Raw genomic sequence first — 72,089 nt, 5'->3', positions numbered from 1 at the left:
AGGCTGCAAGGTTAGACCTAGGTGCTTAATCCTAAAGACAATTGGCCTTGGAATGCAATCTTGAAAACAGTGGGGAACTATTCATGAACTAGACAGTAACAGAATCAACATCTTTAAAGAACCACTTCAGATCAGATTCAGGGAGAGCATGGAGCATGTTGGCAAATAATTTAGGTGGCAAGAGACACCCAGGTATGGAGAGCTGAGAGGGACTGGGAAATATGGAGGGGGTGGAATGATCCCGATCTGATTATTATCCAGACCATTCTGGAAATAAAGGAAAAGGCAAAATGATATATTATTAGCTTTGTTTATCAAATGCTTACAAAGTGCTACTCAATAAGTATCATAATTCTTACAAAGAGCTAATAGGTGAGTTTTTGTATTGTGAATGAATACTATACAGTCCATATGGGTAACAACTTGCAAAGAGAAATACACTAAGTAAGTGGCTAGCTGGGATTTAGAATCAGGTCAGTTCAGTCCTCTTTTAAATCAACCAGATTAGTTTATAAAAGGGAATAAGTTCTAATGAAACTCAAGTCAAATCCCTTGACACACTACAATCTCCCTCCCCCCCAACTTTTCTGATCTTAATTTCTGATATATTTTGCAAACTCATTGCTATTTATTTTAAAGGCGTGAGTTTTCTCCTACAGCCTGATTTAATATCAGGAAATGCCATTAAAAAAGAAAAAAACCATGAAGGGTGTTATTAAGTAATTGTGGTTAGATAACTGATAAAGAAATCTGGAGGGCTTTTGATTTCTTTGTGAATGTTTTCTCAATGCCCTATTATTTCTGTTATCTTTAGGCTTTCACAACCCACACAGCTAGAACTTTGGCTGAATTTCACTTCCTCTTTGTACCTTATGATTAGATGCTTTTCTTCTCACTTGGTAAATTTACAAATGTCCCTTCCGAATTTACATAACAACTGTACAATTCAACAATTGAGAAACTATAATGAAATTGTTAAGTAATTTTTCTACTGTGGTGAAATTCAGCTTTGTTTGCAAAGAAATGGAAAGGTTCCCACTTTTATTTCCTGTTTTCAGAATTTCATTTCTGTATTAAGTATATCGTTGGGTCTAAGATACCATATACTCTTTTCATTTGTATTTATGTAACTTTGCTTTCACTAAGTTCTTTCATTGAACTAGAATCAGTAATTTCAACTTGTAAATGAGTTCTAACATCACAAAAATATTGGAGAAGAGGGAAGAAATTGTCCTAAAGGGCTGGGAAGGTGGCTCAGTGGTAGAGTGCTTCCCTTGCATGCATGAGGCCCTGGGTTCGATTCCTCAGCACCACATAAGCAGAAAAAGCCAGAAGTGGTGCTTTGGCTCAAGTGGTAGAGCGCTAGCCTTGAGCTAAAGAGCTGAGGGATAGCATCCAGGCTCAGAGTTTAGGCACCATGACTGACCCAAAAAGAAAACAAACAAACAAAAAAAACTTCCAGTGCTATTGATTAAGATGCCTTGTACTCATAAACTGACATGTTGAATTATAACCCCTTTGAACAACTACTTAAAGAAAATAAAATATATAAAAAAAAAGAAATTGTCCTAAGTAGAACAATGGGGTTATAGTTTTCAGCACCTTTTGGCAAACATTTTGTTTCAATTCTTAGCAAGCAACATGGCATGCTTTGTTTTGTTGCTGCTACTATGTTTTATGGTACTAAGGATAGAACCCAGGGCCTTGGCATGCTAGACAAGCATGCTAACAACTTAAAGATTTAAGTTATTTTGTATAACTACATACTATCTTATTCTTCCTCCCTTTCTCTTCCCCAAATCTGGTTAATAGCAGACCTCTGTGAAGTATCTCACAAAGTTACTAACTTTGACTTTTCTAAGTTAGTAAAAGCAAAACAATCCATATGCCAACCAACATTTCTACAAAGGGAGTCATTATATTTTTAATCTGTTTTCATTCAATTTCCTGTTCTGAACTTCATAAAAGTGAGATCTTGAAGATCTTGAATATGTTTTCTTCATAATTAGCTCATCTTACTCAATATCATGTCTTTGGCATTCATCTATATTTTGCCCTCTGTAGCAACAGTCTACGTGTAACATTACTTTTTAGGCTGGATTACAATTTATCATTTGCTTTTGTTGGATTTTCTTTTAACAAGTATATATAATGTTGCTACGAATGTTTTTGATAGACATATCCCTTCTTGTAGGAAGAAGAGTTGGTCACAAAATAGGTTTCATTCAGCACCAGTGAAATCTTCCAAAGTAGTTTTGCGTGTGTTGGGACTTCACCAGCAATGACACCAGTTTCTGTGCCTCACACCCTTGGCATTGCCAGTAATTTTATCCCATTTGTAGGAAGTAGTATCTATTTGGTTTTTTAAGGAAAATATGATCGAGGTACAAATCAAATGCCATATAGTAAAAGCATGGTAAGTTTTGACATGTGTATTTTATATACCCATGAAATATTCACCAGTGTGACAAGCAACATGTCATCAGCTCTAAGCCATCTGTGCCCTGTAGTGCCTCCCATTTTCAATAAACTTATCTGACATCACTATAAGCCTATAAGTCAATATGCATTTTGGTAAAAAAATATATATATATACATTTTGGTCACATACCATATACTTTGTTGTCTAGCAGCCTCCTCCCCCTCCCCCCACCACCTCCCTCCTCCTTCTTCCTCCTCTCCCCTCCTCCCCCCACCTCCTCTTCCTCCTTTTTTCTTCTCTCATGGGACTTGAAATCAGGGCTTGTGCACTGTCCCTCAGCTTTTGTGCTCAAAGCTAGCACTCTATCACTTTGAGCCACAGTTTTGGGGTGGGTAATTGGAGATAACAGTCTCACAGACTTTTCTGCCTGGGCTGGCTTTGAACAGTGATCCTCTATCTCAGTTTCCTGAGTACCTAGGATTACGGGAGTAAGCTACCAGCACCTAGCTTGTCTAGCTTTACCAAAGCATAATTACTTTGAAATTCATCCATTCACAGCATACAATAGCTCACTAGTTTTATTGCCATATAGCTGGGAAGATAGGTACATGTTGCTGCTCCCAGAAATTTTTATTGGTTGAGATGGAGTCTTGCCACCTTTTATACTCAGGTTGGCCTTGAACCTTAATCCTCCTGATCTTCACCTATGGAAGAGCTAGGCTTACAGGGATAGCCACCACATTCAGCTCTTTCCAGAAGTTGTTTAGGTTTAGGTTCCATGTTTAAGTCTGGAACCCATATTGAGTTTACTTTATATACACACACACACACACACACACACACACACACACACACACACACACACACACACACACACACACACACACACACACACACACATATGGTAATCTAGTACCATTCAGATTCAAGTTCATTTTTTGCAAATGGATAAATGGATAAACATATATACATTTATATGCATACACAATTTAAGCTCAAGCTCACTAAATAACTAGACAGAAAATGTCAGTCTAAATCATTAATAGTGCCAGTCACGGTGGCTCAAACCTGTAAGCTTAGCTACTCAGGAGGCAAAGATCAGGAGGATCTCAATTCAAGGATCTTCTGTGTAAAAGCTGGTGATGCCCTATTTGAACCAACAATTTGGATGTGGTGGTGTATTCCTGTAAACCCAGCTACTGGGAGGTATTGGTAGGAGGATCATAGTCAAAGTCTGGCCACAGGTAGAAGGCATCAGACTCTATCTAAAAAAATTACTAAATAACAAAAAGGGCTGGGACCTGGCTCAAAGGGCTGGCAGCACCCGTCGCAAGAGTGCACTCAGTAATCTGTATCTATATCTATGCATATATCAATGCATCATACATGCACGCACACACACAACTGAAGCTTACTAAAAATAGCAAAAAAATTAAACTATAATCTCAAAGCAAATAATAAATTTAATTTTTGGTAGTGACTGACACTTAGGACCAATTCCAGCTATATCTCTTCTTCTCTGTCAGATTACTGACATGGAACTAATTTAGTTTGATGTGATATGAACACCACCTGCCTGTGCTGTGGTTTTAGCTACATTTGACTCACCACTGGCTTCAGTGTTAGGAGTGGGAAGAGGGCTTTCCTTTAGCAGATCATGAGATCTGAGAATGAACAAGATTCTAGAGACTGATCTCTACTTCAAGGCCCTGCCTCCTGTTTTCAGAAGTAGAGGAGAATCTATTCCTACTTTAGGAACAAGCTGCCAGGCCAGTGGATTATTCTTTAGTTTTGCTTTCTGCTTGCCAGTGGAGGTCCCTTGCTGCCTGGCTGCCCATCTGCTGGCCTTTGGCGGGCAGCTCTTCAACTCTCCACAAAGTTACAGAATGTCTTCAGAGATGTCTCAGCTCTCCTACTGAGTTTAAACTGTAGGTGCTGTGAAGCGTGTTAGTTCATCTGTAACAGTAAAGCAAAAAGGGCTGGGGGCTGTTTTTGGACACTGGAGTGCTTCTCATGAAAATCTTTGTCCTCCCAGCTGGGTTTCCCACTTTAGTAAATGCTTCGAATTCACCACAAGCTCCATATACCTAATAAGGATATCTCTCTCAGCTTTTCTTTTCTCCTCCCAAGTTTTTTTCTTTTGGTCTATTACCCCCAAGTAAACATCCTGCAGTCATGTGAAGATGTCTGCCCTCCTCCATTATTTGCGACTTTCCAGTGTCCAGAAATTGAAATATATATTACTTATATTTTAAATGAGATATGCACGAATCCCCATTATCCTGACCAGGTGTTTATATTCCATGAAGCGCAGTTTCCTCCTATATGAGGGTTCTGAGGTCCCATCTGTGGACAAGGACTATAGCACATTAATATTTTTGAGCAAGAGTGAATGAGTAGATGAAACATTCTCTGCTATTAAATAATCACTAGATATCAGTGAAAAATGGCCTCTTTCTGCCCCTCTCTCTCTAGGATGGATCTATCTTCTGTTGTTGCTACTGCAACCACAGAGATGGCTGGGGCCCTTTTCTGCAAAGGGCTTCTTAATTTCTAATCTGGGGTGCTTTTCTTTCTAGGTTACCTGTGTCGTCAGCTCTCTTTATGATGGTGGTAACTTCCACCATCCCATCCTTGTCAACCTCATCTCAGTTCTTGGAAGTTTTCTCTCCATACTTCTGAGTAATTCCTGACAGTACTCTTGAGCCACAGCTCTGCTTCTGACTTTCTGCTGGTTAACTGGAGAAAAGTCTCAGGAAAGTTGTCTGGGCTGGCCCCAAAGCATAATCCTCAGATCTCAACCTCCTAAGTATCTAGAATTTCAGGCATGAGCTACCAGTGCTTATCATTGTTGCACAACAATGTGTGTGTGTGTGTGTGTGTGTGTGTGTGTGTGTGTGAGAGAGAGAGAGAGAGAGAGAGAGAGAGAGAGAGAGAGAGAGAGAGAGAGAGAGAGAGAGAGAGAGAGAGAGAGAGAGAGAGGAGAGAGCATACAAGAGAGCGAGCGAGTGCACGTGCACACTGGTCCTGGGGTTGAAGTCAGGTCTGAGTGTTGTCTTTGAGCATTTTTTGCTTAAGGCCAGTGCTCTACCACTTGAGCCATAGCTCCACTTCTGTTTTTTTTGGTAATTAACTGGAGATAAGAATCTCATGGACTTTCCTGCCTAGGCAGGCTTCAAATCATGATCCTCAGATCTTAGCCTCCTGAGTATCTAGGTTTATGTGTGAGCCACCATTGCCCAGCCATATGGTCCTTTGTTAACAGTCCATAAACCACAGATGCTTTTCCTCTTTCCACCTCCAGTTCATGTTTCTCTCTAAACAATAAAAACAAGGTATTACAAAGTAAGTAGAATTATTGCAATTCAATCCCTTACTTGGTGCTGAAAACTATTTAAGTATTTACATATAGGCTGTCCTTATTCTATGAATTTAACAGACATTTGAGAAAAAATTTTAATATATAACATGCCATAGTATTTACATGTATTATCTGAATAAACAAATGGTGTGTTTATTCAAGATGAATGAGATTTTAAAAAATTTAAACATTAAAAAAAATCTCATTTGACTTAATCTGGTCCAAGAACACAAAAATAAGAAAAAAAAAACCCGGAAGATTTGATATCATAATTTACTATTTGTCATTTATTTTTGAAAGTTTTGAAGCAAAAAAAAAACCCACCAAAACAAAACAATATTGGAGCAGGGTACCCACCAGGGACTCATACTAGTAAACCAGGCTACTTGGGAGGCTAATAATGTGAGGACTGAGGTTCAAGACCAGCTAAGGAAGAAATTCACAAGATCTCTGCTAAGCACAGAACTGGGCACAGTGATGTACCTGTCAAACTAAGCAGCATGGGAGACTGAGATTGGGAGGATCACTGTCTCAGGCCAGTCACTGGAGTAGAAATCTACAGGGCTTAGTCTCCATGAAAGGAAGCTGGATATTGTGGTAGAGGCCTATAATCCCAGCAATAATGGGAAGGCTAAAGTAGGCAAGTCCTGGTTTGGGTGTGTGATATGAATGAAACCCTATCCTAATCAATGAAAAATGAGTGCACCCCTCAGTACTGCCAAACAAAGGGGGGGGGGAATGCTATCATCTGTTGAGAGTGAAACTCAGTGGTATAATTCATACTTGTGTAAGACACTGAGTCCAATACGTCACCCCCACCCCCAATCAGCAGAGTCTTAAAGAAGGGAGACACAATGAAAAAATTAGAAAATTGAAAAACTGATCCACAAAATATGCGGGTTTTTTTTTGTGTGTGTGTGTTTTGCTCATGGGGCTTGAACTTTGGACCTGGGCACTGACCCTCAGCTCTTCAGCTCAAGGCTAGCGTTCTACCACTAATCTACAGCGCCACTCTGGTTTTCTGGTGGTTTATTGAAGATAAATGTCTCACAGACTTTCCTGCCCGGGCTGGCTTTGAACCTCCACCCTCAGATCTGAGCCTCCTTAGTAGCTAGGATTACAGGTGTGAGCCACCGGTGCCCGGCTGCCCAGTTAAATTTTGATAAAGAAAAATAATTGAGAAGCATATTCTTTCAAATATATGAGATTGGAGCAATTGGTTCTTCATGGGGGAACAAATCTCAACACACACACCTCATGTAACAATTATTCCTAAATGCATTTATATTTAAAGATAACACTATCTTTAAATCTAGAGTGAAAAGCTATAAACTTCTGCAAAAGTAACCCAGAGTTCGTGTGTGTGTGTGTGTGTGTGTTGGTCCTGGGACTTAGAACTCGGCCTAGGCACTATCTCTGAGCCTCTTTGTGCTCAAGGCTAGCTCTCTATAACTTAAGCCACAGAACCACTTCTGGCCTTTTCTGCGTAGTTTATTGAAGATAAGAGTCTCATGGACTTCGTTGCTCAGGCAGGCTTTGGACCTTGATCCTCAGATCTTAGCCTCCTGAGGAACTAGGATTACAGGCATTCACCACTAGCACCTGGCTTTCAAGTTCTTATATTCAACATCAATGCTCTATTTTATAAGAAACTAGACCTCATCAAAGTAAGTTATGCTCTGCTCCAACCCTCCAAAAAAACACAGGATGAAAGGCAAACTACAGACTAAAAGAAATTATTTGCAAATCATTTCAGATATCTAAACATATCTAAAATATGCTACCTTTGCCCTGAATCAAACTTGATTCTCCCATCTTTGCTTACTGAATAGTTGGACTTACAAGTATGAACTACCATGCTTGGTTCACATTTGTTTTTTTTTGTTTTTGTTTTTTTAAACTTTCCCTAACACCAGCCATTTCTTTAAAGAGCTCTAATTCCTTTTAGGGACTAAGACATCAAAATGCCATGATCTGGATACTAGGTATCATTCCATCCAGTGGATAGAACTAGGAAATCAATCAATCCATCAATCAATGTCTATCTGCCAAAACCAGTCCATTCTAACCTTCTGCACCTTTAACTCTGTGAGAAACCTATCTTCTACTTTCCCTTTTCCTATTCAGTCTTTCCTCATATGTAAACCTGCCTCCCATCTGTACTGATAATCACACAGGCACCTTCTCTTCCTGCTGAAGCTATGGCAGCCTACACCACAACAGTTTGCTGCACACTCTATCCTTTAGCTCTGAAAGCTGGATTCCTCCCATGCATATTGGTGGTCTTCCTTCCCCAGGTGGCTTTGGCCATTCTCCCCTTCTTCTGACTTCACCACTAAGACGAATCCAACCACCTTCTTCATTCCACCTAGGCTGTAATTAACTCACAAGGCTATTCCCTTCAGAAATGACTGAGTGGATTCTGACCTTAACCCAACACCAATTTACCCCTTCCACATGTACCGGTGAAGCTGTTTGGGTAACTTATGTATGACTGCCCCCCTGTGGACAGCCCCAGCTCTCAGCTGTCTCCAGCACCACACTCCAGCCCATTTTCTGGACGGACCCTGACTCACTGTTCACCTTTTCTCAGGAATTGAACCCAGGCATGCATGCAAGGAAAGCACTTTACCACTGAGCCATCTTCCCAGCCCAAGATCGCTATATTTTCCAGAAATATTTGAAATAATTCATTGAACATTTTCCTTGTGGGAATTATGTGATTCCTTCAACAAACAAAGGTCAACTCTTTTTTTCTTTCAAGTTTTGGGTATTTGAGGTCCTTTAAAATCCTTATGGAGCTGGGCGCCAGTGGCTCATTGCCTGTAATACTAGCTACTCAGGAGGCTCAGATCTGAGGACTGAGGTTCAAAGCCAGCACAGGCAGAAGTCTGTGAGACTCTTATCTCCAATGAACCAGAAAGCCAGAAAGTCCCAGAGTTGAAGCCCCACAACTGACAAAAGATAAAAATAATAAATAAATCCATGGTTTTTTTTTTTCTTCCCATTTCATGCAAAAAAGCATGATTTTTGATGAGTGCCTTACATCTGTAGATCACATTGAAATCTTCTGAGCCATGAGCATCACTGTTTTTTCCTTATATCTGGTGTCCTACTACTGGAGCCACACCTCTTCTGGCTTTCTGTCTGTCCTGATTTTGAATTGTGATCCTCAGATCTCAGCCTCCCAAGTAGCAAGGACTATAGGGCATGAGCCACTGGAACCTGGTTAGCCAACGCTAAGATTCATTTATGTGGATGCATTTTCCACTCACATGTTATTAGAACTAATGCTGCTACATGGGTGATAAACCAAAATACTGTTTCATAAATGTTCTTAGAACTCTGTTTAGCAGTGCTCTCCATTGCACCCTATCCTGGTCATTATTTAGAATTAGTTAAAGATTTGGCCCTCCATCTTGTAAATATAAAAATAGTATATAATTTTTCTCCCTCTCTCGTTACTGGGAATTGAACCCAAGGCCTCATACTTGGTAGGCAAGGGATCTTTTTGTAAAATCTACTTAAATTATGCCCTCAGCCCTTATTACATTACCAATCTTCTACCAAGTTCCTACAGATCTAGTTATTTAATCTTGTTATTAATACCTGTTGGATATGTGTTTCAAGTACCTTCACCCAGTTTGGGATTCTTTTATGAAAATTAGTTCTAATGTATCCAAACTTATCTTTACCTTTATAATTTTACTCCTATCTTTTAAGAAATATTTTTCCAATCTAGCCAGAAAGTTATCACTTACCTTTGCCTCACATCAAATTCCTATTTAACCCAAATTGAACTGGTATTTATGCTGTAATACATTCTATAGAATGAAGTACTTTTCTATCTCAATCCATAGCAATTCCCAATCACAAATGTGATTCTTATAGTAGTTTCTAGTGTTTCTGGCTGTCTATTCTTGCACCAAATCTCAACTATGACTTATAGGTTATGGAATCTGGTGGGATGCCTTACATTTAGCTACACTGATTTTGTACTCAATATTGGGAAACTTTCAATTCTAATCTGTAGATTCTTTCACATCTCATCTGCACATAATGGCTAAGAATCAGTCTATCATCATATTGTCTAAATTGGGTCTTCTGACTCCAAGATATAGCAGATCATTGCTTTGTTACTAGAAATTTCTAAATGTTTCCTCACCTGTAAAGGGAGGAACACATTATTGATTATCCTGACTTGATTGTACTGTTCTCTCTTGGTTCTTCTAGTTCTTGCTTTTTTATTGGTTAACTTGGGTCCTGAATAATTGTACTGAATGTTCATAATCATAAACCAACTTACCTTTTGTTCTTTGCAAAGCCAACACTAGATGGCAGCACATCACTTTTTTAAAAAGGTGGGCTGGGAGAATAGCCCAGTGGTTACAGAATTTATAATGCCCTAACATTTGCAAAAAGAACAAAAAACGAAACCACTATTTAAAAAAGATCAAAGTACGGCTAGCACTCTACCTCTTGAGCCATAGCTCCATTTCCAACTTTTTGGTGGTTAAAGTATTACGGTCTTTCTGCCCGGGCTGGCTTTGAACACAAATCCTCAGATCTTAGCTTCCTGAGTAGTTAGGAATATAGGCATGAACCATTGGCACCTGACTTTTCTGTAACAAGTTTTAAGACTATTGTAATAAATGCTGATTTTCTAAAAGCCAAATATCCCAGAAAACCTACCTATCTATACTAGTATTTTTTTTTTGGGGGGGGGGGAGGGTCCGGTCGTGGGGTCTAAACTCTGGGCCTGGGCGCTGTCCCTCAGCTCTTCAGCTCAAGGCTAGCGCTCTACCACTTGAGCCATAGCACCACCTCCAGCTTTTTTCTGCTTATGTGGTGCTGAGGAATTGAACCCAGGGCCTCAGGCATGCAAGGCAAGCGCCCTACCACTGAGCCACCTTCTCAGCCCCCTACCTATCTATAACAGGTAACTTTTTACTCTCCTCCAGGGCCACAAACAAGCTACCCAGTGCCCTACCACTTAGGTCATACCCCTAATCCTTGATAAACTGTTAATTGTGGAAAGCCAGTTACCACTTAATTTATATACTTACAGTTCAGATGAATAAAGTTAAAAACGCTATGGCAGTAACTAAAAAACTGGAATATGTTCTACTTACTATTCTGAGAAGACTGTGAAAATAAAGTACTACCTAATGTGCATTGCTTATGGTGATCAAGAAACTATCGAGGCATAAAAAATTCTTAAAGATTGTAACAGCAATCTCTAAGTTTTCCTCATTCTACAGCTCAATCCATCTATCCTCTCTTGGGAGATAGGTGTTCACTCACACACACAAAATGAAATCTAACCTAAAGTTACCAAGCCTTGACCATCCTATACACCAGTTTTACTACTACTTCCAAACAGAAGCCACATCCATGCCATGTTCTGAATGTGAATTTAGTCACTTCAAAGAATATCTTGAAATTTCTCTAAGCCTACAATATTCCATATTTTTATTTATCAGGAGGAAGGGGCCTTTTTCTTTCCACTCAAAACTCAGTATCCAGGGCTGGGAAGGTGGCTCAGTGGTAGAGCGCTTGCCTTGCATGCCTGAGGCCCTGGGTTTGATTCCTCAGCACCACATAAGCAAAAAATAAAAAGCCGGAAGTGGTGCTGTGGTTCAAGTGGTAAGAGTGCTAGCCTTGAGCTGAAGAGCTGAGGGACAGCGCCCAGGCCCAGAGTTTAGGACCCACGACCGGACCCCCCCCCCAAAAAAAAAAGCAAACAAACAAAAAAACAAACTCAGTATCCATCTCAGTTACCACTTTTTGCTTCCCAAACCAGGCCATAGAAGTCTCAATCCAACAAATGGGGGAGGGGGGGGGAAACTAATGAATGCAATCTTCTTTTAACAGGGAATTGGGAAGTGGCACTGTGGCTCAAGCGGTAGAGCGCTCACCTTGAGCTGAAGAGCTGAGGGATAGTGCCCAGGCCCAGAGTTCAAGCCCCAGGACAGACCAAAAAAAAAAAAAAAAAAAAAAAAAGTTCCTTAACAAGGAATTGAATTAAACCCAAACTACAATAGTAACGGAAGCACTAAAAGGGACTCCAGTGATGGTAACTTATTCTCATATGGTCATTTGTAATAATTTAAAATTGTTACCATACACATACTCCAAAACTTACAGATGAGAAATCAAGGTCCTGAAATATCTAACACACAGTATTTATCAAGAACAAATCTACTCTAAAAACAACAGGTACATTAACTCCTACTCTCATATATATATATAAATATTCCTGCAGGCATGCAGGAAATAAATACCAAGGTATTTGCTGGTGATGGCTTGCTTGGTAAAAGGAATCATTTTCCTTTGGCTACAGGCAACTAGAAATTTAGAAGTTCCAGCAACCTAGATGAGGTCTTAGAATAACTGCCAGAATCTTTACATTTGCACAGTATAGAATGTGATGGTAGAATTGTTTTCCATGTGCTCATCATCTGTGCTATATCTTGGAGGATTAGTCTATAGTCAAGCAGTCCAGTTATGGAGCCCTGGTAAGCCTTTATACTTGGTCTTTCTGTAAATATCTAAAATGAAGAGTAATTATGTGTTCAAATATTATTTGGTGTAGTACTTGACAATATGATCAGAACTAAGTCTGGTGGAATACATATACACTATTAAAACCACATTAAAGAGTTTAAGAAATCAAATCTTAGGCCATACAAATTCTAAATATTTTAAGTTGTTTCACCTATTAGGATTTAGCATTTATGTAGTTTTTCATTGTGCAGTTTAATGTTATTTTTCAAAACCAGTGTCAGTGACCACCAAATGCATATTGCTAGGAGTTTGTATTTGAATGTGTTACTTATCAGCGGTATCTGAAAACTAACTTACATTTCTATGAAGGATACAGAGACTTAGAAAGGACTTTTGATTAATATCAACATAGTATTTAGAATTTCTAATTTTTAAATAAAAATGTATATTTAAAACCATAAAAAAAGAACAAATCTACTATTATTTAAAGAGTACCCTAAATGTTTCCAAACTAACTACTAACTGGTAAAGTATTGTCACCTAGAAATATTTTTCTTTATTAGAAGTCTAATACTAGACAAATGTTTTCTTAATCTTAGATTTAAAGACAATCAGCCTATAAAGCATAAGTTTCATGTCCAATGAGGGCACTAAAACATCAATACAAAAGAAAATAACCTCTCTTTAGAAGACTGGCTTATGGACAGTACTATTTGTTATGATGTAGACTGTTGTAACAGACTTATTTCAAAACCATATACAATACTTAATAAGAAACTATAAACCAGACAAAAAGGACAAACTACAAAGTATTATCAAAACTTGTTTTATTTTCAATACAAGATAAATATCATGCTTGTTACTAGTGCAGTTTAAGGCTGACAATAGCCATATAGCAAACTGCTGAACAGTCACCTAAAATGCTAAAGGAAGAAAGGACAAAGTAAACATTAAACACAAAATTGCAATTACAAACATTTTCAATAAAATAGGAATAAGCTTTTCAAAAAAAAAGCTAATATGGAAGTCTGGTTCTGATGGACATCAAAAAGTTTTACCTATTTGAGCAAATATCCTCTTACCTTTTGCACAGAACTTATTATGAAGTCATCATAGTCAATAGCTAGAATTCTGACTTTCTTTGGTCTTTTGATATTAGACAAATTATTTACAAAGTGATTGGCAATTCATGGATATTTGTAGTATGACACATTTTGTTGTTGCTGTTAAGGGCTTTCCATTAAAAATTGTAAAACAACTCTATAAGGCTGTACTGGGTTGTAAACTACTTTGCTAATATACCACGGGATGCAGAATAAGAAGGAATAGACCTTTCTTAAGGCTAAAGTCATCAATGTTATAGATGTTTTCCTTAAAATATATTATGAATCACCCCAAAGGATTTTTTTCCCATTAAATACCACCTGAGTACTACTTTTTTCAAAGTAAAAAAATAAGATGAATTTACCATCACATTTAAAAATAATTTAGCTTATAGAATGCTTAGAAGTGTCATGGAATAACAGTGCAACAAAGAATACACCTTCAAATTGAAATGCTTTGACTAAATGTAGGGTCTGCTCACCTATGGTGAAGTTTTAGGATACTCCCACCTGAAAAACTGTCCACAGATACCGTGCTTCAAGATTTGTGTGACTTCAATTAAATTCTACCTATTATTTGAAAAGCTTCCCATTACAATGTTAATTTATGTTGCAGAAAGTGTTTAAAACTTTTGAAATCTGTCTGTCTGTAGCCAAGTGTTTACACATCCCATACAAAAACATAGCAGCTATATTCAGAGAATGTGAAAAACCTGAAAATTTAAATTGTTGGTTAAGACAAACCTAAATCCATCTAAACTGATTGAATATTTGAATATTCATAAAAATCCATATTGCTACTTTCTAATGCCAAGAAAATATAAGAACTTCCTCCCAGAAGCCTAGACATTTAACACATTTTTCTATTTTGACTTAAGAGGAAACTTTAATCTTGAATCTTCATTTCTCTAAATGAAAAATTATATAGTAACACTAAGAATGCCATATATAAGGCCACATCTTGATAAATATGTAATTTTTGGTTGTTTTATTTAAAACATTAGTCTAAGGCTTCTAAGAGTCAAGTTGCTAAAAATACAGCAGTGTTTCCAACTGAAGGCTAATGTTGGAAAAACAAAACAACAACAACAAAAACCATAGTGTAAGACAGGAAAATAGAACGCCCCACTACAAAAATCCCTCAATTAATTAGCACAAAAACAACAGATAAATGTGCATTTAAATACATACAACTGGGGGAAACATTTACAGAGGACTATGATGCAAATGAAGTAAATGAGTAAAATTTAAAAAGCAGTTATCAATAAAGCAGAATCTCAACACTATATTCCCAAGTAAGAAATAAAAACAAACTTCCTCTTAAAATAACTTAAGATGAAGCTTAAAACACAAAATTGAAACCACCTTATAAAATACAGAAAGGTAATGACCATTCAGATAAGAAAACCAAAATGTTGAGAGCACTCCCAACAGCAAAGTCTGGTAGCATCTCATGTAAAACAGTATATATTTAGGTTATTGGCACATTTCAACATGTAAGAGAAAGAATCTTTACCCTTTCAACATTTTTTCCCTTTCACTATAAAACATTGTACAACAGTCATTAAAACCTTTTATTTTTAGAACTGATTTTAAACTAGTAAAAACTAAAGCAACATTCTCCATAGGAGAACCAAATGAAAGTAATACTTAAGCTAGAAGTTATTCATGAACTCTAAATTGTAGTGAACTGCTTAAGAATATTCTAGGTAAATGAGCCATTATATGATATGGTCTAAGCTATGGTTAATAGTCACAAGGTTTCCAAATCTTACTGAATTTATGCTGAGATATTCATGCCATAAGATATTTCCTTTAACCAAAAGCAGCATATTCAATTCAAAGTGCTGCTTCAGAAACAATCATTTGGGTGCTGAACCATCATTTATAATTTTACTAGTAGCTGAAAGGAATGTACCTGCATCACATTAGTAAATGATATGATTGAAAATCAACTTATCCACTAGTTATTGTGAATTAGAAAGTAAAAAGGTATCTCTTTTTTGGTGTTTGTAAAAGTTTCTCTTTGGATTGTTTTTACACATAAAAGAAAAGTTTTCAAATAACATTAGCTCATAAACAGAAGGATTGCAACAAATAAAACAAGGTTTGCAATTTTTACCTTTTCTGCTATACATTCATATGTTATCAGGCAGAGGATTTCAAGAAATTACTCAGTTAATCCAAAAAGTTATCTTCTGACAATATTTAAAATAATGGACTAGCAGCAACCAATTCTAAGACACTCACACTGTCTGCAACCAAAGCCACGTAATGAAATTAGCCACACAGAATAGTGATATAAAAAAGGAGCAATTGTAAAGGGTCCTACTGATTAAAAAATAAAAAGGAAAAATGAAGGATTAAATTAGTACAAAATTCCCAGTTTCACTTCAAGTATAGTTAAGAATTTTTTAACTTCATTTTAAAATTGTTCAGAGATAATTTTATTCTCATGGACATTTTACTTACCTTTTAATCTTACTATTAACTAATTTCCCTTGTAATATATGTACGTCCAAACTTCTTCACATTAGGGCATTGTAATTAAAAACTATAAAAAAGCTAAGAAATGACAAAAACTTACACCTATACAGAAAACAAGAAAATAGATGTTGATACAACTTATATGTTATAAAAGTAACGTCATTTTCAACAAGATAAAATATTTTTAAAAAATTTCTAAGAGCAAACAGTTCTGGTAAACACCAATGATCTCATGCACAAATACTCCAATCATAAAATGTTTTCAAATAAAACTGGCAGTAATGCAGGTGTTTGAAACATCTAATTTTGTGGTTAGCTTGATAGCAGACAAGACAAAACTGAAGAATGGTAGGCAAATCTCTAGGGGGGTTCTATAGTTGCATATTACATTTATCTAGGGCTCCTAAGTACTTTAAGCACTGTCCTAAATTTTAGCCACCTTTAAAAAACCAATGTGTACAATCAGAATACCTCTAAGATGATCAAATCTTTACAAATGTACTGAAATAAAAGCCAGGCTTTGGGGACTTGTAGTACTAGCTACTCAGGAGGCTGAAATATGAGGATTGCCTTTCAAAGCCAACCCAGGCAGAAGAGTCCATGAAACTCTCATTTCCAATTAACTAGTAAAAAGCTAAAGTGGAGCTGGGCCTCAAGTGGTAAAGCATCAGCCTTGAGCAGAAAAAGCTATGGGAATGCACCCTGGCCTGAGTTCAAGCCCCAGTACTGGAAAATCAAAACAAAAGTTAAAAGATTTATGTAGCCACTTCAGAATTACCTTTTTATAAAAATAGCTAATCAAATTTACATTCTACTTCTGCAAATTAACCCATGCTAACCAAGTGCTTTAAATATAAGCCTTTTTGTAAGTCAGATTGGGAAGTGAGGTGGGGGAGAGGACAAAAAACAAAACAAAACAAAAAACCCCTTACTCTCACACAAATCAATAGGCTGCATGAATACAAACAGAGATCTTTGACTGTGGAGATGGTACTACTAAACCTCCCACTACTCACACTCCAGGAATAAACCCAATGAGAACATCGTATCTTTTGAAAATCTATACCAACTGAAAATAAAACTAAGGTTCTTTTCACTCACATTTATCTGCTGCATGGCTGTATTTACATGGCCTATGGGCTCAAATCTAAACCATAAGCATTATCAATAAAAAACAGCAAATCACTGAGCATCTAATCAGAATCACCAAAATCTCTCAATACTAGTAGTTCACAATTAAGTGTCTCAGTACATCTGTGTTGTGGTTACGCTGCACTACTGAAGCAAATACATGACTTTTTACTAAAATGTTATAACTTCAAATTTGGGAACTCTAACAACACATTAACTGGGTTGCTATGTCTGTCAAATTGTAGTTTTTACAAGTTTACATACCATTCAGCAAAGTCACAAGCTAACTAGGTAAAAACAGCTAGAAAAGCAGAATATAGAAATATTAAATACCCATGTAATCACCTATTCTAATATCAAAATCAAGGGCTAGAGACACTTAATTAGTTATGTTTAATTCACTGAACGCAAGATTAGATCGATGCATATCCAAAAAATGCTATTGCAATGCTTTTTTAAAGGACAGTAAAAATGTTGTCATAGTAACATTATCTTTAGATATTGCTGAACACAAGACTTTCCCTGAGGTGTAAACATCAAATAACTTGAACAGCTTTACACATCAGCCCCATTAAACAGTTTATTACAACACTACATCTATTGTAATCAAAGTGGTGCTGTTTACAGACATTATCATATGAACATTTTTAACAACAAACAACTACTATAAAAACAAGCATATACTTGACTTTTTCCAATTGCTTGCACATTATAATGGCCAAATGTATATAACCAGTAATAAAGTTGCAAAAGCTATTAACTTTTTAAATCACACAGGTTTCCTTCAAATAAAACAGTTAAGCAACATAAAAAATAAAGTAGAGCTACTGGTTACCATTTATGCAGATTTGCTTTATTCAGATCTATTCCTGTTCAGTTTATCCATGAATCCTTACAGGTTCAGTTCAATCACAAGAAGCAAACTGCTGGACAAGCGTCACTTTTCTTCCATGAAGACTGTTTTGTCTTGGAAGGTGTTCCTCTTCCTTCAGCTGTAATGTGTTAAAATTTGTGATGTAGATTTTGCTATTCCCCATAATACACAGAAAAAAGCTGGCTTTGCTATACATACACAAATCGTGCACCCACTTCACTGTTAATGTATTCTAACACAAAATAAGAATTAAATGAAACAGTAGCTGCCTGTGTGTTGGAGAAATGCTCCCAATTTATATGATGATTCAAAATGAGACATTTTGATTTCATTCTTAAAGTTTGCCTTTGAAATTTAGTTAGGCTATCATAATGACATTCATTATTTTGCAGAATATATTTTAAAAAAGAAATTTAGTGACAAGCAGAAACATAAACTTAGCAGCTACTGTTTCTGTGATGATGGAGACAGCCATAAGTCATTTTCTAAATTATGCATACTGCAAAAATAAATTTTAAAATGCCCGGATGACTTTTAATGTAGATATTTTTCATTCACCTTAACTCAATTAACAATTAAATGTTGAACTGAACATAAAGTGCATTAAGATTTACAAATTAACTGTATTTATTTAACAGTATACAGAACTTCTGCAATTGTTATAGATCAAATGATGCTCTTCAAGTTACAGAAGTTATAAATAACTCAGTATGGACATGTAAATAAATGACATCAACATACAAATCTTTAGACATAATACAAATTTGAGACATTTACTTTACTTTTACTACTCCACCTATATCAAAATACTTAATGCAGTATAAAAACTAACCCAAACCAAGCTAAATGGAAATCTACACGATGAGTTTTATTGAAAACTCACATAAACAAAAGGGGAAAAACACAAACAAACAATAAAGTTGGTAAACTAAAATATTAAAAATACACATATACACAAACTTCAGGTAGAGGTTAATAAATGTTTAATTTGGATTAGAGGACTGAAATACCAGATATTTAAAATATAAATTTGAAGAAAGCATTTTAATAGCAATTTCAGAGCTAATAATACTTTTTGCTCTTCAATTAAGAATAATTTTTTTGCTACAGCTGCAAATTTTCTTTTATATCCTTTTTCCTTTAAGATAGGTGGGAAGCATTGTAGAGCATTAGTACCCATTGCCTAGGAATAAAAATGTGTATCTTAGACTACAATGGGAAAACCACATTTTAATCTTGGTCTTTCTCTTGTAAAGAGTTTTTGTTTTGTGTGGTTTTTTTTTTTTTTTTTTGTGGATCATGGGGCTTGAACTCTAGGCCTGGGTGCTTTCCCTGAGCTCTTCAGCTCAAGGCTGGAACTCTACCATTTAAGCCACAGTGCCACTTCCGGTATTCTGGTGGTTAATTGGAGATAAGAGTCTCACAGACTTTCCCACCCCGGCTGGCTTTGAAACCACGATCCTCAAATTTCAGCCTTCTTGAGTAGCTAGGATCATAGGCATGAGCTACCTGAGCCTGGCTTGTAAAGAGTTTCTATGTGCAACCATTCATTAAACATTTATGTTATGATTAATGTTTAGTGGAATTATTTAAGAGAAAAAAAATTGAAATGTCACCTTTTCAACTATTATGTTTCTGTCACTTGGGATGTGCTTTTGTCTGGTTTTGGTGCTGGTGCAGAAGACTGAATCCAGGACCTAATGCCATAGAAACCAAGCACACAAACCAAGCACCCTACCAATGATCTACACTTTATAAACATTACCTGCAATGCAGGTAAAACATTAGACAAAATTAAAGCATTGTATTCCAATATGAAAACAGGATTAGTAAGAAATTCACAGGTCGTATCTGCAAAAGAATGCTATTTTACTAAATTTTTTGTTTTGCTGAAAGGGATGCACAAAGAGTAGGTTATTAAGAGGGAAAACTTGAAATTATACTACACAAAAAAATTCATGGTAGCTGGGCGCTGGTAGCTCATGCCTATAATCCTAGCTACACCGGAAGCCAGCCTGGGCAGAAAGTCTGTGAGACTCTTATCTCCAATAAACTACTCAGAAAAAAGCCATAAGTGGCCCTGTGGCTCAAGTGGTAGAGTGCTTGCCTTGAGCACAAAGAGGCTCAGAAATAGTGCCCAAGCCCCAAATTCAAGCCCCAGGGCTGAACAAAAAAGAAAGAAAGAAAAAAAAGAGCACATAATGCAAATATTATTACCCAATAGAAAAATTTTGCTTTTTATATAGAAAACCCTGTTCATGAAGTTTCAATACATATCTACATGCAATTGATGCACTCTCCCATCTTTGGTTTGATTATATTTTATAAATAGGTCTTCACTATAAAATGATCTTAATTTTTACCATACAGGCTTAGGAGGGTTTTATTTCTACATCTAAACAATGTACAATTGATCCACTTGGAAATACAAATTTTACAAAGCAAACTCTGAAGGCAATACAACCCATTTCCAATCACTGAATTCCATAATAGTCTCAAATGTCTAAGCAGATATCTACACAAAGATATAAAAAGTTTAAAATGACAAATACATTCAGTGCTCGTTTTCAGAATAGCATTTGATCAAATCTGTAATGTCAAAGCCACATATATACTTGCTTGAGGAACCCATATAAACACTTGCTAAATTAAGATGACAAATGAAATCTACAGCTCTTAAAGCCTTAAAATGATCACTAAAGCAAAATTTCAATATTCAGAAAAATGTGTGCATTTTGCAATATGTGATCAAACATTAAAAACTCAAATCTAAGGAATTTTGTTATCATTTGTCTTGAGTAAAAATATAGATATATATTTAAATATGCATCTGATAGGGCTTTTCATAGTTTTGTAATATATGGAATTAAAAGGATTTTTAGAGATGTACTGATTTTAACTCAATGGAAGAAAATGTTCTTTCAGATGTGAAATTTTCTCCTCTTCCTACAAGAATAGCAATGAAGTGGGCCAGAGAAATGTCTACATGTTAAATTCTTAAAATTAAAATTTTCTTCTAGAACATTATTATACAAAAATACTCATTTATTATTGATGCTTACAAAAAGTTACTTGTTACTTTACATTTCGTATTTTCATCTTTCTACCTCTGGACATCATATACTTACCTCATTTCAACTAAAACATTTAATTGCTCAATAAAACATTCACAATCCTTGCTCTAGGCAATTAAATAAATAGAAATAAGCTCATTACAAAGAAAAACCAGTATTGCCCAAAAAAGCTTTACAAAAATGGCCATTTCAAAATAAGCTGTTCATTATTCAGAATTCACTGCCAGTTAAAACACTCTACTACTGGAGGGCAAATTCATAAATGTGGATAGCATAAATGGCACCCTTAATCCCTTATTGAGTAGGCTTTAAAAAAAGATTAAAAAAAAAACAACACTGAGTATTTGTTAGAACATATTCAAAACAACCTAATTTACAACCTAAAACAATGGTAGTAAATTTCACACTGAGATGAAACTTAAGAGCAAGGTGACTCACATTGGCATTAAACTTTTTTAAAAAAACAGGGACCATTAAGTCATTTATGAACAAAATTTTATTCTTAAACCACAGTGAGCAAAACACACTATACATCCATTCAAGGGATCACCTCCAACCTTCTCTTGTCACTTTAAGAGACTTGTCAATCCCTCAAAAAATAAAACTGTACTATGAGACCAATTTTGCAAATACTACTAAAATCAAGAAAAAAGAGAACTAAAGATACGAAAAAGCTAGAATATTCAGATAACGCAGAGTTTATATAAGAAAACAAAGCAACACAGGGTTGGGAATATTAAGCAAATCCCAGAAGATCTAAAAGTGGCAAAATAATTTTTAAATCTTATTACAGCCAATTATTCTTCCAGGCAGTCAAGAAAATTTAATTTTCACAAAAAAACCCTCAATATAACACTAATTCCTAGGGATATAAACTATCTTAAACATACAAGAACAAATTTTTTATTCTTTGGCTTTCTCTAAATTAACAGAACAGCTGAATAAGCAACACAAAACATCCCCTGTTTACTAATAACAAAGTCAGATCATGGTATTTATGATAATCATGTAGTCAAAGAAAAGTATAGTTATTAATCCAATTCCCCATACAATATTCATTAAAAAAAATAAGAAACACATAAAACCTCATAAATTAGGGCAAGAGAAAAAAACCTGAACAAAGAGCATTTAAGACAAGTAACTTGCTTTCATTACTCTTCAGTACACAAAAACTGAGGTTTTTTTTTTTTTTTTGGTCAGTCATGGGGCTTGAACTCTGGGCTTGGGCACTGTCCCCGAGCTCTTCAGCTCAAAGCAAGAGCTCTACCATTTGAGCCACAGTACCACTTCCAGTTTTCTGGTAGTTAATTGGAGATAAGAGTCTCACGGACTCTCCTGCCCGGGCTGGCTTTGAACTGTGATCCTAAGATCTCAGCCTCCTGAGTAGCTAGGATTACAGGTGTGAGCCACTAGCACATGGGTAAAAACAGTTTTTAATAGACATCCAAACAAGTAGTACCACTTGTTCCAAGAGGGAAAGTAAAAGAAAATTAAACTCTGACAGTAAAATTATTTCTGTAAGAAATAAACAATCTTAAATCACGTTTATTTTGCTCAGAGTGGTCTGAGAATAGAGGTCAAAATTACAGAATATAAAGCACAATGTATTTACATATCAAAATTTACAATCCTGAAATTTTTGCATTGGAATTGTCTTTTGGAGTTCAAATATTGAATACTTTTAGAAAAAACTAATACATTTTTAAAATGAGAATGTAATTAGCATCACCCAACATTTCAAATACAAAAAATTTAAATGGGACATTAACAGCTTATCAACATCAAGTTTCCAGTTAAGAAGTTGCACTTTTACCCATTCATCATCACTTTAAAAATGTATTACATTATTAATTTGTATACAAACTTACTACTTATGAGCATTCCCTACAGCTTTTAAGTCACCCTTATGCCACTTAAGATTTACATGAAAGCTCAAAAGGACTCATTTTTTTTAAAAAAAGGACTCATGCTTTAAAACTTCTAAAGAGGTCAACAACAGACCTCATGATTGTAATGAAATTTGCAATTTACTTTGTTTGTTTAAAGAAAGTTTTTTACTTGAATATATTCAATCCCAATCCCCATTCTCTTTTTCATGTCTACTTCCACAACAAACACTATTTCATATAGAGCAAAGGCACAATAATCCAGTGTAACAGAATTTTTTGCACTGGAAAGTCTTAGGGAAAATTTTGCGTAGATGAAGGCACATAACAATATTACAATTCAATTTTGATTAATGTACAAACAAAAACATGGAAATTTTGGTGTAGTACATTGGTGGTTAAGAAGAATAAAAACAATAGTTTGCATGTTAGGAGTTTAGTTAATGTCTGAGTGTAATGAAACTCAAGTCATTAGGTATTTAGGTGTACTCATTACTGGGTAAATTCCAAGCATTTAAAATTAACAATGGATTTTTCAGAAGGAATGTACTTAGTTGACTGGGCTAGTTTACTGAAACTAGTAAAAACAAAACAAAACAACTGTCATTAACTTTGGGTATAAGTTGATCTAGAAGACCCCTTATAAATACATGTGATTTTGGAGATCATGCCTTCTGTAAGAGGCTTGTTGATAATAAATTACAAAGTCTGAAAAATGTATATAACTTGTAAAACCAGTATCTTTCTATAAATGAAGTAACTAACAAACATTTCAAGTAATAACTTGGCCACAATCTACCTTAAACAATTGATGGACATGAATCTTTTCATAAGACAGGATCAGCTGAATTCAATTTGGAGTTAAAAGGCTACATTCTTAAATGTTTAAATTTACATAATACCACATCAACTTTTATATTCAAATGCTAACAATAATTTCAGTTATCTTGGTTCTTAAAAATGGAAAATGTTTTGTCTCAGGAATGTTTTGAGAATCATTTAAATTTTGTAATAAAACACATGAACTCTTTCAACAGTTTTGATAAATATTCAGAATACTGAATGTATCAAGATGCTGTTTATCCCAAAAGCAAGTAAAAGTAGTAAAACAGGCTTTCTTCCTTTAAAATGGTCTTAAAATTGTAACTAGCATAATAAATATATGTTCCATAAAAATAGGACTTAGATACTTGTTTACTGAAGCTTTAAAAAAAATATCTGATTTGCTCTGTGTCTGGTTAAAGTTAAAGAAATTGCTATTCTGTCACAAAATTGCATATACTTACACTTGAAAGTCAACAGCATGTTACTCAAGACAAGAGTAATTATTATAATAGCATTTTCTAAAATATGGTTGGAGATTTATGTATGTTTGGAAATAGTACTGACTAAATTACTTAAGAAAATGGTTTCAGCCAAGCACCTGTGACTCTTGCTTACAATCCTAGCAATTCAGGGGTTTGAGACCCACATTCAAAGCCAGTAAAGTTCCAGAGACTCATCTTCAATTAACCAGCAAAAAGCCAAAAGTAAAGCTGTGGCAAGTGGTAAAGTGCCAGCCTTAAGCAAAAACAACCAAATAAGAGCGAGGCCTGGAGTTCAAGCCCTTGTATCAGCAAAATCAAAGAAACATATATAATCCCTCCCATATACTTCTTAAAGCTCTTAAATTTTTTTCCATTATAATTTAAATACTAAGAATTTTACTATGACTGTTTCCTGTGATTTACTAAAAACATTAATATAGACTTTTACCTAGAGGGATTTGTTTTATGCCTAATTTAAATGAAATTTGATATCAATATAGAAAAAAACCTATTTACATAATCCCATCTTTGCATCACATACATAGCCTTAGAAAACTCCTCTCCAGTGTTCACATGAATGCTGTTTACAAATACTAAAAAAAATTACATGTGATAATGAAGCATAAACAGACAACTCTTCCTATTTTATGAAAAATGTACATGAGAAATATTTTTTAAATACAGAAAAAAAGACAATGATTATGATTAATGAATGAAACATCAAAAGTTATTTTAAGGTATTTCTAACCTAGGATGTATAGCATAACACAATTTAAAAGAGAAAAGCCCTTCCAATGCTGAAAAAAAAACCTTTTGTATTTACTATTACACTGCTTTTCTTTAGGAGTTTGAGACAAAATTAGTTTAATAGAAACTAAATTTCTAACACTCCAAGCACCTAATATTTATATCTGAAATAATGCCCTGCAGTTTGTATTTTAAAATTTTAAGTCACATGCAAATTATATTATAAGAATCCCAATTTTTAGTTATTTAAAAGTATACAATGAGTCCTCTTGAATATTTTTCTTCCTTTAAGACCATTAGCTCTCTGAAACCTGAAAGTGGTAACTCAGATAAAATTTCAAAATTTTTACCTGCGATGGCTTACCTGTCATTTGTTTCATGTAATTCCAGAAGATTAATTCAGAACAAGTTACTTGGACCACTTAAAAGTAGGTATGTACTGTATAAACAACAGCCTTAGAATTACTGTTAATAATATATATACACACTAAATTTAATAGGAACAAGGAATACTCACCTTCTAACGATGACGATATTCTCGCTCTCGGTCCCGTTCTCGGTCCCGGTCTCGGTCACGATCTCGGTGTCTCTCTCGTTCTCTGCTTCTCTCTCTATAATAATCATCATGGCGATCTCTACTACGGGATTTATGACGCCGACTCTTTTCTCGTGATCTACTATGGTCCCTTTCTCTTGATCGTTCACGTCTTCTAAAAGAAATTACTGGATTAATGCTTTCCCTAGTTGGATTGTTCTAAAAATACAGTTGCTCTACCCTTATTAGTTATTTCACTTTCCATGGGTTTAGTCACCCAACCACAATCCATAACTAGTAATGGAAAAACCTAGAAATAAAAATACTGTCAGTTTTAAATTGCATGCCATTCTGACATAATGATATCTTACATAATCTTGCTCAACCCTGTCTGTTACAATTTTCTGATACAATATTCTTTTGTCAGAGTATCTATATTGTATAGACTACCTGCTCTTGCTCAATTAACAGCTGTCTCAGTTGTAAAACTAGCTACAGTGGTATTGCAGTGCTCATGTTCAAGTAACCCTTATTAATTTTATTTCACTTTTTGTGCTAATACTGGGGCTTAAACTCAGGGACTAGGTGCTGTCCCTTAGCTTTCTGCTAAAGGCTGGTGCACTTGAGCCTCAGCCTCATTTCCAGCTCTTATACTAATTAACTGAAGATCAGAGTTTCATTGACTTTAGCCTCCTAAGTAGCTAGGATTATATGAGCCAGTGGTGTCTGGCAAATACCTGACATTTCATTTAGAGATTACAAACAAGTAGAAAGTCAAAATCATATTTTAAATCCCATAGTTTTTCATTCTTTTTGTTCACCAGTCATTATTTTTCTAATAGATATGAGACTGGATAGTATTACCTTGATCCAGATCCATATGACTTGGATTCAATTCCATGAAGGCAATCTTGCAAAGAGCTGATAAGAACTTTGCAACGATCATCAGCAGATACTTTGGATTGTTTAATTAAAGAAATTGCTGTTACCAATGTCTCAATAGCACTCCCATAGTCACCTATAGAGGATAAGGAAAAACAATTATTATATCCAATAAATTTTCTTTTCAAAAAGAAGTAAGATAAGAGTAATACAGCACTTTATCACTTATTTAACTAAATAGCTTACTTTAAAATAAGATAATGCCTTTTAGTGTTTTGAAATTTACCGAAGTTTTCCATGTTCAAAAAGCCTCTACACTTTGGAAACTATTGAGAATAAAATGAGCTGCCTTAGGTCCCTGAATCATTAAATGCCAAAGTTATTATTTAAACCTAAACATAATAATAGCAAAATTGGTGGTCTTTCCATTCCATTATAATACAGTTTCCTTCAATTTTTAAAACAAATGATAGATATTGATTTGGGAATATAAATGTTATAAATCAATCACTTATCTTTAAGACTACACTTAAGCTCTTGGGTCATCTTAATATAAATAAGAATACTGAAGATATATACAAACCAGCACTGGCATCAGAAACAGCTCTTGAAATAGCACTGCTTGAGATTGCCCTATTTCTATTCATGATTTCTTCAAACTCAGCTTCACTCAATGGTGTTCTTGCAGTATCCATTTCCCTACAAAAGAAAAATAATCTTTAAATTGTGAATCACCATATTTTCTATAAGTTACTATAATAAAGCAATAATGTACTAGCAGTATAGCATGAGTGTTAACTGAGACTAGAATTTTGTGACAAATGCTTGACAGTATAGTTTTCTAGACTGGTATACACTTTCCCCACAAAGAACAAGTTGAAGAAAAATTCTCTTCTATTTCAGCTGACATAAAGTAGTAGCTAAAAACCCTATCTGGAGAGCAGAAGTGATATTTACATTCTCTACAACAGCCAGATTTTTTAGTCACTGTTCATATCTTTTACTAATCAAGTAGTTTCATTGCTGACATACCTTCCAGGGGGCCCATAATCACCCCTGTCATATGGTGGAGGTCGACCATATGGATCTGTTGGCGGTGGACCTCGGCTATCTGATGTAGGCATGCCACTATTAGTTGGTGGAGGAAAAAATGCCGGATTCACATGTGGAGCTGGTGGTGGGGCACCTGGAGGTGGTCCCGGAAGATGCGGAGGGGGAGCAAGTGTAAGGGGTGGCCCAAGTGGACCAGGGGGGCGAGGTGGGAAAGGACCAGGAGGTGGAGGTGGTCCCTGCTGTGGAGGTGGAGGACCAGGAGGAGGGCCGTAGCCTGGAACTGGAGGTGGAGGCCCAGGAGGAAGTGGACCCAGCGGAGGCTGCCCGAAAGGTTGTCCAGGAAAAAGAACTGGTGGTGGAGGGCGATCTCCTCGATTAGGAGGCCCAGCTAGAGGAGGCGGCAGAACCTGACCAGGAGGTGGAGGACCTGGAGGGCCAGGAGGGCCTGGTGGACCTAAGGGTGGCCGTGGTGGAGTTTGTCCAGCTATGAAGAGAAAGGAGAGGGAAGGGAGAGAAGGGGAGAAAAGAGAGAAAAGCACTTTAATAAGGTTATTTTAACTTTTATAGGCCAAGAACATACTTTTAAAGTGTAACTTATAGACCAAGATTCTTTTCTTTTAAGCTATTCTAACAACTACAAAAGGGAAGAATATTATTAAATTTAACTAGTTCACACTTTATACTTAAAAATTACTGAAACAAAAACTTCAATAAAAATATTATAATGCTTATATTTTCCATCTTTCAGCATATACACATTTCTTACAGTGAAATCACCCACCTTATAGTCTACTCTGATGCCAAGCTAGAAAGCGAAACAAGGGGAAATGGTCTTGAAAGGATTTTTTAAGAAGAAAATAAGACGAATATAAGTATTCTATATATAAGTCAAGCAAGTTTGGAGAAAAATAAAGACCTTTTAGGCCAAAAATGGGTATTTCCTCTATGCTGTGCCCCATATGCCATGGAATCCTAGTTTCCAGGAACAAAGGCCGAGTTCCTTTAACAAGATGCTTGATCAAATTTCCTGGATTCCAAAAATAGCATAACAAGGAGAGTAAGTCACATTAATAATGCATTACTTGGAAAAAAAAAAAAAAGAGAGAAAAGGAAAAGAGAAATTAGGTAGACACGTTTTACCCATGATAATTTAATAAAAGTTTTACCTGGAAAAGGTGGGGGTGGCCCTCCTGGTCCTGCTGGCCCAGGAAATCTGTCCCCACCAGGAACAGCCCCTGGAAAACGGCCCCGTCCTCTACCACCTTGTGGAAATGCTGCACGTGAACTGCCTCCTGGAGGACCAGCTTTACCTTCCCCAGACATTTGTCCTGATTGTGTAGCTGCAAACATCCAAATACTCATAAATAGCACTTATTAAAACAGTTTGCTGAAATGTAACCACTGCTACCAGAAATAATACAATTTCAACATTTATTTATACTATCATAGTAACCTGCAGATACTTAGACCTGTGCAAACTACTTGAAAAGCTTTGGTTAGGAAAAATGTACGTCTATTTAAACCTTCTTTTGATGTCTTGAAGTATCCAGATTTTAATGTATTTCCACTGAGTAAGTTACTTCCAAAATACTAATATTCTACAGCAGCCAAGACCAAAATTAAAATTAATTTCAGTAGCATAGATCATTTAAATTTCAGAATATAGTCTTTCAATTAAGTCTTAAGTACTCAAACATTAAAAGACAACTACTTGAATTTCAGTTAATTACATGCCTTAATTTTAACCCTTGAAATGTGAAAACTCTTAAGTGTGTAATGACAAATCTTTTCTACATTCACTTTACCAAGTATTGAAAGGTCTTGGTGCCAAGAATAAAAGCCAATGAACAGTTTTCTGGTTATCAATGGCATCTCCCCCACGATAACACATATCCACAAAGTTTCCTTTTAATCTAAGGATTAGAATGTAGTTTGCTTCTTTCTCTATGATGGAAATGATAGAAGAAGAATGGCAGTACTATAGAACTTGAACACTGCAGAATATATAGCATTAGGTATGTGACATCTAAACAAATATGGAATGGAAGGAGGTTTCCAGCCTAGTTATAACCAGAAATTAAATCAAATTCACCCAGTGAACTAGATAATAAAGACAATTTCCTTAGTATAACACTTTAAAATGGTATTAACACACTGGTTGAAATACACATCTTTTTAAAAAGGCCTCTGAGGGATTGCTTACTTTTCCTGGACTGCATTTCAAATTGACTCAGGAACTGTTTATTGCATGGAGTTACAACAGGATTCTGACCATGAAGTTCTCTTTTAGGTAACAGATCCATTAACTTTTTTGAAGATGCTTCAGACCCAACACCAACAAGGGCAAATCTAAAAGGGTTTTAAGGGGTGGAGGAAGAAAGTGAGGAGGGATTAATAGTTTTAGTTGTTTTTTTTTTTTTTTTGGGTCCGGTCGTGGGGCCTGAACTCTGGGCCTGGGCGCTGTCCCTCAGCTCTTCAGCTCAAGGCTAGCACTCTACCACTTGAGTAACAGCGCCACTTCCGGGCTTTTTTCTTTTTTGCTTATGTGGTGCTGAGGAATTGAACCCAGGACCTTAGGCATGCAAGGCAAGCGCTCTACTACTGAGCCAATTTCCCAGCCCTAGTTTTAGTTTTTTAAAAAAACACAATAAAACCTGCATTTACTTTTATCTTAAAAAATAAAACACCGCTAATAATATTGCATAAAGCTATACAAAAGTTTGTGCTTTCAGGTCTATATTTGTAACATGTAAACCATTACCAATCAATTCCATCAATTTCAGAAGATTTTCATCATCCCAAAAAATGAACTCTATACACTACATATTTGTCACACTACCACACTACTGTCACACTGCCATTACTTCCTATCCTTTTATCCCAGGAAACCACATATCCATTTACTGCTCTATATATCTGTCTATTCTGGAATTTTACGTAATATGTAGTCCATAACCAACTCTTTTCACTTAACAAAGTATTTTCAAAGTCCATCCATGTTGTAATAGGTATCATATATATCACTTTACTTTTATGACTAATATTCAATTATAGACATATGGCATTAAAAACATTTATAAATTCATGGGACTTATAAAAATCATAGATTTGGCTTTTTTCAACTCCATTAGCCACCAGGGACATATAAATAACAACCAAGAGAAGATACCTTTGTACACTCACCATAATTAAGAGGATAATTAAGAGGATATAATTAAGAGGATAATAAGTGCTGGTGAGTAACATGGAGGAACTAGAACTCTTATGCATTGATAATGGCATGTAAAATGGTGTTTAGTCACCTTGGTAAAGAATCTGGCAACTCCTAAAATGTTGGATACTATGTAATCCAGCAAATTCACTCCTAAGTATATACAAGGCAGAATTAAAAGTACACATTAACACAAAACCAGAACACAAATACTCTTAAGAACTTATTTTTTCATGCTGGTCTTAGGGCTTAAACTCAAGGCCTGAACACTGTCCTTGAGCTTTTCTGCTTGGAGCTAGTGCTCTACCACTTGAACCACAACTTCACTTCCAGCTTTTTTTGGTATTTAACTAGAGATAAGATTGTCACAAATTTTCCTGCTTGAGCTGGCTTCAAACCATGATCCTCAGATCTCAGCCTCTCAAGCAGCTACATTGATAGGTGTGAGCCACTGGTGCCTAGCAAGAACTTGTTCATTAATAGTCAAAAGTAGAAACTGCCAGGCACTTATGGCTTTCCAATTAACTGCCCCCCAAAAGCCAGAGAAGTAGAGCTGTGGTAGGTGGTACAGTGCTAGCTTTGAGCAAAACAGTTCAGGGAGAATGCCCAGGCCCTGAGTACAAGCCCCAGGATAGGCACAAGAAAAAAGGAAAAAAAGAAGAAACCACTCAAATGTTTATAAGCAAATAATGAAGTTTCTTTTACAATTCTGTATTCATATAAGGGACTATTATTCAACTATATAAAAAAATGCTAATGCCTACCACAACACAGTTAAGCCTTGCGAATGTTTTGCAAAGTGAAAAGAGCCTAACACACAGCACTACATCTTACATGGGTCATTTACATGAAAAATACATAGTAAGCAAACTGAGAGAGTTTGTAAGTGGTTGGGTTCAAGAGATGATGAAATATCCTGAAACTAGACAGTTAAGATTGCTGCTCAATTTTTATACTAAAAAAAAATCACTGAATTACAAACTTTAAGTAGATCAATTTCCTAATATATGAATTATATCTCAATAAAGGATTTAAAAACTGAATGATTACCAATTTGTATAACTATTAAGGTATTTTACATTATTGGGGAGGGGGACTTTTAGAATCTCAAAACCCTTTTCTATTTTCAACGTAAGTCTTTACTAAATCCTATCAACACATTCTATTTGATCAAAGTAAGAATTATCTTGGGGAGGGTAACTTTTAGAAACCATTCAATTGGAACTGGCAGTATAGCCAGTATATCCTTAGTTATCTCAGGGATTTGTGTATGATCCCCAGCACACACAAAAACAAAACACAAAAAAATGCAAAAAATCTTAATGCATGTAACAATTATTCATTAGGCATCATGTCCTATTATACTAGGTACTATAATAGTACTATTATAGGTACTATAATAAAACCTCTGCTCTTGTGGTGCTTACAATCTAGTGGGAGATGAAGACAACGAACAAGCAAACAAGAACTAAACTATAAAAATCAGTATTCTTTATTATTCTGTATCTACTATTTCATCCTTTTGGGGCATAGTGCTGGAGTTTGAACTCAGGGGCTCTATCTATCATGTGAACTACTTACTCTCAAGCTCTTTATGCTTTAATTAGATCTCAAGGTTTTGCATACAGGGTCAGCTCTGACCCACAATCTTCCTGCATACACTTTCCCATAGCCTGATCCTAACTGTGCTATATCATATCTAGCCTGTTGGTTTAGATTTTTGCCTGGGCAGGAATCTAACTGTGATCTTCTTGATCTCTGCCCCCCAAGTAGAGGGGATCATAGGTGTGCGCTAGTAATTTTTCTTTAAAAAATTAAAAAAAGTTTCTGCTGAAATAGGCAAATGTAGAAACAACTATAATTTTCAAAATTAAGAAAAATTAAGATATACTTTAGGAAAACAGAAGTATATTCAGTTAAATACGATCACTGACAGATGTTCAGATTATGGCAGTTCATTTTCTTAATTTTGGGCATCTGTATTTTATTATTATTATTATTCTCAGAATGATTGAATTTGTACGGCTTAGTGATTAAGAAAATAAAGCAAAACATCCAGGGTACTTACATTATTTTCTAGTTGCCCAATCATCCCCAATCTGTTAATCACAGGGAAAATATTCACAACACTGTCATTTCAATCACAATTGGAGAAAATACAGGAAAATTATAAAGCCAGCCTAGTCAACCCATACCTACATACTGGCCTTAGTGTGATAAATAACAAGGTAAACAAGTGGAAGAACGAACCAGTTATATGTGCTATTCATGTGAAGTTAGTATGAACCTTATAAGAAATAGCTACTAACTTGGAAAGCATGAAACAAAATTCTTACCCCTTTGACTGGCCATTTGCTCGATTTTCAAAAAATTTTATCTCCAAGATATCATTTACTCCCAAAGAATGAACTGCTTCCGTTAAGTCTTCATCGGTTGTCCACTGTAAGATATTTTCCCCTTATTAACCATTAAAACATATCCAGTATTTCCTTTATTTTTGTTTTTAAAAATAAACAAAAAAATGCTCAGTGAATGGTTTTTGTCAGCCTCAGTTTTTTTCCTTCATTTTTTAAAGTACTAAAGCACTTGAGAACTTCATTCTCAGTTTTTTGTTTGTGTTTTTGTGCTGGTCTTGAGGCTTGAACTCGGGACCTGGGCAAAGTCCCTGAGCCTGTTTGCTCAAAGCTGATCTCACTTACATTTCTTCCCTTCAAGGAAAAATATTTTGCAAAATAAGTTTTGCCTTATGTTTGAATATAAAATGGAGAGAAAAAAAGCCCTCATATATAGGGCACAACTACTATATAAGTTATATCAACTATTTTAACTGTTGTTTAAGTCCTAATATATCCTAATTTTACATATAATACAGTAGAAGAATAAACAGCTTGCCCAAAGTGACAAGAAGATGGAGTTAATATTCAAAATCTGGCTTAGTAATTACACTCATAACTATACTGTTATTATTTCCTATATTAAAAAGACTGCTCAGACTGAGTGACAGGAGATGGATTACTTATAGCAATTGATCTTTGAATGTTAGTAAGAAAAGTAGAAGAGCCCCAAGTTTTAGTTTGATTTTTTAAATATGTAACTTAAAACTGTCAAGTATATGTGATATACTACAGGACTGTCATATTTCAGGTTTAAGGTTGATATAAAACTAATATAGTAGACATGCAGTTAATGACAGTTCTCAGCTAACCCCTGTCTCAAGAACATCCCAAATTAAAATACTAAATACAGATAGCAGTTTCTGTACATTCAATTTCAAATTTAAAACAGAAATGAAATCTTGAATATGAACTAGAAAATGAGCAATATTTTAAGCCAGGAGTTTCCTTTTACACATCTGAATTCTAGTTTGAGACTCCATGAAAACATTTTCTTGGTAAAATTGAAACTCTTGCAAGTGAGAAAGAAGTAATGTAAAAACTATTATTAAAGACAATATAAAACATTAAAAATTCAAAACTAGAAAAGGAATTAATGGCCTCTTTAGAAGCATTTTTACCTTTCTCTGTGCATAAGCTAACAACAAAACCATTGTAACTGCAAATTTTAAGTTCAGAACAGTAAACAAGAACGCTAATTACTGAAGAAGTTAAAAATCAATTGCCAATGATTTAATTCATGTTAACTTACCCATGTTAGATTTCCAATGTATAATGCAATTCTCTTTCCGGTATAAGTATAGACGACATTTGGAGCTGCTCCTTTGCCCACATCATCACCAACTGTTGGTGGGAGGGTATCCATGTAATCACGATCTTCTGGGGCATCTCCATTATTTGCCGATGGAGAGATGACATCATCATACAAATCTATCTGATCATGCCCACCGTATTCTGCTTCCTAAGATACAGAAACAGTACTCTAAATTACAAAAGTCAGAATATAACTGAACAGACTTGAATACAAATACATTCAAAATTTTACTTTAAAAATCTGATGGAAGAAATGAAAAAGGCCCAAAGATCTCCTTGTAAGTCTTTCTTCACTTTATACAACATATACATATTCTCAAATGGGAACTTAAAAACTTTCCTTGGATGCAAATATTTTTTAGTAAAAGTAGTACTATATGAATGCAAGTATGTAAGTTTTAAAAGAGTGTATTTTTTAAGACTGTCACAAATGGGTGCTAGTGGCTAACACCTGTTACCCTAGCTACTCAGGAAGATGAGATCTGATATTCATGGTTTAGCCCAGGCAGAAAATTCAGACACTTATCTCCAATCATTGAACAAAAAAAGCCAGAAGTGGAAGTGTGGCTCAAATGGTAGACAGCTTTAAGAGAAAAAGCCAAGAGAGAACATGAGGCCCTGAGGCTCAAGGTCCAATATCTGCGCACAGACACACACGAGACAAAAACAGAGCCGTTACAAGTCTTTAATGACCACGGAAAAACATAATTATTATTTTCTGTGGCATTCAGATCTTATTTGTCAACCCTGAGAAAGCTACTAGCTTAGAAATAGTAAGCTGAGCCACAGGAAAGAAAGGAAGAAATGTGGGTGTGGATACACAATGTCATAATATTTAGGGAAAGAGCAACAATACAGCAAATATAGATTAAACTATGCAAATTACTATCTTGCAATAATTTTATTATGCTCAGGGAACAAAGTGCTAATGCTTACCTGACATCTCACATATCTAACCAAGTAAATTAGCAAGCAAAGAGATTTAAAAAATATGGATCAGTTAAATGTTGCCACTGTCACCAGCAGTCTTAAAGCCTTGCTAGTGGATGTCACTTATATGCCTTAATAACTAAGGAAGAAAAATCCAAGTGAAAGTTTCAATTTGTAAAAGAAATGCAATGAAGGTATCAACATAATACTCAATATCACTCAATTGTCTTTGGTAACAAATGCTCAGCCACAAGCTTTACTAAGCCTGTAGCAGAGGAAAGCTCCATTTTTATCTGCTTCACTTTCCAAGCTTAAGCACTTAAATCAGTGTGAACTACTTTATCCATATGAGAACTCACATGCTCTCCATGTGTAACTCTGTCATCAATAAATGGCACAAGGAAGAGCTAATAGTTTTTAAACATTTATAGGATGACCTTTCCTAGAGAAAGCATTCGTTTTATGATGGTAAATCTGTGTTCCCAAAGAGCCCAAACGAGAAGTTTTTAAAAGGAAAAAAAAAAAAAAAACTAAATGGGGAAATATCATTTATACATGTAGCCAAAGAAACTTTTAATATCATCTTATGGTTATTTTGTGAATAACAAATGATCTACTTATTAATCACATTAACAGAATCTTTACATATCAATTTTATTACAAGGCAGAATGTCTCTAATTCAGGAATTAATGTCTCCAATTAATGTCATTAATTAAGGAACCCAATGTATCAAGGTTAAGTTAAACAAAACTATCTTTAGCAACAGGTAAAAACTAAGATTCCAAGCCACCGAGTGCCATCAATTCTATTTTGTTGTATAATACCAAAATAATTTCCAAGAAACAAGTTACAAAGTATGGTACTCAAATTGCAGTGACAGTAAGTTAGAAAAAAGGAGAGTAAATTTGGTTAGAAGTTTCAGTTTAGCTGAAGCGTCAAGTGATGCAATTCCAACTCCATACTCTTAAGGTACAACAGCTTCCCCAGTAAGGGGTTGGGACACTTCAGTCTGTCTTGCAATGTGGGTCTGGTCTGTACATAAGGTAGAATTATTGCTATTCAACAGGTTATATGTTTGCCTTTTCCTCAACAGAAATTAGAGTAAAAAAGAACACATGGGTTAGAGCTAGGAATGTGGTAGAGTGCTTGAGTGCTTGGTTCACATGCATGAAGCCCTGGAAGTGGTGTTGTGGCTCAAGTGATTCGTAGAATGATAGCCTTGAGCAAAAACAGCTAAAGGACAGTGCCCAGGCCCAGAGTTCAAGCCCCATGACTGGCAAAAAAAAAAAAAAAGAAAAGAAAAGAAAAAGAAAAAGAAAAAAGAAAAAAGAAAGTTCACATGGGTTAAATAATAAGACTAAAAGTAAGTACTTAAATTCATACTTTCACTTACACAGAAAGGTTGTTTTTTTTTATTAGTTTTAAATGTATAAAAATATTTATATAAGGGCTGGGAAGGTAGCTCAGTGGTAGAGCGCTTGCCTTGTATGCATGAGGCCCTGGGTTCCATTCCTCAGCAATACATAAGCAGAAAAAGACAGAAGTGGCACTGTGGCTCAAGTGGTAGCATGCTAGCCTTTTGCTGAAGAGCTGAGGGACAGCACCCATGCCCAGAGTTCAGGCCCCAGGACTGGCAAAAAAAAAATTATGTAAGTAGCATTAGCTGCAGCTACACTGACCTGGTGCATTATCATCACTATATTATTTTTTTGCTGGTCTTGGGGCTTGAACTTAGAACTAGTGCCCTCTATCTACCATTTGAGCCACAGCTCTACTTCTGGCTTTTCTAGTAGGATATTGGAGATATGAATTCCACAAACTTTCCCACCTGGGTTACCTTCAAACTTCAATTCTCAGATCTCAGCCTCTTGAGTAGCTAGGATTACAGGCATGAGTCACCAGCACACCAGCTACAATCTATTTTTTTGTTGTTATTTCTTGTTGGTCCAGCAGCTTGAACTCAGGGCCTGGGCACTGTCACAGACTCTTTTGTTCAAGGATAGCACTCTATCACTTTGAGCCACAGCACCACTTCCATACAATCACTATTTTTGCTAAGTTCACAAATTCTTAAGTTGGCACCAAACAATTTTCCACATCAATATGATCCTACCAACACTTAAATTAGCCATTTTTTTCCCTCGCAGTTAAACTGCCATACTGCTTAAAGTATGATGCTAAATGAGATCTTGGAACTGTTCCCAAGGCCACAGCCTTATATGTACTCCACTTGAACTTAGGACTTGTTAGAAAAACATTGATGAAATCTGCCACCCTTAAATTGTAAATCAAATGAATACTCTTTCCTTCCCATACCTATCTTCCACATTTCAAAAATAAAGAACACATTCAACTTTGTTCCTACTTTAATCAAATGAGAAATGTGGATATTCTGAAATTATGCAAGATGTCTATTATAGTTCACATACAAAGAAATTAAGTGGAGGAGGAGGGTAATGTGGCTAGCTGCTCAAGAGGCTGTAATCAGGAGGATCATGGTTCAAGGCCAGGCAGGGCATAAAGTTCAAAAGACCCCTTTCTCAACTAAGAGCTGGGCATAACCAGGTATAGTAGTGGTACCTGTCATTCCAGCTACAAGAAATGTAAAATAGAACTGCAGACATGGCCTAGGCAAAAAATGATATCCAACCCCAAAATAACCAGTGCCAAAAAGGGCTGATGGCATGGCTCAGTGGTAGAGAACCTACCTGACAAGTGGGAAATCATGAGTTCAAATGTAGTACAAAAGAAAAAAAAGCGAGCTCTGAAATAGAGACTTCTACTTTGTAAAAGAGAAAGAGTGTCAGATTCTATTACCTGTTAAAGATCTTTTCAAATATTTTCACATCTCCTAATTATTTTACATACCAAATGTTGCCTGGATTAACTGATTTTTCATAGGGGCTAGCTAGTTGTTTTTTTTTTTTTTTTTTGTCGGTCGTGGGGCTTGAACTCTGGGCCTGGGCGCTGTCCCTCAGCTCTTCAGCTCAAGGCGAGCGCTCTACCACTTGAGCTACAGCGCCACTTCCGGTTTTCTGGTAGTTTTTTTAATTGGAGATAGGAGTCTCACGGTCTCTCCTGCCCGGGCTGGCTTTGAACCGCGATCCTCAGATCTCAGCCTCCTGAGTAGCTAGGATTACAGGCGTGAACCACCAGCGCCCGGCTGGGGCTAGCTAGTTAATAAAGCTGTACATCCAACTTTCAGTAATAGCTCTTAGGTTTTTTGGACATTTTTTTTCAATGCCTATAATCCTAAGGAAGCTAAGAGAGGCTGAGATCTGAGGATTGTGGTTCAAAGCCAGCCCAGGCAAGAAAGCCCGAGAGCTTCTTAACTCCAATAAACCACCAGAAAACTGAAGTGGTGCTGTGGCTCAAGTGATAAAAGGGCTAGCTAGCCTTGAGCTGAAGAGCTGAGATCTAGTACCCAGGCCCAGAGTTCAAGCCCCACGACCAACAGCAACAAAAAAAAAGTATGCACTGGAGGCACGGCTCAAAGAGTACCTGGCTGACAAGTTTGAGTCTGAGCTCAACCCACAATACTGTGGCTCCCTCTCTCCCCTCAACATATTATATTATACTATATTATACATATATACATATACTCAGCCCAATGTGGTTGTACACACCTGCAATCTCAGTATTTAGGTGGCTCAAACAGGAAGGGCTCCAGTTCAAGTTCAAAGCAAGACCTATCTCAAGGAAACCAAGGTGGGTGAAGAGTCCTCAAGAGTTTACACAAGACTGTTTTGTACATGAAATATGAATGAATGCCTGCTGCCAAGAGAAAGAACTTGCAAATAAGATGGAAAGTAAAATGACCAATATCTTAAGAACAATGTTTCTAAATCTTCATTAGCACCATCTCCCTCCCTCCAAGTTGTTAGGTATTCCCTAATCACCCTCTTAAAAATTTTTTAATTATCACTGATGTATATGCTGCATACCATTATTGGGATTACCTTGATAGAACTATCCCAATTAACTACCAAAAAAAAAAAAAAGGAATTAGAGCTGTGTGGTTGAAGCAGCAGGGCACCAGTCTTAAGTGAAAAGTCAAGAGAGCTCAAGGCCTAAGTTTAAGCCCCAGTACCCCCTCAAAAATCCAACAGCAGCTGACTGTCAGTAGTAGTCATCCCATCCTACTTGAGAATACCAAAATCTGCAGATGCTCAAGTCTCTTACATAAAATTTGCATATAAACTATATAGATCTTATATTTTAAATCATCTCTGGATTACTTAAATATCTAATAAAACATTAGTGCTATGTAATCATGTTTAGAATAACAAGAATGTCTATACACATTTAACACAGATGCAGTTTTTTCCAAATTATTTCAGATCTGACAGATCCATGGATATGGATTTTTTTCAGAAAAACACTTTCTATGTTTTGAGTATATTTTAGAATGTTTGTACTCCACGAAAACTCAATGCTACAGAAGCCAACTTGCTATTTAAAAAATATGCCACATATACCAAAATGCACAATTCATAGGTGGCTAAATTAACTATGCTCATAAATGACAAACCTGCGTCAAGAAGAGTTCTAGTTTCTGTATGCACTTTTACCCATGTTTCTGAATCAACCTCTACCTACCTAATTTTGGACACGATACACTCACCTTAAAACCATGTTCTAATAAATAAAGTTTCACTGGTATATATCTAATAAACATATAGAGAATATGTATTCGCCATGACTAGCTAAACAATTGACTAGAGGAAACAAACACATAGTAACTGAAAAGCAAAGTGTGACTCACGAAATTGATTTACAAGGACATGTAAGTGATTTGTTTTTCCCAGTCACTAAATATATACTTTTATTTTAAAACTGAATAGTCAAGGCAAGGTGCTGGTGGCTCACACCTATAATCCTAGCTACTCAGGAGGCTTAGATCTGAGGACAGCAGTTTGAAGCCAGCCAAAGCAGAAAAGGCCATGAGACTCTTTTCTCCAATAAACTACTCAGAAAAGGCCAGAAGTGGTTCTCTGGCTCAAGTAGTAGCCCAGTCTTGAACAAAAAGAAGCTCATTGGAGTTAAAGCCCAAGGACTGGCACAAAAGGAAAAAATAGAAGAGTTGGGGGTTCAAATCACTAGCTCAGTTCTGCAGTATCCTAGCAGACTGTAAACTAAATTCTATATTAAGAGCTCTGTCTAAAAAATAAAATATACACTGCTTCAATGCACAAGGTATAAATAGAGCAACACTAATCTCAAATCCAAAGCTTTGAAATGTCAATGCAATACTCAAAAGTTTTGGGGTTTGGAGCATTTCTGGTTTCAGATTTAGGGATGTTCCACTGCTAAGTCTATTCAAATGTTCCAAAATCTGAAAAACTCCCCAATCCCCCCCAACACCAGTCCCAATAACTTTGTCTGAGGAATATGCAGCTTGTAGATATTCCTGAAAATAAGATTTTTTTGTACCCCTTTCCCCAATCCCACGCATAAATGAAAATTCTATGGGTAAAGATACATATAGTAGTGGCTTCCATAATACAGGACCTATCAAGTACATTTTAATTGTGTATGTGAATCTCACTGTCACCCAGTATAGTATACTTCAAGGGTGAGACCATCTCAATTTTATATTACCTGTGTATTTTGAACAACTGATATTTTAAGTTATTTGACAACTGTACTTGAATACAAATCCAAATTCTAAGTACACTAGAGTGAGACCTAACTACTTTCTGCTCAACTCCAAATTCAAGTAATGTGGAAGGTAATAAGTAGTTCAAATTTTCCTTCCATTAAAGCAATGACTGAGTTTGGTGGCATCCTGAAATCTTTCAAAACTAAATAGCACCCATATGATCAATCAATTGTGTTTCTCTCCCCTTCATGTTCCATTCTTAAAACTCAGTAAAGATAACATAATAGTAACTTACACTCATCATACCCCAAATTAAACTATACTAAGATTGCTGAATGTCTCTTTCTGAGACGTTTATTCTGTACTTTACCAAAATACAAAAGATTCACATAACCATTGTAAATATGAAAATGAGAGGAAGAAAAACATTGAGAAAGACCATGTCTTGTTCTTTTCTTTTTTATTGACATAATTGTACATATTGATGGGGTACAGTGTACAAATTCAATACATGTACAAAATGTGTAATGATCAAATCAGACAATTAGTATTTCCATTTTTTTCATTTCTGTTTAGTCTTCAATTTCCTTCTAGTTCTCCATAAAATGTATACTAAGGTCATCATAAACTAATCACCATACTTTGAACACTAGAAATTATTCCTAACTGTAGCTTGACATTCACTACCCAACCTTCCTCCCCTTCACACCCTCTACTAATCACTATTCTGTTCTCTTGAATTACACTATGGCATCACTTAAGTCTTTTAGGATATTTAGCACACAGAAGTGAAAATCTCTCCATCTAGCCACTGCCTGAAAACTTATGTTCTACATCAGGCAACTCTTTCTGATTTATTACTTGAATGAAACCTTGAAACAACTACGGTGTTTTTACCCCACGTGGAATTTTTACAATTCCCTCTGTTTTGGTTTACATTCTCAGTTCTCATGGGCTTTGGGAATCTTCCAGCTACAAGTCATCAGACCTAAAACCTGATCTCAAAGGAAAGTCTTTCAGAAAATCTTGCCTGTCCAATATCTGTCTGCATCAAATATATTATATATGTAGCTTTATTCTACTGTGGCTGCTACCATGTCTATTTGTTATTTTCTTGTTTATATATTTTTATAGTCACCGATGAATGATTACTGAATGAAATCAAGATTGGGAAAAAATAAAATCACTTCAAATAGTAGAAAATGGAAAATACATGACTACAAAGAATTTCCAAGTATACAAATTATAAAGACTGTAGCTCATACTGGAGAACAAAGTTTTGTAAACATTTACAGAATCTTAGAAGCCAAAGTAAGAAGACTAGCATTTAGTACTGAAAGTTATTTTACTTACACAGAAATAGTTTACTGTAAGTAGCTAGTACAAATGAAGTCATAAATTAATAGTCATCAGATTAAATCAGCCCCAAATAATTTTATGGTTACCTACAATTCTGGTTAAGATTTCAGAAGAATATTTAAATAACAGTAACATTTTAAAAATACAGGACAAACTTTAAAAATGACCAACAATCCTTTGGTGGCCATTTTTTGTTCAAGGAATTAACAGAGCAAGCAGATTACAGAAGCCAATCATATGCAAAATAGTAACAAAGAAGGCCTCTTTAATCTTTCCATTCATCTATTCAAACACAGTTTACTCAGAAAAATGATAAAAACTACCAATTAGATATAATGCAGTCAGCACGTCAAGAAAAAGTTACATTAAAACAAACACAAAGTAGTTCCTCATTGGGTTCACAAAATTTTAATCTCTCTTTACCATCCTGTTAGGCACAAGTTACTGGTACCCAGATAAGAAAGTATCACCCCATCTAGCTATGTGGATAGGCAAAAGACATATTTCATGAAGAGGTTAAAAAAAAAATAAAAGTTTAACTCTTAAAAATATGCCAATTCTTTTTTACTGTGTATAGAGAGGGGAACCAATGTATGCTTTTGTTAGAAAAACTAATGAAGACTGTCTTTGAATACTTGTATCTTTTTCTCAGTTAACCTCTCTGGGACAGGAGGTTACACTCACTTGATAAAGCAATTTCCTAGACCTTTGTCTATCTACGGTAAAACCACTGGAATCTGGTTAGCACTCCAGGAAAATTTTTAATTTGAAAACGACACAAGTCAGGCATAGATATTCAAAATACAAGCACAATTTTTTTTTAACAAACTGATTTTCAAACTTTACCCTTTACTGTAATGGATTGCATTTAAAACATATACAAGTTTTAAATAAAATGATAAATATTTTAAGTCTATTGGAAATCGGTTTTCTTTTTAAAAATTTAAACCAAAGGCACAGCTATTTTTCCTGGAAAACGACAACAGTAAGAATTTCTGAGTCCCAGTATTTTTTCTTAAAACACCTTGGGTGTCTAAGTCACAAATTTTGTGAAGTGGGGGAGGGGTAAACCACATTAACCAATGGAATTTTACGAGGCTTCTCACATGGACCTGCAAAATACATTAAAAATGGATAAATGAAAGGTTTTAGGTGCACCGCAGTTAAGCACAATTTGATTTTTAAAACTGCGTTCCTCCATCAAATGTAAATGTAGTAAAGGATGTGAACAGAAGGTTAAAAGCTTCCACGTCTAACAATCACGTTTATTTATTTTTTTGCAAGGATGCTCCATCACCTGACATCACAGCTCCGGGGCTGGTTCCAGGCCTCGGAGAAACCTTGCAAATCTCATTTTCCAACGCAGAAAGCGAAGCGGGGGGGGGGGGGGGGGGGGAGAGGAGGGGAGGGGAGGGCTGAGGAGTGAGCACTTTGCATTCAAAACTTGGGCCAAACGCACCATTTTTTTTTTTTTTTTTTGCAAACTATGCCCCTTAAGAATGGGGGGTGTGGGGGTGGGGTTCTCGCTTCATTTTAGCCTCCGATCTGCCGCCGGCTGGGCTACCATCTTTTTGTTCTAACCAAGCACCGCGCTCTCACGTCTACCTCTGGGGAAAGGCCCAGGTATTTTCATCACACAAAGATGAACGAGGGCCGGAGCCTCAGAGGCATAGGAAACCCTCGAGGCCCGGACTAGGCTACGGACTAAAAAACAAAAACAAAAACAAAAAAAAAAGAAGAAGAAAACGATCGGAGGTCCAAAAGTCAAAGGACTTGTTGCCGACGTCCCCCGCCCCGGCCTCCGGCACGCAGGGGAGAGGGCGGCGGGGGCGGCCGAGGCGGCGGGCCCAAAGCGGTGGCAAACGCGACCCGAGGAAGAAGCCCTGGAGACTGGGCGCGCGGGATACAAAGGGCTGTGAACGCGGCCTTCCATGAGGCGGCCGTGCGCGGGCAAGGAGACAAGATGGAGCGACGGGAGGAATCGGAGCCCGAGCGGCAGGGGCCGGGGTGGGAGGCGGCGGCGGCGGGCGCGCGCCCGGCCGGGCTTGCCCCCCTCAAGCCCCGCTTGAGGCCGGGGGAGGGGACGCGGCGGCGCGTCCTCCCCCCTCCGCGCACACGCGGCCTAGCGCGGCGGGAAGAGCCCGCCGGCCGCCGCCAACAATAGGACGTGAGACGGCGGGGAGGGAGGTGGAGGAGGCGGTGGAGGCTGCACGGCCGCGGGCACCCGCGCTCCAGGTCCCGCGGGCCTCCGCAGAGCGAGGGCCGAGGGGCCAGCGCCGCATGGGGGTGGGGGGGGTCGGCAGCGCGGCCCAGCAGCGGGCGGCAAGGGCGCACGGTCTGCAGCCGCGCCGGCTCGCGGCCCCGTGGCGGACTCCGGTCAAGCGTCCAGGGCCGTAGCGCCGTCCGCGTCCGGCGGCGGGGCCTGAGCCCTCACGTACCTGGTTGAACTCTTCGCCTACATCCGCGTAAATGTCTATGTGGTCCACGCCGTCCGCCATCTTCTTCCCTCGGCCTCGGCCGCCGCCGCCGCCGCCGCCGCCTCCTCCTCCTGCAGGTCCGCCCGCCGCGGCAGCAGCAGCGGATCTAGCGGCGGGGGCGGGGCGTGCTGCGTCACTTCCGAGGCCCGAGGGGACGCAGGAGGGGGGCGGGAGCGGCCGGCGGCCCGGCGTCCGGGTTCTGCGGCGCTTGCGGCCCGGCGTGCCGGCGGAGCCGCGGCGCCGCCCACCGCGGGGAGAGGCCGTTTCTTTTGTGCGTCGGGGCGGGGCGGGGCGGGGCGGGATGGGGGTGGGGGGGCCGGGTTTCCCTCCTCCTCCCGCTGCCCGCGAGTCCTGCACCTGGGGGGGGGGGGTGCCACTCGTTTCCGGGGGCTGGCCTCACGCCGCGGCCGCGCACCAGTATCTCTTTTTAAGCTACTGAATTTTCGATCTTTCCGACATTTTATTTTCATATCCGAGGTGTCTGGAGGGGGGAGAATGGGTTCTTCTTTGGGGGGGGGGGCTATAGGTTCCTGATCAAATATGAAGTGAACACTAAAGCATTCCATTAGCATCTCAAAACCCACCGCAGCAGCAGCCCCGCAGTTTTGTTTACATCCTAAAGCGACGTGCCCATTGGTGGGGATCTGATTTGCATGCTGTTTGTGCATCCACCTCTCTCGGCGGTCCTGTCTGCTTGTTCTCCCCTTGCTCTTATTCCCAACCCTTTTGCTCCCCTACGTGTGTTTCCTCTAACTGCATTAATTTTGTCTGGCATATAGTGCGGATGCTTCCAACTGCATCTTCCACCCTGAACCACAAGGTAGGGGTCACCTGAGCAGAGGCATGTTCTCTTGGGGCTAGTAAATGAGCCGGAAGGGAACTTCAAAGTGTCTTTAAGTACAAATGTCCCCATTTTACAGATAACAGTAAGGCCTCATAGAACGTAAGTGTTTAAAAGGGGCCACACAATTAATAAAAGGCCTTTTGCCGCCAACGTGTTATCCAAAGAGAACTCTCCAAGTCATCATGAGCTGGTGGCTTATGCCTGGAATAACTATCTACTTTGTGGGTGGTGGTTCAAAACCAGCCCTGTCAGAGACGGCTTTGAGACTATCTACGAAAAAGAAGCTGGATTGTGGCTGGGAATGTGGCTTAATGGTAGAGTGCTTGCCTAGCATGCATGAAGCACTGGATTCAATTCCTCAGTACCACATACACAGAAAAAGCCAGAAGTGGTGCTATGGCTCAAGTGGTAGAATGCTAGCCTTGAGCAAAAAGAAGCTCAGGGACAGTGCTAGATTGCTTATCCTGTCTCCTTTGGTATTAAGTCATCTACTGAAATAGTAATTTTATGCTTTTGTAGTTTTAGGTTCTAGAACTGTTTGATTTTTCTTTCTTTCTTTGTCATGGAGCTTGAACTCAGGGCCTTATGTATATTTGATTCTTTAAAAAAAAATCTGTGGGGCTGGGAAGGGGGCTCAGTGGTAGAGTGCTTGCCTTGCATGCATGAGACCTAGGTTCGATTCCTCAGCACCACATAAGCAGAAAAAGCTGGAAATGGCGCTGTGGTTTAAGTAGTAGAGCGCTAGCCTTGAGCTGAAGAGCAGAGGGACAGTGCCCAGGCCCAGAGTTCGGGCCCGTAACCGACAAAAAAAAAACAAAAACAAAAACAAAAAACAAACCTATTGGGCCAAGAGCAATGCAATTGACTTATTCCTGTAATCCTAGCTATTCATGAAGCTGAGCTCTGATGGTTCCAATTCAAAAATTCAAAGCCAGCTTGGGCAGAAAAGTCTTTTTAAGACTTTTATGTCCAATTAAGCACCATAAAGCTAGAAGGGAAGCTGTGGCTCAAGTAGTAGAACTCTAGCCTTGAGCAAAAAGTTCAGGGCCCAGGCCCTAGGTTCAAGCTCCAGAACTGACACACAAAAAAGTATGTGTGCGCGCGCGTGTGTGTGTGTGTGTGTGTGTGTGTGTGTATCCATAATATAGTAAACTTAGATATTATATTATCTTATGACACTTTATATGAACATGCTTATAGTATTAACACAATAAAGTATGAAATTTAAAAAATATATATATTTTTTGTCCATTGTGGGCTTGAACTCTGGGCCTAGGCGCTGTCCCTGAGCTCTTCACCTCAAGGTTAGCGCTCTACCATTTGAGCCACAGTATCACTTCTGGTTTTCAGGTAGTTAATAGAAGATCAGAGTTTCATAGGCTTTCTGCCCAGGCTGGCTTTGAACCATGATCCTCAGATCTCAGCCTCTTGAGTAGCTAGGGTTACAGGCCTGAGCCACCGTGCCCAGCAAATAATTTTTTTTCTTTGTAGGTCTTGGGGCTTGAACTCTGGGCTTGGGCGCTGTCCCTCAGCTCTTCAGCTCAAGGCTAGCGCTCTACCACTTGAGCCACAATGCCACTTACTAAAATAATTTTCAATGCCTTGCCAATCATAATATCCTCATACATCATTGTTTGATGCAAATACATATTTCAAATGATCTGCTTCAAGTATTTGAGCTTTTGGAGCCAACTTAAAAATCATATAAAATGATTTCATTGTGGTATTTCTGTACATACATAAAATATACTTTGCTCAAATTCATTCTGTTCCTTGTTACTGCCTCTCCTCATCTGCTTTTAAAAACAATTTTAACAGGTGTCATATTCTATCTTCATACATGCATATAAACTACTTTGATGATATTCACCCACATTCACCTTCTCTTTTGCCCACCCCCCTCCTAACAGTACCTTCTTTAGTTTTTATTTATTATGGAAAGTTTTTTGGCTCTCAATTATGGAAGATGGCTTTGATCTGTATAGTAATTGACAATTATTTTCTTTCAAAGCTTGAAAAACATTCCTTTCTATTCACTCCTTGCTTTTTTAGAGTTTCATTTGAGAAATGTGCTGTTATTCTGATGAGTTAGTCTTATAGGTGACTTGTCATTTCTCTCTAACAGCTTCTAATAGTCTTGTTCTGTATGTATACTATTTTAAGAATAATATGTGGAGAGGTTCTTTTCTGATCTTGCATGCTTAGAGTTCTAAACGCCTCTTATATGTGCATGACCATCTCTTTCTCAATTTGGGGAGTGTTCTGTTAATTATTTAATATATTTTTCTGTATCTTTAGCTTGCACATCTCCTTTTTTTTACATTTATTTATTTTTTTCATTGTTACCTCCTCCTTTAGTTTCCCCCTACTATCACTTTGCTCCCCACATCCCCAACTCCTCCCGCCCCCCCCACATTGTAAAGTTCATTTGCAATATAGTGTCTTGTACATCTCGTTGTCACATGGGTCAGCCTTACCCTCATTTAAACGTTCTCTAATATCCCTTCCCCTCCCCAAATTACAAAAAAATATATATACAAGGTGCAGAACACCAGCTTCAAATCCAGTGAAAACAGGGTTATACCATGGGGGAAGAACATACAAAAGAAACAAAAGAATCACATAGTGTAATGTAAGTACATTAAAAACACTAGCAAGAAAGAGAGAAGAAAAAAAACCCTTGTGTCCCTGTCTTGAGATACATTTTGCTTAACATTATCTCATATAGTCGTATGTACATAGCCTTTGACCTACTCTGCTTGTCCTAGACATGTACTAGTCACTGCAAACAAGGGAAACCATGGAACCTATGTTTCTTTGGGCCTGGCTTACTTCACTTAATATGATTTTTTCCAAGTCTTTTCATTTCCTAACAAAAGAGGCAATGTCATTTTTTCTGACAGAGGCATATAAGTCATATATATATATATATATATATATATATATCACATTTTCTTGATCCATTCATCTACTGAGGGGCATCTGGTTTGGTTACATATCTTACCTATGGTAAATAATGCTGCGATAAACATGGTTGTGCTGGCAGCTTTGGTCTGACCTTATTTGTGATCCTTTGGGTAAATGCCCAAAAGTGGGATTGCTGGGTCATAGGGGAGCTCTATGTGGAGTCTTCTGAGGAACCTCCATACTGCTTTCCAGAGCGGTTGAACAAGTTTACATTCCCACCAACAATGCAGTAGGGGTTCCCTTTTGGCCACATCCCCTCCAGCATCTGTTCTTATTAGATTTCTTGATTATGGCCATTCTAGCTGGAGTGCGGTAGAATCTCAATGTTGTCTTGATTTGTATTTCTTTTATGGCTAGAGAGGTTGAGCATTTCTTTTTCTTTCTTTTTTTTTTTTTTTCTTTTTGGTCCAGTCGTGAGGCCTGAACTCGGCCTGGGTGCTGTCCCTCAGCTCTTCAGTTCAAGGCTAGCGCTCTACCACTTGAGCCACAGCGCCACTTCCGGCTTTTTTTTCCTGCTTATGTGGTGCTGAGGAATCAAACCAGGGCCTCATGCATGCAAGGCAAGCACTCTACCACTGAGCCACCTTCCCAGCCCAGCATTTCTTCATGTGTCTATTGGCCATTCTTATTTCCTCTTCAGAGAAGTCTCTCTTTAAGTCTTGAGCCCATTTGTTAATCAGGCAGTTGTTTCTTTGAGAATTTGTTGTTGGGGGATTTAATTTTTTGAGTTCTAAGTATATTTTAGATATGAGACCCTTGTCCGTTGGATGACTAGTGAAGATCTTCTCCCAGTCCGTGGGCTTTCTGTTGATCTTGCTAGCTATGTCCTTTGCTATGCAGAAGCTCTGCAGTTTCATGCAGTCCCATTTGTCCAACCTTTCTTTGATTTGCTGTGCTTCTAGGTCTCTATTAAGAACATTTTGGCCTGTGCCAAGAAGCCCTATTCCTTCCTGTAATGTTTTCATGGAGTCTTGCACATCTCCTTCTGTGCCAGCAATGGGTAATATCAGATCCTCAGACTGTATAAGGTCCATTAAATCAGTTGTGATGGCCCTACCAAGACAACTACAGGCAGGACTCAAAATTCAATAAGTCTAAGAGGTTTTCCTCTTTTTTAAAACCATACAGTACTTTTATAAGAATGGTTTTCATTGTGACATTGCCACACATGTACACAATGTATTCTGATCAATATCTACCCCTCTATCACTCTCCCTTATCCATAACCTCATCCCTCTTAAATCATTTTCAACAGGTTTCATTGCTCTGTTTTCATGTATGCAAACAAACTACTTTAATCATATTTGTTTCATTCATACTTGTTTATCCAATACCTTCCTCCCCAAACAGAGATTGTTCTAAGAGCTTTTTATGTAACAACGTAAGTATTGGTACCTGCTGTCATCACACACCAGATTGTCAAATTGTCTTTGACAGAAAAAAGTTTCCTTAGCCCTACTCTATGGCAATGATTCATAGATTTGGTCTTTTAATGGTGTCCCCTGGTACCTGGCATGTTTCATTTATGTTTATTTTTCTTTCCCTTAATCTGAATGTTCTAATGTATCTATTTTGTCTTCAAGCCCTGATACTGTCTTCAATTTGGTCCAGTCTATAGGGAAGATTTCCCTTAAAGAGAGTTTTTATTTGACTTACTGAACTTTTCATTTCCAGAATTTCAATTTGATTTTTTTCAGAATTTCTATATTTAAAAAAAATTTCAGTCAGCTCGTTGCATTTGCTTGCAATTTATTCAGCTGTCTATTTGTGTCCTGTTTCATTTTGTTAATCATTCATACAACCATATAATTGTATTCTTTTGGGATTTCATCCACTTCACTATTGTTAGTGTTTGTTTCTCTGGAGCTGTTGAGTTTGAAAGGAGTTATGTTGCTTTGGTGTGCATTTTTCTTGTTTTTCACATTTCTTCTTCATTGGTATATGAGCGTCTGAAGTAAAGTCATCTAATAATAATCTTTCCATTGAAAGATTTAACATTCAGGCAGGACAATATAGTGTTAGGGCTGATGTGTAGTTTCTTACCATTGGACAGGGAGTGTGGCTCAGTAGCCAAGCATTCATCCAGTTTTCCTAGGACACGTAGTTGAATTGCTTAGAGGTTTAAATTTTTGACACATTGCCCCTTTGTACTGGTTAGCTTAGGTAAAGCTAGGAAATATCCATCAATCTATGAATCTGGCCTCACATAATACACTGTAAATGATGTGTATTATATGCTTATGTGAAGGAATCACATAGACTATTGCACCTTTGATACCTGCAACTGTCTCATATAGTTTCCTCTGGTACATGACTTTTATTATATATCCTCTCATACAGAGTTGGAATGGAGTAGAAGCAGGTAGCCTTCTAGGTGTAAGTAGAAATTAAATGAGTGATACATTTGGGTTCAGTGGAAAACATACTTATGCATAAGTTATTGTTGCACATCTTAATATAGGAATGGTTTCCAGAAATATTTTTACTGTCAAAAAGAAAGCTGGGCACCAATGGCTTACATTGATAATTTTCACTACTCAGGAGGCTGAGATCTGAGGATTATGATTAGAAGCCAGCCTGGGCAGTAAAATCCATGAGAATCTTATCTTCAATTAACCACCAAAAAGTCAGAAGCAGAGCTGTGGCTCAAGCAGTAGACTACTAGCCTTGAATGAATGAAAGAAAAAAAAAAGCTCAGGACACTTCTCAAGCCCTGAGTTCAAGCCCCCGTACCAGCACACACAAAAAAAGGAAAGAAAAGCATAAGCTTGGAATTTTATTATGCATTAATGCTATACACTTGAACTCAAGATGAAGTGTGGCATTTAGAAACCTGTAATCACAATGAGTCACATACCTGATTTACAAAAATAGAAAAAAGGCCACACTACAGTTTTCCACCACCTGATTGAAAACATGCTTGAAAAAATTCTCAGCATAATTTTGAAGTATTTTCTTGGTCATGAGTGGTCTTATTTTGTGCTTTATAAAAATCTTTGTGTATTTAATTGTTTTGAAAATTACTGAAGATGAAATTGAAATCTAAAGTCCAGTGAAAGGCTGGACATCAACAAATATAATCATATTAATATGAATAGAAATATTTTTTAATATCAGCAAACACTTTAGATAAGTGAGACTCAAAATGTTAATCATACTATATATTTTCCTCAACATATGCAGCAAGTGAAACATGTATAAGTGATGGCAGAATTTATTCATTCTATTATTCAAGAAATATTTTTAGTGCAACCTCTCTGTTGTAACCAGTATACAAGACAGTCTTAAGGAATACAAATGTAAGTACATCCATCATGATGCAGCGGGAAGTGATAAAACAAGGCACAATGTGATAGTCTCAGTTTGAAATCCAACTCTGTTACTTTCTTGCTATGCAATTTGGGGGGCTTGAGGATTATTTTATTTGGGGGATACAGTCTCACTATGTCTTCAGACTGGTCTTTAAGTCTTGGGAATCCTGCCACCATCTCTGGATAATTGCCATTTTGGACAAATGTTACTTAACTTCAATGAGATCTCTTTTTAAAATTGGAATAATACCTACCTCAAATTGAACATTAAATTTAGGATAAGATGAATGGAAAAGAGCAATTTATTAAACGTGTAATTTTCATCAGCCTCTGAGGTGCATGTTTCATAAATATCAGATCCAATTGCAAAGTATATGTACAGTGTGTGTGTGTGTGTGTGTGTGTGTGTGTGTGTGAGAGAGAGAGAGAGAGAGAGAGAGAGAGAGAGAGAGAGAGAGAGAGAGAGAGAGAGAGAGAGAGAGAGAGTGTTAGAAGGAATAATCATTCAGAGGACAGACATTGCTTGGAAATCCTACAAAGATGTGTTAGCTAGAACAATTGGGAAAAATGGAAGAGAGTTTAATCGAGTAACCACAGGATGATGTGGCAAGGTTATAAGAAACTACTAAGAGATGATAATGATAACTGCTTGTCAATTATCATTGCAAGCAATAGGGGGAACCTAAACTGAAGGAAAAGAGAGAGAGAGAGAGAGAGAGAGAGAGAGAGAGAGAGAGAGAGACAGACAGACAGACAGACAGACAGACAGACAGACAGACAGACAGACAGACAGACAGAGATTTGTAATTACAGGACAGAGAAGGTTTTTCAATAGAGGCACACAGTAGAGACAGCTTAGAGAATAAATACCTGAAAATAAATACCTAAAAGTAGTTATCACTCCCCTCTTAACCTTACATCTCTCAGAAAGGTTTTCTATTAGACTTTACATTGAATGCAAGTAGAAGTTAGAGAGGAAGAAGGACCAGAAAAGTCCATAAAAGAAGTCCATAAAAGTCAGTCATGGGGCAAGGAGAGGGTGCAGAAATATGGAAAATGGAGATATATGAGGATGTTAGGGATAGGAAATACAGAATGAGAAAATGTCACCTTGTTCAATGTGTTTATTTGTGAGATCAAATAACTTTAATCCATTATTTTGTAGACTGTGACTTTCAGAGAAGGGATCACTCCAGACTAAGCTTTATTTTAATACTTGCTCTGTTCTAAATTATATCTTAGGAGTAGAATGATGAAAGCGTTTATTCAATTTGGCATAATGCTTCAACATGGCCTATTTATTGATTATATTGTTTAATAATAATGAGCACTTGCACCAGTTTTTGTTTGTTTTAATGTCTTTTACTTCACAGTCAACCTATAGTTTATCTCCGAGCCATGTGTGGTAGAGTATGCCTATAATCCTAGCACTGGAAAGGAGGAAGCAGGAGGATGGGAAGTACAAGGCCAGCCTGGGCTACATAGTGAAAACTGGTCTCAAAAAAGAAAGATTCACCTCAAGAGTTATGTAAGCCATTACGGAGGATGAGCCCTGATCAGCAAGTTATTGCATCCCCTACTCTGTTACATTTTCATAGACTCCACCAAAATGAAGCTAATTTTGCCACTCATTCCTTTTTGTGCATGCTGTTTTACTTCTTCCAGAAACCCTTAATCCCTAATTACATGGAACCAGGACTGGGAAGCCCTAGGGTGAAGTTAAGAAGCCTGCATTAGGTTCTAAAAGTGTTAAGATTGGCTTTGGTAGCAGGCCTTCCTAAAGGGGGAAAAAACCCCACAGAAGTGAGGAAGAAAAGGATGATATAACCCCTTATAGCATACTTATATTTCAAACTGCTTGGAGCTAGGGAACACATTTTACTTATTCATATATACATTTCCAAGGCATCAAGAAGAAGGCCTTAGTTGTATGAAGTGTGCAATGAATATTAGCTAAACTGGATTGTTAAGAAAAGTGGTTCTGGTCAATGCAACCTAGTGGGAATTCAACTGGTAGGATATAGGAATGTTTGCTTCTTAATAGCATGCATACAATTTTTATCCTCTGCCAGGCTGGTAGCTTACACCTGTAATACTAGCTACTCAAAAGGCTGAGACCTGAGGACTGAGGTTCAAAGCCAGCGTAGGCAGGAAAGTCTGAGAGACTCTTGACTCCATTTAACCAGAAAAAGTTAGAATGAGAGCTGGGCTTTAAGTGGTTTAGTGCTAACACTGAACACAAAAGCGCAGGGACTGAGCACAAGCCCAGAGTTCAAGCCTCAGGACTAGAAAAAAAAAAATATCCTCCCTAGAACTGTTTTCTGCTTTTACTATAAACTTATTATGATTTATTACTTAATCAAATTATGAAATTATGTTGCTATATATAGTAAAATCCAGCATACTAAAGATGGTGCAAGACATAGAAACAGATTATTATAAGGTTCTGTTCTGGAGTCAGACAAAACTTTCGGATAATATTAGAAAAAGACGCAGTTAAATATGCTATTTAGAAAAAGAAGATTAAAGGCAAAGAGAGACAACATTCAGAGAGACATAGGTATAATAGCTTTTTCATTAGAGAAAACAGAAGTGGAATCACGTCCAGGCTTTCCAGATATTTTGATGAATATATTTATAAACATGTTTTATAATGGCATCATAAGATGTGCCTCTTTTTCATCTGAGGATCTAATGTGTTTGCCTTTCTATAGAAATAAATATTGCTTTATATCACTTTAGTGAAAATATATTATTCACTCAGATTGACCTTATCTCTCAGTTCATATTTTAGACAAAAGTTTAAATAATACCATTACCATAAGTGATTTCTTATATTATTAAGATTTTTTCTAAAGATAAATTTAAATCATCTAATACCTTTTAATTTTATTTCTGTGCATAATTAACTTAGCTGTTGCACTACTGTTGAATGTTTAGGTACTCATAAATGCTACAATAATAAACAATTTTTTGGAATAGTTTTGTTGCTTTCAGTGGTGAGGGTCAAACTCAGGCTTTGCCTATGCTAGGCTACCCGAGTTATACCCTACCCCTTCTAATGAGTCTTGGATCCTCTTGCTTTCTGTCAAAATTATTCTAAATATAAGAGAGCTGCTGGCAATGCATTAGTTGAAAGTCTAGTAATTAACATTTAATATTTATTTAATTAGCATGCTTTCCCTTAGTAGTCAAGTTTATGATTTAATAATGTTGAATTTAATTGCTGATTGTAATCTTCCTAGCATAGCTGGTCTTCTTAGGGAGGCTATTCAGAAAGGATGCTTGTTTCTGTTTTGTAAAGCTTGAGTGGTTTGTTACAATTTTTAGTTGCTAGAGACCATACAGTGGTTTCTTTTGTCTTTCTCATATTGCATGTGGCAAATCTGTCCTTGATCATATAGTTCCTTAGTCAAAAAATTTTCTTCCCTCAATCTCTGCTTCCTAGTCAGTCCTAAGAACCATCCAGGTGGTAAGGGCCTGTGGCACCAGTGCAGGGGGGAAAAGGTATGTTATGTGATACTGAAATCTCTCAGGAATCAAGTGCACATGCTAAACACAGAGCTATATGGAAGGCTGAGCTCAGGGAGCTGGTGGAGAGAATCCTGGATCATCAGTGAAGACAAGGGACAGGGGCAGATATCAAGAGCATGCCACAAGTTGAAAAGTCAAGGATAGAAAAGTGGAACAAGGGGCTGGGAAGGTGGCTCAGTGGTAGAGCGCTTGCCTTGTATGCATGAGGCCCTGGGTTCGATTCCTCAGCACCACATAAGCAAAAAGAAAAAAAGCCAGAAGTGGCGCTGTGGCTCAAGTGGTAGAGTGCTAGCTTTGAGCTGAAGAGCTGAGGGACAGCACCCAGGCCCAGAGTTCAGGCCCCACGACTGGACCCAAAAAAAGAAAAGTGGAACAAAAAGTCCATTTGGTTGCATCTGCAGCTGGGGCTTATACACATACCTGACTGGAATCTGTAACTGCCAGATCTTTTGCGTTCTTAAATGACACATGAAGATATATTTGAAGAGGCAGAAACAGATGTCACCATCATGACTCTCTATTTCTCCAGTTTTTCTCCTTCTTTGGATCCAATAGTATCACAATTTTTCTAAATTAACAAATAGGAAACTATGTTAACAAGCTGCTGTTATTAACTGTTGACTTACTGCCTTGTAGTTCTGGATGTAGGAAATTTGAAATAGATCTCAGTGGTGTAAAATTAAAGTTTTAACAGGGATGTGTTCCTTTCTGGTGGCGTTAGGGAAGACTTGTTCCCATAACTTTTCCATAAGAGGTCAGCCTATAGAATTAAAGAATGAATGTCTAGAGGAATCCTTTGACTGTGTGATTACTTGCACAAATGCCTCCCACCCTGCACTACATAAGTCTCTTCTGAAAACTAAGCAGTTCCAAGTAGGACATGTTCCACAAGGCCTATTTCCTTTCCTTTGTAAGTGTAACTTAGAATGAGCAAGGATTTCCCAGATGACAAATTCTGAGGACATGGAGAGGAAGGAACAAGGATTCAGGGCAGATGTCTCTGGTTCTTCACTCACAGTCTGCTCCAGGGAGCAGGAAAAGGGACTATCAAGTGGGATAATCTGGAACTTATTTCACCATCAGGGCAGAACTCTCAAATTACTGCTCCACAGGATTTGAGGATTGCAATAAACCAGAGGCCACTGTAGCCCTCCTACTATTTTCTTGGTGCTCATTAGCAGTAAACACATATTACTCTTTGCCAGCTTTCGTTCATGCTTTCTCTCATGGTTCACGGCTCCTGCAAGTATTGGTTAGTTTCTGGGGTAGTGATAGTGCTTCAAGATATGGGAAAATAGATGTGGAAGTTGTTTCTGTGGGGGAAAATATTGTGGGTGGAGAAATGCAGTGAATTGTATATAAAACCTTTTCTGTTATAGGGTGAGTTTACTGCTTTGTGGAGAAGTACAGCATGGAACTATTGTTGTAGTATTTACTTAATATACTCAACAAGGTAGACAAGAAAATGCCAAATTTATATCTCTCTGAACCATAGCCTTCCGAACTCTTGTGGTAGTCCTCTAAGATGGATATTTCTTGGACAAAGTATGTGGGGATTGGAAGGTAGATGGTATTAATAGTGTTAATGGAATATACCCTATTGGTGAGGGGTAACCTCAGCCTACAGGGTTGTGATGAAATCATGATCATTGGAACGTGGTTTAAATTTCTGTGCTAACAATCAGAACAGGATGTGTGTCTACCAAAGGACGATTATTGCTGGGCACTGATGACTCAAATTTAAAGTCGTAGCTACTCAAAAGGCCAAGATCTGGAAGATCTTGGTTTGAGGCCAACCTGGGCAGAAAGGTTCTCAAGACTCTGTCTCCAAAATAACCAGCAAAAAGCAAAGACTGGAGGCATAGCTCAAGTGTCTGAGCACTAGCGGAGCAAACAAACTGAGCAAGTACAAGGTCCACATGTTCAAACCCTAGTACCTCAAAAAAGGGGGAAAAAAAGAATGACTACTAGAGTTACTTCTAAGTAGTTTCCCTTTAGATTGAAGGAGAATTCTCTTTTTTCTTATTTTTCTACTTAGGAAAATGTCTGACTATATATGAGGAAAGGCATATACACTTTTCAACAAGTGATTTGACTGGGAAGTTAATTAAAATCAAGTTTTCTTATTAAGTAAATGGAAGATAGCATATGAATACTTTAAAAAGTAGTGTACATTTTTGTAAATTGAGCTCATAGTACTACAGTTTGTTAGAACTCCATAGACAAAGACCTACAGAAGGACAGATTTAGTTGCATTTTTCTTCTATGTTCCTAGACTCCCAACTTTATTATTTTTTTCTGAAGAATTGTTGAAAATATTTTATTTGATTTTATATTTTTTATTGTAAAAATGTTGTACAGAGGGGTTACATTTACATGAGTAGAGTAATGAATACATTTCATAGCATTGTTACCTCCTCCTTTATTTTCCCCCTACCATCACTTCCCTCCCCACCTCCCCTACTCCTCCCACCCTCCAGTCCCCCTCACCCCCACCCCGACATTGTAAAGTTCATTTTCACTATAGTGTCCTGTACATCTCGTCGTCACAATGGGTTAGCCTGCATCCCCATTTAAGCATTCTGCAATATCCCTTCCCCTCCCCAAATTACAAAAATACATATACAAGGTACAGAGCACCAGCATCATGATTTTATATTTTTTTTCAAATTTTTTATTGTGATTAAGTGGTTACATAATTTCCCAAATTTCACAGTATTGTGGGATAGTGAAGCTTAGTTAAAGTCACAAACACATTCTAACTTTCATGGAGCAAATTGTCTATCATAGTCTATAACATTTATGAGTTCTATGAGCTTTTTGATACAGTTATTTCTTCCACATTGGGTGGTATGTATGTTTCCTTTGTTTTGCATAGCATCAGCTGTTCCCTCTTTCCCACTTGTTCCCTCCCTCCCATCGCTGCCATTGAGTTGCTTAGTTCATTTTGGTCAATGTCCAGGGCAGCTGATGGGTCCTGCTGTTGCATGTTTTTTCCTGATTCCCTCTAGTTCTGTGTCATCCTCCTGGTTTCCCTCCGGTGTGCACATCTATACCATACATGTGATCAGCAGCATGGGGGTTATTTAGTAGTGATTCGACCAAATTAGTGGAAGTCCTTTGTTTCTTAATAGACCCCCAACTTTAGAGAAGCCAAAAGGTCTTATTTAATTGAAAAACAGTTCTGAACATTTGTAAGTCAAATATCTTCTTGGAATCTAGCATCTAAGGTAATGAGATTAGTATCAACCTTTGCCAGGAATACTTGGGATGAAGGACAACTCAGTAGTAAGACCTTCTGGCAACAAGAGACCCCTACTGGCAAAGACTAGCAAAGAAGGCTATCAGAGCATTCACAGAAGTACTGCCAGAAACAAAGATGTGGTCAGAACTGGATTACGATTGGCAATGCAGATTGTTTATTGTTACCTTTGGCAGGAGGCAAAGCTTAGAGAGAGTTCCAACATCAAGATCAGACTAACTTGGCATGCCCTGAAAGATAGATGTAACATTTTACTCAGCTGGTACCAATGAAGACTTGTAAGCAACTTAAGTAGGAGGCAGAGACTAAAGCTCTCAGGCAGATCACAAACCAGAGAGTTATACAAGTTGAGCTGGTAGAGGACAAATGAATTGGTCAGCATAGAAATGATAATGAATCCCTCCCCCACAGTATAACCCCTGTTTTCACTGTATTTGATGTCAGTATAATTTGCGGAGGGGAAGGGAAAAACAAATCGTTTCAATAGGGATACAGGTGGACCCATTGCAACAATGAGATGTACAAGTCGTTATGTCAAAAACGAACTTTACAACTTTGTGTGGGGGGGGACAGGGAGGACTGGGTGGGTGGGGCAGAGGGAAGATGGGAAGGGATGGGAAGGGGAAACAAAGGAGGAGGCTACAATGCTTGATAAGAAATATACTCTTTATCTTGCCCATGTAATTGTAACCCCTCTGTACAGTATTTTCACAATAAAACACACACACACACACACACACACACACACACACACGCGCGCGCGCGCACACACACAAGAAATGATAATGAAATTCTGAGGGGGGCAAGTTTTGCCAATAATTTCTCTACAACTAGGCTGTGTGTGTGTGTGTGTGTGTGTGTGTGTGTGTGTGTGTGTGTGTGTGTGTGTGTGTGTGTGTGTGTGTGTGTGTGTGTGTGTGTGTGTGTGTGTGTGTGTGTGTGTGTGTGTGTGTGTGTGTGTGTGTGTACTGAAGTTTGAACTCATGGCCCGGGCATTGTCCCTTAGTGTTTTTAATCAAGGCTTGCATTCTAACACACAGCTCCACTTCCAGATTTCTGCTAGTTAATTGGAGGTAAGAGTTTCATGGAGTTTTCTAAACTGACTGGCTTCAAATTGAGATTATATCTCAGCCTCCTGAGATTACAGGTGTGAGTTACCAGTGTCCAGGTTAGAAGTAATTTTTGAGATGGAAGTCTGTGGCAGTTCCTGAGCAAGACCATTAGGTCATCTAATATATAGTAATCCCCTGTTTTAAATATGAAAAATATTAAGAGATAAGGCTTTGTGACAATTATGAGAACTCAAAGATGTCATTCTTTAAAATTGCTACCTGCTGCTACAGAGACCCAAACTTATGGACCACCTTCAGATAAGACAAATATTTAACAACAGATTTTTTAAAAAAAATCTTTCAAGTAGGCTGTTATAGTACATGTCCATAATCCCAGAACTTGGGAGGCTGAGGCAGAAGGATCATGAATCAAGGCCATACATTGTGAGACACTAGCTCAAGAAAAAATGATCTTTTCAGCTTTGAGTCTAATACAATGCCCAGCTTGCAGTAGATGCTTAATTCATATATTGTAGGAGGCCTGTAATTTGGTGAGATTTAAGAAGGATTTGTCTATCTCTTCCTTTACAATTATTAATGTGTTTTCTTCCACAAGGGATCTGAAAAAGCTCATGTTAATACAATCAAATAGAAAACATATAATAAATGAAGCTAGCGTTACAAGAGACATACATTAGGCAAAAGCAAATTAGTGGACAGGAATATAACACACAAGCAATAGGACAGTACCTTATTATCTAAGCTAAGCTTCAGAATTGATTAGGTTGAGTTCTCTGCTAAAAGAAATGAAGGTCAATTATGATTCTCTGAAGTATAAGGCAAAGGATTTTGGAAGCTTTATTGGAAATTAACCCTTAAATATCTGATACAGGGTTTTACATCAGGGACATTGAGGGAGTAGTAAACAATATCCTCAATGATATTTATACAGAAAATTCATCAGAGCTTCCCCAAAGCTAGGTGCTATAGCATGAAACCTGTCACATGACCAGTACAGATAGCACAGCTCACTGAAAGCAATTTTATTATGTACCAAGGGATACTGCTCAAGAAAGAACGATTTTAATTTTCTTTATTTCTTGGCAGCATTAGAGTTTGAACTCAGGGCCTTATGTTACTTGGCAAGCACTCTGTCATGTGAACCATGTCTTCAGCCCTTTTTGCTTCCAGTCTACTTTTCAGATAAAGTATCACTTTTGCCTGGAGTTCCCTCAGACCACAGTCTTCTTACCTCCATCTCTGAGTAGCTAGGGTTACAGGTATGAGCCACTGCTCCCACTTCAAATTTTAACTAAATCAAAGAATGAATCTAGAAGATCCAGAGGAGTGCATACAATTGCCTTTTGAGATCACTTCTTGAACCGGACCTTAAATAAGGATAGGGTACCAGTTACTGGTGTATATGTTCTCTATCAAGGCTGAAGGATGGCTCTTCTACTTTGTTGCTTGGTAGCATTCATTATCACAATAGATTTTTTTACAAGCTTTTATTTACAGTGAGGCATATAACCAAAACCCTTTTCAGGATGGATACTAGCTCCCTATTCTCATTATCTATCCATTGATGCCTAGTTAACAATCAGCAGACCAGGTTGTTTAAAACAATGGTCATTATTATGACTTTTCAGTTACTGAGGTTAATAGGGCTTGGTAAGATAGTTCTTGCTTAAGTTTTCTTATATAGTTATAGCCAGACAGTGGCTAGGGCTGGAATTACCTGGACTGAAGACAGTTGCTCACTCACATGTCCACTGCCAGGCTGAAAGATTCAGTCAGCTGTTGATTGAAATGGGGGGCTCCATGGGCACTTCTATGTATGTGTAGTCTCTACAAGTGGTCTCCTCAGCATTCTGGCTTCAGGATAGCTGGACTTCCTTCCTAAAAGGTGGCTCAGGATTCTTAAGACACATGTGTCAAGATAAATTGGAAGTCATATTACTTTTATGATATATCCTAGGAAGTCATGCACTATTCATTGAAACATGAACACGGGCTTTCCAGGTTCAAGGGAGAGGAGATAGAAGCGCTAGGCATTGATAGGGAAGTGACAGCGTTGGGAAGAGAGTATAGGATAAAAATATTGTTGTCATCATTTTTGTAATGTAAAATCTATATTATCTCCTTATTTTAAGATACCATGTGAGAGTGTACTGAGTTAAAAAAAAAAGGTTCCAAGCCTTTGGGGTAGGAGAAATAACATAGAATTTCAGTGTTACAAGATGTATTGCAAAGCAGTATAACTTACTACTACACTGAATACAAGATAGCAAATTTAGGTTTATATACCACACATATGCACACACGCACACACATACACACATTTCAATCATAAAAAAAAAGAATGTAAAAGTGAAGGCTTTAGGCTTTAGGCTCTGCAATGGAGTTGCTGGTTTATCAGATGATAGATCTGTAAGAATATAGACTTACTAAGATGATAAAATATGGCCTATAGATGTATAATACAAGTAGCTGTAGTCAGTCAGGTAGTTAACCTTGAGTTATACATGTCCTGGATTACAGGCAGTGGATGTATAAATTAAGGCAAAAAGGAAAATAATTTATTTATTTAGGATTTTTAAAGTTATGCCCAGTTAATCCCAAGATGATGAGGAACCTATTTTACTCTTCACTCTTTCCCATTAGGTAGTAGTAGAATATCTATCTGTACTTGAAGCTCTACTGAATCTTGTTTAAAATACTATCCTAGATATTGTCAAGTTGACAATATCTATTTTTTTGGTCAGTTGTGGGGCTTGAACTCTGGGCCTGGGCTCTGTCCCTCAGCTCTTCAGCTCAAGGCTAGCACTCTACCACTTGAGCCACAGTGCCACTTCAGGTTTTATGGTGGTTACTTGGAGATAAGAATCTCATGGACTTTTCTGCCTGGGCTGGCTTTGAATGGCGAGTCTCACATCTCAGCCTCCTGAGTACATAGGATTATAGGCGTGAGCCACTGGCACCCGGCCAATCTGACATATTTTAAGAATAAAATAGGCCTAACATTTAAATGGAATGTTTAATAAAAAAGATGGGCCTATATTTTAGAGGAAGTCATTCAGAACAAACTAAATAATGAACAGCAGAATGTTTGCTTTTCTTCTTTAAATTGTGCCTTCTAACCAAATGAAACATATAGGGAGATACACCAGGGCCCATCCACTGAACACCTTAGGAACCACAAATTCAGTATGGTCTTAGGATTTTAATTGCAGGAAGAAAGGGAGGTCTCCCAGTTGTCAACTGACATCTGTGTGGATTTGTGCTTTTGGTCCCAAATCTATCTTCGTTATTGGTTACATCATAAAAACTCATCTCTCACAAAATGTCTATAAAATTGAACTTTTAGGGGGCTGGGAATGTGGCTTAGTGGTAGAGTGCTTGCCTTGCATGCATGAAGCCCTGGGTTCAATTCCTTAGTACCACATAAACAGAAAAAGCTGGAAGTGGTGCCATGGCTCAAGTGGCCTTGAGCAAAAGAGGCTCAGTGACAGTACCCATGCCCTGAGTTCAAGCCTCAGGACTGGCAGAAAAAAAAAAGAACTTTTAGGCAATAGCTCTATATTTAGAGGAAATCACCTGATGCTCCCATGTTCTTTTTTCATGTCACCATGTACCAATGCAATAACAACCTGATGAGCATTTGACTAGAATTCTCAGCTCCCAGGACTCCAACTCTACCAACCTTCCAGTTGGATATCCTGAGAGTGCTACTCAGGCCTTTCTCCTCAAGAGGGTCAATAGAAAATGTACTGGAATGCCCCACCCCATCTTCTATTCTTTGGTTCCTTTGAATGAGCATGGTGGATACTGTTCATCAGTTAATTGTTTTTCCAATAGTTCTTTGCCAAAAGAACTGTCAGCTATAAAAACCCCAAAACAGCGATCCTAAGTAGGTAGCTTGATTAATTATAGTGTATGAATATGCCGTGTCATCACCATACAGATAAAATGATAGAAAATTACCATTACCTCCAAAGGTTTCCTTTTGCTTATTTTCAGCTTAATTCCTCATCCCCATAGTGGAAGTAATCATTAATATAACTTCTGCCATAGTTGATTAGTTCTTTCTATTCTTGACTTTGGAGAGGCAGAATCATACAACATTTATTCTTTTACTTAACCTACTGTCTATGAGATTCATCCATGTTGCTGCTTATACCAGTATATTGTTCTATTTTCTCACTGAGTAGTATTCCATTTTATGAATATAGCACAATTTACTCAACTGTCCTGTTCTTGTCTCACCTAAAAACTGTTAAGTGCTTTATGAACATTATTTCATTCCTTTTATGCAAATGATCCATGTAGGCTGGGTGAGGAAAGTTTTTCTTTTTTAACTTGCCCAAGGTCAGGGAGTAACAGAATGTCTGTCTACAAAGTCTGCAATCACATCACCATATTTTATGGCTAATGCCAATTAATATGTCTGCAAAAACAGAAATTAAGCTTGTAAGATCCTTAAGGTAAAACCATTCTGGAGGATAACCTAAATGGAGTAAAGTATCATGCACAAATATTATTATAGGCATATCTTATCAGTTTGGCAATTCTACCCAAGCCAGTCACTCTTGCTCTGACCCATGAAGACAGTAGGACATATAGAGTGCATCTCCTTCTAGGCAGAAAGGAAGTCTTGCTTAGAAACGATACCAACATCAAATCTGAATTGCTGTCAGCTTGTTAAAATATTGGCCTGAAGCCCAGAAGTGAATAAAATTGTCTTTCTCACATAATAAATCAATCAAAACCAACTTGAAATAAATCTATCAGATTCCTTGAAACATAAAAGAATACAAATTTTATATTAATTTAGAAAGAATCAGGTAATGTAGTTAGACACTGGTTAGCCATTCAGTCTGAACCATGAGAAAATTGTGGTCCTGTGGATACGGAGATTCCCTAGGAGGAAAATAGTTCATTTTCTCATTGGCAGTACAATGTCCAGACTGACCTTTGTGCTGAGTTACATTACTAAACAGATGACATAATCTACAGTCCTCCCCTGAACGTTTGTTACAGAAACGCTCCCAGTTAAATGTGTCACTTTTTTGTGCTGGTCCTGGGGCTTGAACTAGGGCCTGGGTGGGTTCCTGATTCACCATTTGAACTACAGCTCCACTTCTGGCTCATTTAATAGTTAACTGGTGACAGAGTCTTATGGACTTTTCTGTCTAGGCTGGCTTTGAACTGCAATCCTCAGATCTCAGCTGCCTGAGTAATTAGGCCTGCGTGACCCACAGTCTCCCAGCTACATTTTTTACATAGGAATAAGTAACAAAAACTCTTAACTATTCAGTGATGGTGCTTTCATGGATCCTTAAAGAATGTGAATAAATGACAGAAGGAATATGACTTAGACTGGATGTGGTACTACAGGCCAAAGATAGATGTCAGATGTACACAGTTGGAAAATAACTTTGTACATTGTTCTTTGACCTTAGGTTTTAGATAAATTTCAATAAATTCTAAGCTCAGAGAACACACTGTGGGAGAGGAGACATAACTGCAAAGGAAAAAGGAAGATGAAATGAATGTACCAGAACTGATACACTCTGGAACTTTTTCTACAAGTATTAATAGGCTCTTTTCTGAATGGGATTCTTCACTAACCCTAGGAACTTTTGTATTTAAGTAGAAACAGCTAATGACATCCTTAAAATGATTTATTTCATGTAGATGTTAAAAAACTTGTTTTTTAAAAAAGAAAAACACATCGAGAGGCAGTAATGTACTGTAAGGTCAGTAAGTGACAGGTTTGGTGTCAGACTGTTCCTCTGTTTCAGTCTTACTAACGCTATATGACCACGGGCAAGCAACATAGTTAGCTCATGTGAAAAATAAGTATTGTATGATAGTTAAATGCTCAATTTATAGTGTGGTTTTGTTTAGAATATGGCAAGCACTCAGTGAGTACAACATTTTTTAAAGCATATTTTCGAGTAAATGCCTATCCATGTTAGCTGCCATCATTATTATGTTGGGCTATAACTCCAACAGATATCAGGTACTCCACTTTTTGACTTGCTAAGCCCTTTGACTACCTGTATCTGCCAACCTAGGACTAACCACATTCTGACATTTCTTCTCATCTAATAGGAATTTATAGCATTGATTTCGGCTTGAAGCCTGCTGTTGGGTAAGCATATGTGACATTAGGGTGAGTGGTCTACCACTGTTATATCACCAATCCTAATTTATAGCTATTGATGGGAACAATCAGTACAAAATGTAGAACACTAGCCTAAAAATAAAAGCAGATTCAATTCCCAGTCCCCTACTCTCCCCCCACAAATTTACAACTCAGTTTGATTTGAGTCCTTTCTTCCACTATAGGGGAGAGATAATCTCTAATTCCCTCGCTCCTTTAGTTCTTCTTTTGCTTTTTCCTCCCTCTCTCATATTTTCTCTTGGGTTCTTTGGCTGGATCTAGGAACCAAATTAGTGAAAGATCTGATTAACAAGAGAAAAGCATAGGCATTCTTATTAAATGTATACACATGGAAATCTTCACGAGAGACTGAAGCCTGGAGAGATGAACCAAAGCATGATATTTTAATACATTTTTTAAAATACAAAGAACAACAAATCTGTGAAGGAATGGCCAGACAGATGGATCTTTGGAGTAGGATCGTCTGGATAGGGATGTAACTAGGAAATACGCGTGGAGTTACTAGGAGCTAGGGGAAGACAAGGGTTACCTCAGAGTTCATTTATTCAGGCTCGTTGTAGTCCCAATTATGGTCTCCAGTGATCCAGCCTATCTTCTAGCCTTCGGACATGAAAGACATCCTTCTCAAAAGTATCTTTATGGTTATAGAATAAGATAGGCCAACTGGGCCATTCTGAAGTTAGATTATTTCAGCTTGAAATAATCATGATTCTGTGTCCTTAACTCCTTCACCACCATCTCACATTGTACCTTCCAGAGCAAAGAAGCCACTGTCAAAATGTGATCATTTGCTGGCTTTTGGCACCATGACAGCCAGTTACTAAGCCATTGATTGTCTTGCCTCACAGTGATCTTATTTAGTTGCTATGAATGTCTAAATAACTTAGACAGCCACTTTGTGGTCTGTCTGGGGGCAGACTCCTATCCAAGTCTGACAGGCAATGAAACCAAGGGCAAAAAAAAAGGCAAGAGGACTGATAGATGGTCTCCTTATTGACTCCCATAGCAAACTGCAGAGGCAGGCTCTATGAATAGCTGTTGTAATCACAAACCAAAAGACAGACCTTTATTTGTGCCTAATAGGGAAAACCATTGGTCATACCCCAGTCATTTCAGCAACACTTGCATAATCGTGGCTTTTGAATACAAACTCAAAACAAATTTCAATGCGAGCACTGAAGCTATTTACATGAACTGCTCTAAATCTACAGAATATTAGAGGAAAAGCTGGAAGTACCTGTGATAATTTGATTTCCATGTTTCACTAGCTTCCTTGAAGAAACCCGAAGAGAGGGGTGTGTATGTGTGTGTTTGAGGTAGGCTTCAACTCATTTGTTGAATTGAAACAACTTTATAAAACTACTTAAAGATAATTGAAAAGTGAAATTTAGAGTTTATATTCTGCTCCAACATCATCTAAGCAGATGTAAACAGGCTATTTTACTGCTGCACATCTATCTAGCTTCTCTACTGAGACCTTCTGAGGTGTTGATTGCAGTTGTAAATTAATCATTATTCTGAACCAAAGTCTTGTTTCCTTCCTCAAGCTTTTTATTATTGAGTTTCCTTGAATTGATTAATGTGGAACATCATCAATGTAAAATTACTATTCAGCAATACATATTAAGCATGCACAGTGGTTTTTATTATGCACACTCGAGTTTTATATATGAAAAGTCATAATTGACCGCTTTTCTTCTCTTGTTTGTTTTCATTATAGTTTGTTTTTATGAGTTCAAGATTTTTGTCATGATCTAGTTTTCCTTTTATGTTCTGAAACATAACAATGGTGTGGTTTCACTCTTCTCAAAAAGTTATCTATTTTAAAAAGAGTATCAACCAGTATTTGGTTTGAGTGCCTTGAAAGTAGTTGCCACTGTCTGTTTGTACATGGATGAAACCAGTGAATAGTTTCACTCTGATGAAAAAAATAATAACAGTTGCTAGTCAAATGTATAATTGCCCTGTTTTCCAGAAACTAGAATGTACGTATTTGTTTTTATTTTTAGAATGTACATGTTTTTAGGGAAAAATGTCTCTTTCATCGTGACAAGAGAAAAACTGCTCTTGCATCTTGGGAGTCATTTGGATTCACCAGGGGTCTAGCTGAGTGAAGAGAGGGAATTCAAATACTTGGCATGGAGCCCCTGTTGGGGCAGGTCAGGTGCTGGGGATGTTCACCTGGTTGCACCTGCTGGTAGTGAAGGCTTTCCTAATTGGCACACTGGTTCCAGTCTGGGCCTGAGGTTGTACAAATAGAGAATGAAGACACAGACACTGAACTCTGATATTAAGGAGGTATCCACTTTTTCAAAGAGGGGAAATTTAAATATGAATACTCTGTAATCTAGGTAAGAAGTTAGCATCTAGTTAGTTTATCAATGAGCCTCTAATTTGGGATTCAAGAAGCAAAGCTTATTCCAGAAGGGTTGTCTCGGGCCAGCTCCAGCCCTAGGAAAGTAACAATACCAGCAGGGTATTCTAGAATTTCTGCTCAGCATTCACAGAACTGTACCCTCCATTATTCTAGTGGGAATACTAGCTGACTTTGTTCTTCAGAAACTCCAATGAAGTAGAGACTGAAACTGTCCTGTCCAGACATTTATCCCAGCACTCAGCACTGGGTTATGCATTGTCATTGTCCTAGGCCATGTTGTTACCTGTTCTTACCCAGAATACAGTGATAGCCTTCTGACTTGTCCACTTTGATTCCTTCACTAATGCAATATATTATTCCCACAGTACTTGTAGGGTGGGTTAAAAATACCTATCTACCTGTTGCTATCAACTTGCTTATAACCCTTCAGTGATTTGCCATTCCTCTGAGAGGTGCCTAAATCCCAAATACAGTCTCTACACAAGCTACTAGCTCCTCAGGCCTTCTTTCACCTCTGCACTCTTTGCCACACTCCCTGTCCCCCAGGTCCACTTGATCTACCTAATTCCTCATTCTTTAGCTCTCTGCTTAAGGATCATACCATTACAAAAGCCTTCCTTTAGACCTTGGTCTCCCTGACATTCACTCCTGTACTTCTTTCTCATAGCTTTCCCCACAGCTTTTTATTCATTTGGCAACATTATTTTCTTCTCCGACTTGTAACTTGCAGGGGATGTATTCATTTTGCTGGATTCTGAGAACATAACAGAAACGTCAAGCGTTGTTGAATCAACATATGATAACCACAGGTAGTAAGTCCAGTGACGAGAATTGGAGCCCTCTAAAGGACAGGGCCCACTGGCTCGTGAACCAGGCAAGAGGCCAGATATTCTAAGAGTAGCTGGACCTGAAGTCCTAGCAGGTGATCAGGAAGGGCATAAGCAATTCCTGCCTCAGCCCTACAGCTTCCCCTTTACTTTCCCTTGCAATCCTGGCCCGGCCATAGGTATAAAGGAAGAAAACTACAACTTGCCAGAAATCACACAGTTAATCAACAGAAGACCCAAGACTCAAACAGGTTCTAACTTTAGACATCTACTTTTACAATAAATGGCAGGTTTTCTTTTATATAAGAACAATCAAGTAATCAGTGATTACCAAGGTATTTGTCTGGGATTTCTGTCCTGCCTCTGCCCGTTTGACTAAGTAAAAGCAGTATCCTGTGAATCTTTTATTCTTTAGTTCTGTTCCCCCTGGAGACTGAATTATGATGGCTAACCCCCAAGAGGTCGGTGCAGAACATCTGTATTCTATGCTTTGCTAGTGATGATTGTCTTTAGCTTGTTTCTGTGGGCTCAGTCATGGTGAGAATACTAATGGAGCTGCTCTCAGAAAACCAAATAGGAGCTTAGTCGTACAGCAGAGACATGGGTGACATAGTGGCAGGACTGGCGGCAAACAAGCTGAGAGATGATTGTTCCTATCTCCAGGAAGGTTTTGGACAGCAACGAAAGAGCAGGCTCAGAGAGAGGTACCTAGCATGTCTTTGACAAGTGCAGGTCAAAGATACCTTGCAGAAACAATGTCAGTCTTGTTCTCAGCAGACTGCAGACTCTGGCAGAAGGAGGGCACTCCATTTTGTTATTGTGTTTTGTAGCAAAATTTGGTGTGTGTGTGAGAGAGGAACTCTGTGATGTCAGGAGGAATACTTTTCTGCGTGCTCTGTATGTTACTGGAGGCTTTTAAAGGAAAGAATAGAATTTATTACTTTCTGAAAATTTACTTTGATTTTTTATATCTATTTAATATAAAAATTGGGTTTATATTACCATTCCTTTCTAAAAATATTATGTCACATAGTTTTGCTGATTTCTGCTTATTTATGAAGTATTGGGCCAAATCACCCAGCTCAGAACATTGCTTTAAATGAAAGAATTAAACGGCTATATGAAGTTAAAGGAAAATTGTCTCTTCATGTACAGGCTACAGGATGCTCTCCCGTGTCCTCAGTATTCTCTATTCTGTCTCTGAATATAGGCTGGGGATATCTGCAGTGATACGTGAATGTGTTTAGAATCAACATCTGAAATGTTGAACCACTGTCTATTCAATACTAAATAAATCATGTATTTCAGTCATTTTAGAAATGAAGGTTATTCATGTGAACACCGTTATATGTTATAGACTGTGATAGACAATATGCTCCAGGAAAGATAGAATGAACTTGTGACTTTAAATGAGCATCATTATTCCACAATACTGTGAAGTTCGGGAAATTATGTAATCACTTAATCACAATCAAAAAAAAAAAAAAAGAACCTCGGGGAAAGTAGGGAGGGAAGGGATGGTAGGGGGAAAACAATGGAGGGGGTAACAATGTTCAATAGGAAGTGTACTCATTACCTCACTCATGTAACTGTAACCCTCTGTATAGTATCTTTACAATAAAAAAAAAAGAAATGAAGGTTATTTAGCACACCTCCTCCTCCTTTTTTATAATTTTGAGAACTATGACAAACTTAAAATCCTCTTTAAATAAGAAATTATATTTATTATCACAATCCATTGATCTCAAAAGGTTATACATATTTACTTGTTTTTTTAGTGTGAAAAGCATTTATTTACCTGAGATTATTTTTTCTCTTCATATATATATATTTATTGTAAAGATACTGTCCAGAGGGGTTACAGTTATATGAGCAAGGTAATGAGTACATTTCCTATGGTGCATTGTTACCCCCTCTTTGTTTTTCCCCTACCATCCTTTCTCTCCTCACCTCTCCAACTCCTCCCCCCACCCTCCCGCAAAGTTGTAAAGTTCATTTTTAACATACTGTCTTATACATCTCATTATTACAATGGGTCATCCTGTATCATTATTTCAGGATTTTGTTATTTCCCTTCCCCTCCCAAATTAGACAAATGTATATACAAGATGCAGGACACTGGAATCAAATGCAGTGACAGCAGGGGTTGTACCATGGGGGAAGAACATACACAGAAACAAAACAAAAAAATCACATAGTACATTATAAATACATTAAAAAGAACAACAAAAAAGATAAAACCTCTTGTCTCCATCTTGGGGTTCATTTTGTTTAGCATCAGATTATATGGTCATATGTACATAGCTTTTGACCTCTTCTGCTTGTCCTAGACATATACTAGTTATTGTAGATAAGAGAAACCATGGGACCTATGTTTCTTTGAGTCTGGCTTGCTTCATTTAATATATTTTTTTCCATTTCCTAACAAATGGGGCAGTGTCATTCTTTCTGACGGAGGCATAGAATTCCAGTGTGTGTGTGTGTGTGTGTGTGTGTGTGTGTGTGTGTGTGTGTGTGTGTGTGTGTGTGTGTGTGTGTGTGTGTGTGTATCACATTTTCTTGATCCATTCATTTATTGAGGGGCATCTAGATGGTTCCATATCTTACCTATGGTAAATAATGCTGCGATAAACATAGTTGTGCTGGTAGCTTTAGTATGGCCTTGTTTGTGATCATTTGGGTAAATGCCTAAAAGTGGGATTGCTGGGTCATAGGGGAGCTCCATGTTTAGTCTTTTAAGGAACCTCCATACTGCTTTCCAAAGTGGTTGAACAAGTTTATATTCCCACCAACAATGCAGTAGGGTTCCCTTTTGACCACATCCTCTCCAGCATCTGTTGTTACGTTTCTTGATTATAACCATTCTAGCTGGGGTGAGGTGGAATCTCAGCGTTGTCTTGATTTGCATTTCCTTTATGGCTAGAGAGGTTGAGCATTTCTTCATGTGTCTATTGGCCATTCTTATTTCCTTTTCAGTGAAGTTTCTCTTTAAGTCTTTATTTTTATTTTATTTTACTATCTTTATTTATTTAGTGAAAATACTATACAGAGGAGTTACAATTACATGGG

At 37.5% G+C, this 72,089-nt stretch overlaps 1 protein-coding gene across 4 annotated transcripts; it reads right to left on the bottom strand.

Moving 5' to 3' along the window:
* Positions 1–13,100: 13,100 nt before the first annotated feature.
* Cpsf6 (cleavage and polyadenylation specific factor 6) lies at positions 13,101–44,768 on the bottom strand. Of its 4 annotated transcripts, none has more exons than XM_069988413.1 (11): positions 44,618–44,754; positions 34,226–34,435; positions 32,917–33,020; positions 29,573–29,718; positions 28,536–28,709; positions 28,286–28,396; positions 27,349–27,853; positions 26,900–27,015; positions 26,299–26,452; positions 25,417–25,609; positions 13,101–18,003 (listed from the first exon to the last, which is right to left on the bottom strand). In XM_069988413.1, the coding sequence occupies exons 1-10, from the start codon at positions 44,675–44,677 to the stop codon at positions 25,420–25,422; spliced, it is 1,770 nt and encodes a 589-aa protein (XP_069844514.1). In that variant the 5' UTR covers positions 44,678–44,754; the 3' UTR covers positions 13,101–18,003; positions 25,417–25,419. The 4 variants fall into 4 exon arrangements, with proteins under 4 accessions (XP_069844514.1, XP_069844518.1, XP_069844526.1 ...); XM_069988417.1 differs by having other exon boundaries at positions 25,417–25,606; positions 44,618–44,753; XM_069988425.1 differs by lacking the exon at positions 28,286–28,396 and having other exon boundaries at positions 44,618–44,768.
* Between the last annotated feature and the right edge of the window lie 27,321 nt (positions 44,769–72,089).

This window comes from Dipodomys merriami, unplaced genomic scaffold (assembly GCF_024711535.1).
Source record: "Dipodomys merriami isolate MVZ:Mamm:240054 unplaced genomic scaffold, mDipMer1.0.p SCAF_10, whole genome shotgun sequence".
NCBI classification, from domain to species: Eukaryota; Metazoa; Chordata; class Mammalia; order Rodentia; family Heteromyidae; genus Dipodomys; species Dipodomys merriami.
Note: the sequence above shows the minus strand (reverse complement) of the source record. Positions and strands in the feature narration are given on the sequence as shown.

Excerpts from the sequence above, each read along its gene's own strand:
- Cpsf6 (XM_069988413.1), bottom strand. The coding sequence starts at position 44,677 with ATGGCGGACGGCGTGGACCACATAGACATTTACGCGGATGTAGGCGAA. Across the intron at positions 29,719-32,916 it reads GCAAATGGCCAGTCAAAGGG|ATTTGCCCTTGTTGGTGTTG; the intron begins GTAAGAATTTTG and ends AAACCCTTTTAG. Across the intron at positions 28,397-28,535 it reads GCCACCCCCACCTTTTCCAG|GAAATTTGATCAAGCATCTT; the intron begins GTAAAACTTTTA and ends TTTGGAATCCAG.